At 41.2% G+C, this 72,089-nt stretch overlaps 3 protein-coding genes and 3 pseudogenes across 3 annotated transcripts; all 6 read left to right on the forward strand.

The window, feature by feature from the left end:
* The first annotated feature begins 17,344 nt into the window (after window positions 1-17,344).
* LOC147465945 (uncharacterized) lies at window positions 17,345-17,794 on the forward strand. Its single transcript, XM_086513016.1, has one exon. It carries the CDS (start codon window positions 17,345-17,347, stop codon window positions 17,792-17,794), a length of 450 nt encoding a protein of 149 aa, XP_086369142.1.
* A 4,263-nt stretch (window positions 17,795-22,057) lies between these two features.
* Window positions 22,058-22,507, forward strand: LOC147465946 (uncharacterized). Its single transcript, XM_086513028.1, has one exon. The coding sequence runs from the start codon at window positions 22,058-22,060 to the stop codon at window positions 22,505-22,507; it is 450 nt and encodes a 149-aa protein (XP_086369154.1).
* A 1,853-nt stretch (window positions 22,508-24,360) lies between these two features.
* Window positions 24,361-25,112, forward strand: LOC147465947 (uncharacterized). The gene is made up of 2 exons (XM_086502970.1): window positions 24,361-24,863; window positions 24,965-25,112. Exons 1-2 carry the CDS (start codon window positions 24,361-24,363, stop codon window positions 25,110-25,112), a joined length of 651 nt encoding a protein of 216 aa, XP_086359096.1.
* Window positions 25,113-25,163: 51 nt separating this feature from the next.
* Window positions 25,164-29,755, forward strand: LOC147465948 (uncharacterized; annotated as a pseudogene).
* On the forward strand, window positions 26,022-26,909 carry LOC147465949 (uncharacterized; annotated as a pseudogene).
* A 282-nt stretch (window positions 29,756-30,037) lies between the features above and the next one.
* Window positions 30,038-30,544, forward strand: LOC147465950 (uncharacterized; annotated as a pseudogene).
* The last annotated feature ends 41,545 nt before the right edge of the window (window positions 30,545-72,089 follow it).

Consider the following 72,089-nt stretch of genomic DNA (forward strand, 5'->3'; position numbering starts at 1 on the left):
AGAAGTAAAACGATTACTCAATTAATTCTCTAATCGATTAAGTATCCTTTTATAAAGATTGCCAATATGGCTCCAAAAAGGACCATAGGAAATCCTCTTTCCAATGAAGAGGATACAACCCACAAAAGGACTAGAGCAACCCATGACCATGAGGATAGGCCTAGTCATAGGCCTACGAAGGAGAGTCTGCAGGCACCAGTACAGCAGCAGATGGCTGACCAGTCTCAGGTGGATTTCCATTTGTTCACTTAACTCTTTAAATAGCCTAAAGTTCTTTTATAAATTAACATTGCATATGTAAGAACTAGGAAAAAGTAGTTGGCCATAAACAGAAGGTAACTTCCAAGAAACCAATGAACATTTATTGTAAATAGGAAAGAAATGTTTGGGCTATGACTGATTGACCTAGGGATGAAATGTTTGATCATCCTTAAAATAGCTTGTCTCAAGACACCTCTGATTCCTTGGAATAATTTACTCCAGGTGATGAGTAATGATGGCGATTCAACCATGGATGCGTCGATTTCCCTAGTGCGCATGGAGTCTTTACCCCATGCTTGTCTGTGCTTGTGGATATTACTTAGGATATCGTGTTTATCCTAGAGGAACCGCTCGGTTGTATGGGCAATCGGTTGGCGTATGGATGCCCGGATTTTAGGTGATGACTTTTTCCACCCTGGTTTTTATAAATAAGGAATGGGTGCATTTTTTTTTTCACCCCTGTATAGGTGGTCTTGAGACAAGCCAGTACTGGTCATAGTTACTCCAGAATGACAGTACCTTGTCTTAAGTCTAAAGACGTTTGTTTGGTAAAAGAATGTTTTCAATATTGTTTTCAAGGGTATTTTAATGAAATCCGGTTATGAAGGATAAAAGGAATCATTATTTTAATTATGATAAGAATGTGGTAGTAATTAAATAACAAAGCATCATGTGTGAGTGCGGGGTGATAAGTGGTGATTGACTAAGGTTGTCCATCATGGATGGGTGGACCTGATTAGACAGGTAACTATCCATTCCCATGCACTGAAAACGTCTAGAAACTTCTCCACTTGGAAGAGGAGTCCACGAGTGGCTGTGTCCTCATATACGTTAGGGAGGAAAAAGCGTTGGCTAAGGAAAACTTAATCCGAATGATGGAAGTTATAGGGACGGAATAAGTTTAAAAATTCAAAAAGTTATCCCGTTTCCACTGCGAGACAGGACTAGGTCTCCTTCTAGGGCTATAAGCCTAAAACATTATTAATGGTAAAGGTATATTCCATGGATTCTTCTTGTTTAGAGACACTGATTTTATTAGTCCTAGAGACCTGTCAAGGATCCCATCCCGCTTTTTGGTGTCAGTGGGTTTGGATTCTTCACAAGTGGTATCAGAGTGCATTTAGATTGCTTAAGATGGTAAGAACACGTAGAGCACCTTCAGATTGGCAAAGTTGGAATACATGATACTTGTCGAATGCTGATTGCTCTGAATGGTCAGTTAGATCAAACACGTTCATGTTGACAAGGTGTATATAGGGATCTTTTATAGAATGGATTTAACCTGGTTTTTGAGATGATATAATTGAATTGTAAAGTTTTTTAAAATGGTCTCAACACTGCGAGCTTCTTGGGAAAAATTGAGTAGCTAGTTATTAGTATTACTAAATTAAGGAATTGTGGAATCTCCAACGAGATTGTATCTTTGAAACTAGAGAGAGAACTTTGAAACAAAGTTATGAGGAACACTTGGTAAAGTTGAAAGATTATCCTACCGAATATGCCACTTGAGAAGATGAACTTCTCTTTTCAAAGATTTTTCCAATTTCGGTTGAGATGAGGACATCTCAATTCCTTAAGTTGGGGTGATTGTAAGTTTCCAGTTTCTGAAACCTTAAAGATTTTATAAAGCTTAATCAAATTGATATGATTATTGAAAAAACAATATAGAACTATCCAACTGTGGAAAATCTTGGTATTTTTGGAACCGTAATCATGACTTTACTATGGTTAGGAATTTTTAGAACTAAATTCTGATAAAAACTGGCAAAGTTATGGGCCATGGAAGTTTACACGATGAATTAAGTTAATTAAATAAAAATTGTAAGGTTTTGGTAATCATTATTGTTCCTAGATATTTACAGATATTTGCGGATATTTCTAAAATTAATCATTGAAAGTCAAAAAAATAGCAAAAAATCGATTTTTGTGTATCTTGGGGGCTGTGTGGAGCAGCGATGAACTGGTCCACCCTAGATTTAGCAGCAGGTGGTACTAGGGGGAAGATGGGGGCTAGCTTGAGGTGCAAGAACCTTCCGGAATCAGCCTAGGAGCCCTAAAAACCTATAACCCCCCCCCCCCCTCTTCACAAAAAAATACAGACTAGGAGTCGTAGCCATTTCTCTCTCACTTGGAGAGAACTCTACTCAAAAATCACTAGAGAGAAAAACTTCAGTTGATTAATCCACGATAATTAGCATTATATCTTTTTAATTAGTAAAATTATACAAATTTACTTATATTTTCTTAATTAATCCAACTAATTAAGAAGATTAAACTTACTTACACTCTAAATTACTCTCCTAATTCTTTTTTCTTTGTTGATTACGTAGATTAAGATTAAAGATATTAATCTAACTAATTATTAAGCTATATTAGGACTGAAATTAATCATTTGAGTCATAAATTAATGGTAATTATACTAATTAAACTTAGATTGATAAAAGAGAATTATGAGAGTTGTATTAGACTATCAAAATTCAAAAAAAATTATCTCTCAATTTTTTGATTAATTTTTTTAATTATTTAAGCAAAATTTAGCTGTTTTTAATCAAAGAATTGATGGAAAATCTATTTAATTAGCTCAAAAATTCTGAAGATAATTACCTCACTTAGAAAATACTGTTAGTTATACAGGGTAAATTACTTATTGATAGATAGTTAATCTAAGTATTTAATTAAGATGAAATTAATTATTTTTTAGCTATAAATAAAACAAGAATACTAGTAAAGCATGTTAGATAATTATATATTATTTATCAAAGTTTTTTGCATGTTAAGAAACCCATGATAATTAGTGTAACCTCAAAAAATTAATTTAGCTAGTTATCTTAGTAGAAAATCACTTTTTTGGAGAATAAATTAAAGGCGAAAATTAGCAAATTATACTAAATAGCTTTGAGATAATGTTCAGAGTTAAAATACATCTTTAGGAATCTATGATAATTAGTTTAATCATAGAAAATTAGATTTTCTAATTATCTTAGTAACAAAACATTGTTTTTGAGGATAAATTAAAAGGGAAAATTAATAGATTTGATTATAAATCTTTGAGATAATTTTTAGAGTTAAACTACATCTTTTAAAACCCATGATAATTAACTTAACCACAAAAGATAAGTTTAGCTAATTATCTTTGTGGAAAAACACTATTTTTGAGGTTAAATAAAAAGGGAAAATTAAAAATACTACTTAGATAATTATTTAGTAATTATTATAGATAGGAATCATCATTAAAAAGCCATGATAATTAGGGTATACTCAAGAAATTAGTTTACCTAATTAAATAGGCCTAAAATGTCTATCTTTGAGAAAAAATTAAAGGAGAAAATTAGAGAAATTACTTAGATAATTATATAATAATTATCAGAGGTATAAATTACTATTAGAAACCTGTGATAAATAGTTCATACCCAGATAATTAGTTTAGATAATTATTATAGCTAATATTACCTGATTTTGTCTATAAATTAAGAAAGGAAATTAATAAATTAATTTATATAATTACATGGTAATTACCAAAGATAGGAAACAACTTTTGGAAGTTGGGAAAATTACCTTAATCCCAAATAATTAGTATAACAAATTATCTTGGCTAATATTGTCTAGATTGGACCATAAATTTAAAAGGAAAATTTGAAATCAATTTATAATTTAGCCAAAAAATTACTAGAATTATAATATATCAAAATCTACCTAGGTTAAATACCCCACTAGCAGATAAGTAATTCATAAATTACTAAAGTCAAATTAGGCTATTTTGGATTATAAATTAAAGGAGAAATTTAGTAAAATAGCTCCGATAATTATAAGATAATTATGGGAGAATAATAATACTACTAGGAAGCTACGGGAAAAATATTGCACCCAAATATTTATCAAAGATACCTATTTACTTCAAAAATCCCTATTTTTGGATAAAAGGAATAAAAGAGATTATTCATTTAATTCTTTAATCAATTAAGCATCCTTTTATAAAGGCTGCCAATATGGCTCCAAAAAGGACCAGAGGAAATCCTCTTTTCAATGAAGAGGATACAACCCACAAAAGGACTAGAGAAACCCATGACCATGAGGTTGGGCCTAGTCAGAGGCCTACGGAGGAGAGTCTGCAAGCACCAATACAGCAGCACATGGCTGATCAGTCTCAGGTAGATTTCCATTTGTTCACTTAAGTCTTTAAATAGCCTAAAGTTCTTTTATAAATTAACATTGCATACGTAAGAACTAGGAAAAAGTAATTGGGCCATAAACGGAAGGTAACTTCCAAGAAACCAACGAGCATTGGTTGTAAATAGGAAAGAAATGTTTGGGCTACGAATGATTAATCTAGGAAAGAAATGTTTGATCATCCTTAAGACTGCTTGTCTCAAGACACCTCTGTTTCCTTGGAATATCTTACTCCAGGTGATGAGTAATGATGGCGATTCAGCCATGGATGAGTCAGTTTCCTCAATGCGCATGGAGTCTTTACCCCCGTGCTTGCGGATATTACTTAGGATATTGTGTTTATTCTAGAGGAACAACCATGTTGTATGGGCAACCGGTTGGCATACGGGTGCCGGGATTTTGGGTGATGACTTTTTCCACCCTGGTTTTTATAAATAAGGAATGGGTGTCTTTTTTCTTTTTCACCCCTGTATAGGTGGTCTTGAGACAAGCCAGTACTGGTCAGAGTTACTCTAGAATGACAGTACCTTGTCTTAAGTCTAAAGATGTCTGTTTGCTAAAAGAATGTTTTTAATACTGTTTTCAAGGGCTGTTTGAATGAAATCCGGTTATGAAGGATAAAAGGAATCATTATTTTTATTATGATAAGAATGTGGTAGTAATTAAATAACAAAACATCATGTGTGATTGCGGGGTGGTAAGTGGGGATTGACTAAGGTTGTCAATCATGGACGGGTGGACATGATTAGTCAGGTAACTATCCATTTCCGCGCACTAAAAACATCTAGAAACTTCTCCAGTTGAAAGAGGAGTCCACCAGCGGTTGTGCCCTCACGTGCGTTAGGGAGGAAAAAGCTTTGTCTAAGGAAACCTCAATCCGGATGATGGAAGTTATAGGGCCAGAATAGTTTTAAAAATTCAAAAAGTTGTCTTGTTTCCACTGCGAGACAGGACTAGGTCTCCTTCTAGGGCTATAAACCTAAACCACTGTTAATGGTAAAGGTATATTCCTTGGATTCTTCTTGTTTAGAGACTCTGATTTTATTAGTCCTAGAGACCTATCAAGGATCCCATCCCGCTTTTTGGGGTCGACTGGTTTGGAGTCTTCACATTACTGGCACACCAAAAAACAAATCTCTAAAGTAGTGAGCACTAACTACAGGACACATTGCTCAAAAAGAACCATTTTTTTGGCCCCATGTTTTTTAAGTAAAAACTAGTTTGACTACTGAGATTTATGCCAAAATCTAGGGTATTTTCCAAGGTTTAGAATTAAAATTTCTAAATATGGAAATGTCTAAATATGGACCTTGAAAACAAGGTCCGATGAAATTACATACGGAATTTCTTATTTTCAATCAGAAATATTATATACAAACAAGAATATGTGAGGGCAGGGAAAAGGAGGAGGGCAAGCATTGTTAGGGGATCTCTATGATGGATGTCTATAGCATAGCTATCTGGCACTAACATGCACAATTTATCAATACTCAGGGAAGCGACTTGGATTGGAGCACAGAGATAGTAGGAAGATGCACAAGAGCAACAAAAAACCAACAATCAACAATAAATCTTGTCAAGTATATGGTAAATCCTCATGCCAAGTAACCACTCAATGGCTTCTCAACTAAAAGAGATCAAAATGCTATGAAACTCTAAGAGACTATACCTAAATGCTCAACAATCAATCTTGTTAGGTATACGGTCAATCATCATGCTAACTAACCACTCGATGGCTTCTCAACTAAAAGAGATCAAAGTGCTATTAGGACAAATTTGGACCCTAAAAACCTACTTTTAGAAGGTACAAAAATCACGATCTTGCATCTTGCTCACCAAATTAGGAACAAAAAGAGCTCAATAGCACCTCCTAAGGCTTATGAATAGCCTCCTATTAAAAGATTAGCATTTACACTTGAAAATGTCATTGAAAAAGTAGAATAAGCTCACAAGACATAAACATGAACCTTCACCTAATTAGCAAGGAATACACTCAAAAAATAGAGCAAGAGAAGAGAAACATAATGAACTTAACAAAACTTGATTTGGATTACCGAATTGGAAGATATGTTGATTACAAAAAGTAGCTCTACTCACTTTTCTACCTCACCATACAATGTATACCGAGGGCTTCTATAAAATGATCATTAGCCTCAATTCCCATTGGTACTACACAAGCACATCAAAACTAGGTGGGACATTTCCAATTACATCATAGTCTATAGCTTCACCTATATTTACAATCTGTAGAATCAGAATAGGATTACGAATGAGGGCTTTAGCAAGAAATTGTCTAGAAGAGATGTTCATAGTCAGCATCTTCAAACACTCCTCCATTTTTAGCTTGTTTCATCCATTGACAAGACCATATGCATGCTTGTCTTTAGGCTGGTCATTTTTGGATGAAGAGCTTCAAAACTCCTCTTCTGTTGACAACACTCCCCCCTGATTTCTACCTTGGTGCATTTTGGTTGGTCCAAACATTGTTTGTCATTGGAGAATCATGTAAGGTAGATTCAATATTAACCACAAACCAAGTGGAGGGAACCTTCTTTTAGCTTCGATGATCTTAACTTGACCATAAAACAAAATTAGACATAACTAGTGCAATTTCAATTCAGAGTTGATCAGACTTCATCATTTGACATGTGAAAATAGGCTTGGAGTATATGGCTTGCAATCCATAATTTTTGGCAAAATTCACTTATGATTTCAATTAGGATGATGTGTAGATCAGTTGGGCTTGAGATTTTTTATTTTGGATCCCTCGGTAGAATTTTAGGTGAGATTTTGTAATTTTCAATGCTATAAGTCAGGATTTGACTTGGGTTTTGGCTGCCAAACATAAACATATCATTGGGTGGATTTTATTGACATTCTAGATTGGGACCATGTGGTCACATTTTGCAAAGTCTTAGGAACATGAATTGGAATCCATCATTGGTCATAGTTGTTTGAGACTAAGAATCATACAGATTACTCTAGGTACTATTCTAAGACTAATGGGGAAGTTGAATGTAAACTTAGATCACAAGAACACAAGTTTGTCCTAGCTTTGCTTTTGTCCATAACTTTGAGTTTTTTGCACTATCTACTTTTCTAGCATTTTCTGCAGGTGAAGCATCTCTAATCTTCCATCCTTTAGGCACTTGGACTTCTTGGATAGATGACTCTACAATGTAGGCAATAATCCAATTTTCCACTACATTTGTACTTCATTTACTGCTGCCTCTAGCTCTTTGACTTTTTCACCAACTATGAAACAATAGTTAGCTCAATGTTCTTGTTTTGGTGACACTGAAGGTTTTAATGAACTCCTTTGCTCGTTTTTAGTGTCTGCTACTTACTAAGGTCCTTTTCTACTTCCACAAGGAATGATGGATTGTGATTTATCATTTCAAGTGCTTCACTTCCAAGTCCATACAATGCATGTACCATGTTATGCTAGGCATTTGGCATGAAACTTCCATAATTTGTGGAGTTAGGTAATCTGTTGGTTTTGTTTTTTATCTACTTCACTTAAATTTGTGGTTTTTACCTTGGTCAAATAATTTTGCAACAAAAACCCTACGGCCTTGCTTTTAGTATCACTTGATGTGCCTAGTGACTCCTTTTTCTCTTGCCATCATTGTCCTTTGAAAGTACATGGATTGCAATCCATGTTTTGAATATACTGTTAAATTTAATAATGTAGCCTAATAGATGACATTGAGATGATCCTCTGGTGTTAAAATTTTGTAGATTTGAGCCTCTGATCCAATGATCTATGAAGATAGTTGCTGATAGATTGTAGGGATCTTGCATGGCTTAGAGGTCTCAAAAATGCGTTCTTTGGCCTTGAAGTTTACCTTTTTTCCCCCTTCACATGTTGCCCATTCTTTTTTATGATACTATGTTACTGGCCTTGAAGTCTAGATGTATTATGGGAAAAGCATAGATTAAACCTATATGTGTATGCTCTCATTGAGCATTGGTTGCAAATTCCTTTACTAATGCACTATATAGAAGAAATAGTGATGATTGTTTTAAACTAAGATCAAAATCTTGGATAACCAAAGAGAAAAAATCGATGGTTAAAAAGTTCTTTTAGTATGCACTCTTATTGAGTTGAGCAATTGGAATTTAAGTACTTGCTCATGCAAGGTGAGTGTGTGGGATAAACAAAGAAAGAATGCCTACTACAAGTGCCAATTATGTGACACTCTATCTGCATGCAAGAAATTTTTCAAGAAAAGAATTTGATGCAAAAAATGAATTTGGTGGGTGCTTTGAGAAAACAAATGTAGCACTTGCAACCTCAAAATACGTTTCAATAACTTTCACTTCTTCAAGAAGTTTTTTCAATGTAGAAGCTTTTCCACTCATAACTCAATGTGCTCAGTGTGTGAGTGTTTTTTGGACTTTTCTTTTTCACTTCATCTGACTTAACATACACAGACTTTGACTCTTATAATCACCTTTACCAACATGAGTAACACAACTTGAATGTATTGAACTCTTCTAGGTTGAGCAATACTAAGAATAGATAAGACTCTTAGACCACAAAAACTATTGCTTGAATCCTTGGGACTAATGCCTTGCTCATTTATTGGCTTAGTTGCCCGACTCTGATTTTTATGCCATATATTTTTAATGGCAACTTTGACTTACTTAATCATCAAGGCCCAAAACCCAATTCCAAATGTTAGGCCTCTAGCATTGTTTTGGTTGTTAACTATTATCTTGGTTTTTTTGGCCCAAACATTAATGTTTCCATGAAAGTAACCTTGAGCAATGATTTACTCGCTAGATGCTACTACCTACTCTACTAGTTAGTTGTTGAGATTGTTCTTCTGATTGTATCCAAACTTAATATTTGACTCTGATGTGCTCTTTGGATACGAGTACCTGGATAATTATTTTTGCCTTTCTTTGGAGGTTTTGTTGCGATGAAAATTTTGGTTGATAAAATTTTTGCATAGGTTTTCATTGTATTGTCGAGGGTTTGTCTTTTATGTAGATGCTTCATATGAGGTTTGATGAAAGGTACAAGTGACTTCTAAGGTTGATATGCTTCAGTGTTTGATGAATCTTTACCTTTCTCATTCATGGACAGTTGTGTCTTCTTTTCATGGGTCTAGCGTGCTTCTAAGAATGTTATTGTTGTTGTTGTGGACTCTCTTTATTAGTGTCCAAAGAAAATGTTCATCTATACTATTGTTTCATGTGAGCTAGTTGATTAGCCAAATTTTTGGAAAGCTTTGAATTGTAAAATTCGACTTTCAAGAGTCACTTCATTTCATCAAAGTTACATTATGTTTTAGCTCTTAGCTTGTTTTAAATTCCATATTTCAAGTGAGCTAGAAACTAGTCAACTTTGAATCATGCATGAGAGATGGTAAAAATTGTAAAATTTGCTTATGTAGAAGCTCATTATCTCTCATGGTTGATATGTATGCATAAATTTGCTATCAAAGAGCATTATGTGCATAACCAAAGGCTTTTTTTTTTCCTTGGGTTTTTTCCCTTTGGAAAATTCGGGTATACAAGACCCTAGCTTTAGGTATTCATTAATGTTTTTTGTGTGCTTTTGGATTTTAATAATTGGCTTTTGTAGCTTGTGTTTACACTTAGCTTCAAATTGGCTTCTTTTGCAAATAAAAAGATCAAGAGACTTCTCTACACAAAGGATGCTTGCTCAAGGATGCACAAAGAGCATGAATAGGTGTAGTCCTTCCATGATTTTGCATTTTTATCTCTTCATTCTCTTGCTTGGTTTAAGTGAAATTTTGCTTCTAAGCTATGTTTTTTTTCATGTTAGAAAGCTAGGCATTTTAAAGTTTCAACACTTTGCTTTGTGAAAATTAACTCATCAAAAAATTAGGTTTTATGTGTGCTAATCATAAGTAATTGGCCTTGACCTTAGGTTAATGTAGGTTCATTTCTTGCTAGTACTAGATTCTTAGTGATAGTTTTAATACTCCACTCATTTTTGTCATGACCTAGGGCTATGATCAGGCTTTAATCTTTTTTAGTCCAATTGCCACTAGTATCTCATAAAGGAAGCAATAAAAATGTGCTAAAAAATGAACCATGAAGCAAAGAAGTGTCCAAAAAAGTAGCAAAAATGCTACTAAGGCACATGAAAATGAAAATTCTATGCTATGTTGTGTCTATGTGAGGCCTAGCACCTTATTGGAACTTGGTAGGCAAGGGGAATCACCTTGGCTTGCTTGGTCAAGGCCCTAAACCGATACCCTGGGCTGATAGGGGTTAGCCGTTGCCTTGGTAAGCTAGTAGGCTTTTGGAACACCTTCTTGAGAGTTCAAGGAGCTGAGAGTCGCACCTAGACTTACCTTGGGGTGGTAGCCTTGTGATTGTGCTTTAATTTTTCAATGAATGACTAAATTAAAACTTCCATGATCTTCAAAAAACTTTGACAATGTACTAATAGATTAGGAACTTTCTTATAGCCCATAGACATGATAGACTTGAATGATTTATTAAGATTGTTCACATAGTTTTTAGGCTAGTAGGTTTATTAACTTTCATTAGCCTAGGGTCATAATTGATTGCTTGTGTTTCATGCATAAAACTGAAATTTCAAGTGGTTTAATATTCACAATAGTTTGAGTATTTTTTTGCTTTATGTTGTCTAGTTTTTGACTATGATTGACCCCTCTTTTAGAAGCAAAAAATCACTTTGCATGATTATTCATTTTTGGTGGCCTTTGATGCTCATTACTTGTTCTTATGTTTTGCAGCTCAACATTTCTTCCTTGGACTTGCTTTCTAACATGTCACCGTGTCTTGCTTCACCGGCACACGAGGACGTGCGCCAAATTAGGAAGGGGGGAGTGTTAGCAGCGGCTAACAGCTACACCAATTATGCACCAAGCTGTGGATGTGCCATAGTGCACAATATTTACTTTTCATTGTATAGGGCTTGGGCTCATTTAGGAGTTCCAAAGTTGTATGAGTCTAGGCTAGAGAGATCACTTTATCCCATAGTTGAAGGGTTTGAGGCCCAAAGCTATAAAAGAGCCCTATGCTTAATGAGAGGTCATTCTAGAGTGGTCCTTTTGAGAACTCTCTCCCTAGAGTAGGTCTTGATGGCCTAGCCTTTGAGCTTAATGCCCATGCTTACAAGGCTAGTGCTAATCACATGTAATTAGTGTAATCCTCTCTTAATTAATCTAGTCTTCATTATGTTGTCAATCATGTTTCTCTACTTTCCTTCATTGTTTTGAAGTGTTGATCTTCTCTAATCTAACTCTTACTTATGCTAAGCTACTCCGATTAGTGGAGTCCTTATCTAACTCTCTCGATTAAGTGGAGTGGGTGTACTCGTGATTGAGGGATTAGAGTTTTCCTCTAATGGTGTGCTTGTGTGTGTGTAGGTTTAACACTAGAATGGTAACCTAACAGGACATAAAAGTGTCCTTTCAGGGTTTTAGGAAAAAATTACAAAACCATAGTAGATCCACTCATTTTGAAAAATCCTTTCATGAGCTTATAGTTCAATAACTACTACATATGGAAAAAATGATAAACTTGTAATTTTTCTCATCCCTTGGTCACTACAAGCCTCCAAAGTTGATGGACCAGTGCATTTTGCCCAAAACAGCAATTTCTTACGGTTGATTGCATATAAATAAGAGTGGAGATTTTTCTAGGACATGAGATAAAATGCCCCGTTAACTTCAATGGGTTGGTGACCAAAACATATGGTTTCTTTTACCTCACTAATTTTTTTTTGGGCAAAAAAAATAGGTACCAAAAAGTTGCATTTTTGCCATTCTGCGGACCTATCATCAAAGTTTCTATAGTCACGCTCAATACAGATACTATATACATGTTTTCTTAGTTCCCTTTGGGCCTCTGGATTCAAAAGGAGCCATGGATCATGTCAAAAGGATAATGGATCTCTTACAATTGGAACCTTGGGGGCAATGATGAAGTGCTAAATACAGCAAACATGAAAAAACTGGATTTAGCATTATGACCTCTAGAAACCCATAGAAACTACTCAATATCTAGCCAAGTTTGTAGTCTATGATTAGATATGGTCACTACCTACAAAATACACACAATTGGCCTAAGAAACTAGCAATATTGAGAAAGTTATACTTGCTACTCTAAAATGTATCGTATTCTTCAGTAATCAAAAACTCAACCATCATCATATACTATCCTATATAGCATATTAGGTCCCCCAGAACTCAAGGAAGATTAGCTTTATGTTATAAATTACACTTTCACAATCAAAATTGAATTTGGATATCAAGAAAGCCACCAAAAAAATCATAAAAGTGCTAATTTTGGCCAAAAAAACAGGATTATGCAATTCTTGTAAATTGGTCATAACTTTCAATTTTAGCACTTAGCTCTCCCTACAAGCATCGAAACATGTTGAGAACTATGAAGGCCTAACCTCTAGCCATCTACACCTCACAAACATGAAGTTTCGAGTGGTATAATTACCAAAAATTGAAAAAAAGCCAAAAATAGGACCCGTTTTCACACAGTTTAGGTTCAAAAATGTTGTGCAAGAGTAAGGTTAACGGTGAGATCGATACTCAAAAAAAAATGCTAAGTTTTTTTCAGCTCATAAGGCAACTTTGTGGATATATAGCACCTAGAAATTTTCATACTCTTCAAATAATTCAAGAAAAATGGTCACTTAACAGGACACAAAAGTGTCCAAGGACATAAAAGTGTCCTGTTACCATTCTAGTGTTAGAAGCCTTGAGCTTAATTTGATTATGTGTGACTTGATTTGGACACCATGATTGGCATGGTTGGGGTGGCCGACTTGAATGCGATCTTGTGTGCTTAATCGCCAATGCATGTAATTAGAGTTGTGCTTGATAGACTCCAAGATAAGTGTGTTTCACTTCGTTGCTTGACGTGTGTAGATGATTGTTTCTATTGATGCTTGATGTGCGATTAGTATTAGTTAATTTGGGATGATTTCTATTTGCATTGGAGGATGCACGCTCTTGAATCCTCTCAAACTTTGCATCCGATGACGCTCTCGCACATTCTTTGTGTGATGCCTCCAAGCCCTAGCCGGGTCATGCTCTCTCTCTCTCTCCGGATTGATAGATTTTGTGGGAGATTGTCTATGCTATGGCGAGCCTCCAACATTGGCGCTGTTGTTGGGGACGGGTTGCCTACGCTAGTGGAGTTGAGATTGCAAAAGATAAGAGTAATTTGATTACCAATTTCTTGTAATTAGGTAGGATTTGATTTGTGTGTAGTGTAATTAGGTTTAATTAGATGTGTATAGAGTCATTTCACCCCAAAAACCCCTAAATTCTCTTTTGATTTTGCTAATTTGTCACTAACCTTCACTAATTTTGCATCCCATTCATGCTAATTTTGTGCTAATTGTACTAATTTCATGCTAATTATGCTAACCTAACCACTAATTTTGATTTGGAATGTATGCTAAATCCCCTTAATTGAGGAGGATCATCACTCTTAATTGCTCTAATCTATGCCTAATCATGTGATTGAGTGTTAATTTTGGTCAATTTTTTGATCAATTTTGGACCGAATCGGAGTTGCACACATGTGTGTGCAATGGAGTGTCTACGCGAGGAGCAAGGATTAAGCGAGCAAGCAATCAATTGTAAGTGGATTGATCTACTCCGTTCAATTTTTAGGGCAGTTAGCCCAAAGACTATTTTTTAAAAGCTGAAAGGAGAGCTATGCCACGTCAACCAAAAGGCGCAAATAGGATCGCTACATTTCATTCTCTTTCTTTCTCTCTCACCCGACGTTCAATTTCAAACCTTCCTTTGCCAAGTTACTGGCTTCCCTCTGAGAAAAATCTCTTACACAGGTACAATTCTCTCTCTCTCTCTCTCTCTCTCTCTCTCTCTCTCTCTCTCTCTCTCTCTCACACACACACACACACACACACACACACACACACACATAATCACGTGCACTCTCTCTCTCTCTCTCTCTCTCTCTCATACACACACATAATCACTTGCGTGCTCTCTCTCTCTCTCTCTCTCTCTCTCTCTCTCTCTCATAGATAACCATATAGTAACCTTTTATAAGTAGAGGGGAGCCTTCAGAGTAGAGCAATGGTTTTCAAATAAATGTACGGGCTCATCTTCGGTAGAGGGTCGAGGATGGCATGTACATTGAGCTCACAATAACCTCCTCAAAGACTTGTTGGATGTGTGGAGGGTCCTATCACAACACGGCTTTCTAGTTAGAGACGATGGTCTTATTCTTGGTTTTGTTTTTGCGGTACTTGGGTCATTGGAGACAGTAAGGCCTTTCAAGTCTCATCCTTTACAAAATACCCCAGACTATTGAGATTTCAAGGCAAAATATGACTCAGCTCAATACTGTCAAAACTCCCTATAAATGAGGCAGATAGCAGTAAGTGAAGCAGCAATAGAACCCCTTTATTGCAGTCTTAAGTTACAGCTCAACCATGTTTTGATTTTGTCCCTTACTGGAATCATATCTTTTACCATTCTATGTCTTCTTCACATGCCATTTGTGGCCACTGTATAAAATTTTTCAATTCTCTTGATGTTCCCTTACAAAGGAGGTCCCACGTCCCCTAGTAACCCAAGTTATGCCTATGGAAAGCCTGATAAAAGTGACGATACTCATTTTTCTGAGCGTGAAGGTGATCGCTTTGATGGGTGATTGGAATATGCTGGAACGTTAGTTATGACCGTATGCGAAATGTTTTCGATTATTGAGGATGGTTATACAAACCTCGCATGGCTCGGTCATTAATACTGAAGGTTGCTTGGGGTATGGTTTGGCGGTTACAATGCATGGTGCTTGCAAATTGCAGCTGATTTAGGCTCATTGCACCTTGAAGGCCTAAGGTCGAGATGTATACCAGATGTGGTGCCTTTATGAAGGAGCATAAAATTGTCGATGAGCTTTCTTTTGTGGTCTGTTGGACACAAATTGATTGCAAGTCTTGCTTTTGCCTTGTGGGATGGGGAATGGACCTACGAGCCAGATGTAAAGCTTAGGGACTATGAGGAGCCTCAGGAGGAGCTTACGGAATCCTACCTTTTGATCAAGGAGGGAATGCCAGTATGCGACAGCTGGCCTATGCATGATGGTGCTGTTGTTAGCAAACCAGAAGTGAGAAAATCGGTGGCCAGCGAGCCGGACTCACACAATGAGTATTGTGCGAATAAAGGAAGTGGGGAGGAGTGCCAGAAGGTTACTGTTGACTCCTACCTCTTGCATGACTGAGAAAAGCAAACTAGTGCGGAACAAGAATGTGCCATGCCCAAAACGGGATCCAAGGAAATGCTTATGCGTATGTGCTGGATAATGGGCCTACGAGCCAGATGTAAAGCTTGGGGACTATGAGGAGCCTCAAGAGGAACTTACGGAATCTTTTTCGATCAAGGAGAGAATGCCAGTATGCGACAGCTGGCCTATGCATGATGGTGCTGTTGTTAGCAAACCAGAACTGGGAAAATCGATGGCCAGCGAGCAAGACCCACACAATGAGTATTGTACGAATGACTTGCTGCCTCCTACTTCCCACGTGATGGGGAAAGGGCGAAATATGCGTAGCAAGGTGAACTACAGCTGGCTGCCTCCTTTGTGCCCGAGAACGGGGCTGTGGAGATCATTGGCGTTATGCCTCGGGTATGCGAGGAGTTGAGGTTGGGCAGCCCGTCAAGTCAGGATGAGACGGTGAACTTGGAGCGTTGCATGGATGTCGTGATGCTAGGATGCGACTTGAATGTGAGGGATGCGGGGGAAGGGCTAGTTGATACACGTATAACCAATCGTATGTCGCTGAGGCGGGGGACGTGCTTGATGCTGCCTCATGAAGAGGCGGAAGAGAAACACCAGGTAGAACTTGCTGCCTCCTACTTCCCACGTGATGGGGAAAGGGCAAAATATGCGTCGCAAAGTGAACTACAGCTGGCTGCCTCCTTTGTGCCCAAGAACGGGGCTGTGTAGATCATTGGCGTTATGCCTCGGGCATGCGAGGAGTTGAGGTTGGGCAGCCCGTCAAGTCAGGATGAGACGGTGAACCTAGAGCGTTGCATGGATGTCGTGATGCTAGGACGCAACCTCAATGTAAGGGATGCGGGCCAGGAAGTTTTCGAATAAAGGTACAGGCTCATCTTTGATAGAGGGTCAAGGATGGCATGTGCATTGAGCTCACAATGACCTTCTCAAAGACTTGTTGGATGTGTGGAGGGTCCTATCACAACACGGATTTCTAGTTAGAGACGATGGTCTTATTCTTGGTTTTGTTCTTGTAGTACTTGGGTCATTGGAGACAGTGAGGCCTTCCAAGTATCATCCTTTACAAAATACCCCAGACTATTGAGATTTCAAGGCAAACTATGACTCAGCTCAATACTGTCAAAACTCCCTGTAAATGAGGCAGATAGCAGTAAGCGAAGCAGCAATAGAACCCCTTTATTGCAGTCTTAAGTTACAGCTCCACCATGTTTTGATTTTGTCCCTTACTGGAATCATATCTTTTGCCATTCTATGTCTCCTTCACATGCCATTTGTGGCCACTGTATAAAATTTTGCAATTCTCTTGATGTTCCCTTACAATAGAGGTCCCACGTCCCCTAGTAACCCAAGTTATGCCTATAGAAAGCCTGATGGAAGTGACGATACTCATTTTTCTGAGTGTGAAGGTGATCGCTTTGATGGGTGATTGGAATATGCTGGAAGGTTAGTTATGACCGTATGCGAAATGTTTTCGATTATTGAGGATGGTTTTACAAACCTCCCATGGATCGGTCATTAATACTGAAGGTTGCTTGGGGTATGGTTTGGCGGTTACGATGCATTGTGCTTGCAAATTGCAGCTGATTTAGGCTCATTGCACCTTGAAGGCCTAAGGTCGAGATGTATACCAGATGTGGTGCCTTTATGAAGGAGCATAAAATTGTCCATGAGCTTTCTTTTGTGCTCTGCTGGACACAAATTGATTGCAACGCTTGCTTTTGCCTCGTGTAATGGGGAATGGACCTACGAGCCAGATGTAAAGCTTGGGGACTATGAGGAGCCTCAGGAGGAGCTTACGGAATCCTACCTTTCGATCAAGGAGGGAATGCCAGTATGCGACAGCTGGCCTATGCATGATGGTGCTGCTGTTAGCCAACCAGAAGTGAGAAAATCGGTGGCCAGCGAGCCAGACTCACACAATGAGTATTGTGCAAATGAAGGAAGTGGGGAGGAGTGCCAGAAGGTTACTTTTGACTCCTACCTCCTGCATGACTGGGAAAAGAAAACTAGTGCGAAACAAGAATGTGCCGTGCCCAAAACGGGATCCAAGGAAATGCTTATGCCTATGTGTTGGATGATGGGCCTACGAACCAGATGTAAAGCTTGGGGACTATGAGGAGCCTCAGGAGGAACTTACGGAATCCTACCTTTCGATCAAGAAGGGAATGCCAGTATGCGACAACTGGCCTATGCATGATGGTGATGTTGTTAGCAAACCAGAACTGGTAAAAACGATGGCCAGCGAGCAAGACTCACACAATGAGTATTGTACGAATGACTTGTTGTCTCCTACTTCCCACGTGATGGGGAAAGGGCGAAATATGCGTAGCAAGGTGAACTACAGCTGGCTGCCTCCTTTGTGCCCGAGAACGGGGCTGTGGAGATCATTGGCGTTATGCCTTGGGTATGCGAGGAGTTGAGGTTGGGCAGCCCGTCAAGTCAGGATGAGACGGTGAACTTGGAGCGTTGCATGGATGTTGTGATGCTAGGACGCGACTTGAATGTGAGGGATGCGAGGGAAGGGCTAGTTGATACGCGTATAACCAATCGTATGTCGCTGAGGCGGGGGACGTGCTTGATGCTGCCTCATGAAGAGGCGGAAGAGAAACACCAGGTAGAACTTGCTGCCTCCTACTTCCCACGTGATGGGGAAAGGGCAAAATATGCGTCGCAAGGTGAACTACAGCTGGCTGCCTCCTTTGTGCCCGAGAACGGGGCTGTGTATATCATTGGCGTTATGCCTCGGGCATGCGAGGAGTTGAGGTTGGGCAGCCCGTCAAGTCAGGATGAGACGGTGAACCTAGAGCGTTGCATGGATGTCGTGATGCTAGGACGCGTCCTCAATGTAAGGGATGTGGGCCAGGAAGTTTTCGAATAAAGGTACGGGCTCATCTTCGATAGAGGGTCAAGGATGGCATGTGCATTGAGCTCACAATGACCTTCTCAAAGACTTGTTGGATGTGTGGAGGGTCCTATCACAACACGGATTTCTAGTTAGAGACGATGGTCTTATTCTTGGTTTTGTTCTTGCGGTACATGGGTCATTGGAGACAGTGAGGCCTTCCAAGTATCATCCTTTACAAAATACCCCAGACTATTGAGATTTCAAGGCAAACTATGACTCAGCTCAATACTGTCAAAACTCCCTGTAAATGAGGCAGATAGCAGTAAGCGAAGCAGCAATAGAACCCCTTTATTGCAGTCTTAAGTTACATCACCACCATGATTTGATTTTGTCCCTTACTGGAATCATATCTTTTGCCATTCTATGTCTTCTTCACATGCCATTTGTGGCCACTGTATAAAATTTTGCAATTCTCTTGATGTTCCCTTACAATAGAGGTCCCACGTCCCCTAGTAACCCAAGTTATGCCTATGGAAAGCCTGATGGAAGTGACGATACTCATTTTTCTGAGCGTGAAGGTGATCGCTTTGATGGGTGATTGGAATATGCTGGAAGGTTAGTTATGACCGTCTGCAAAATGTTTTTGATTATTGAGGATGGTTTTACAAACCTCGCATGGCTCGGTCATTAATACTGAAGGTTGCTTGGGGTATGGTTTGGGGGTTACGATGCATGGTGCTTGCAAATTGCAGCTGATTTAGGCTCATTGCACCTTGAAGGCCTAAGGTCGAGATGTATACCATATGTGGTGCCTTTATGAAGGAGCATAAAATTGTCGATGAGCTTTCTTTTGTGGTGTGTTGGACACAAATTGATTGCAAGGCTTGCTTTTGCCTCGTGTAATGGGGAATGGACCTACGAGCCATGTGTAAAGCTTGGGGACTATGAGGAGCCTCAGGAGGAGCTTACGGAATCCTACCTTTTGATCAAGGAGGGAATGCCAGTATGCGACAGCTAGCCTATGCATGATGGTGCTGCTGTTAGCAAACAAGAAATGAGAAAATCGGTGGCCAGCGAGCCAGACTCACACAATGAGTATTGTGCGAATGAAGGAAGTGGGGAGGAGTGCCAGAAGGTTACTATTGACTCCTACCTCCTGCATGACTGGGAAAAGCAAACTGTGCGGAACAAGAATGTGCCGTGCCCATAACGGGATCCAAGGAAATGCTTATGCCTATGTGCTAGATGATGGGCCTACGAGCCAGATGTAAAGCTTGGGGACTATGAGGAGCCTCAGGAGGAACTTACGGAATCCTACCTTTCGATCAAGAAGGGAATGCCAGTATGCAACAGCTGGCCTATGCATGATGGTGCTGTTGTTAGCAAACCAGAAGTGAGAAAATCGGTGGCCAGCGATCCAGACTCACACAATGAGTATTGTGCGAATGAAGGAAGTGGGAAGGAGTGTCAGAAGGTTACTGTTGACTCCTACCTCCTGCATGACTGGGAAAAGCAAACTAGTGCGGAACAAGAATGTGCCGTGCCCAAAACGGGATCCAAGCAAATGTTTATGCCTATGTGCTCGATGATGGGCCTACGAGCCAGATGTAAAGCTTGGGGACTATGAGGAGCCTCAGGAGGAACTTACGGAATCCTACCTTTCGATCAAGGAGGGAATGCCAGTATGCGACAGCTGGCCTATGCATGATGGTGCTACTGTTAGCAAACCAGAACTGAGAAAATCGGTGGCCAGCGAGCTAGACTCACACAATGAGTATTGTGCCAATGAAGGAAGTGGGGAGGAGTGCCAGAAGGTTACTGTTGACTCCTACCTCCTGCATGACTGGGAAAAGCAAACTAGTGCGGAGCAAGAATGTGCCGTGCCCAAAACGGGATCCAAGGAAATGCTTATGCCTATGTGCTGGATGATGGGCCTACGAGCCAGATGTAAAGCTTGGGGACTATGAGGAGCCTCAGGAGGAACTTACGGAATCCTACCTTTCGATCAAGGAGGGAATGCCAGTATGCGACAGCTGGCCTATGCATGATGGTGCTGTTGTTAGCAAACCAGAACTGGGAAAATCGATGGCCAGGGGGCAAGACTCACACAATGAGTATTGTACGAATGACTTGCTGCCTCCTACTTCCCACGTGATGGGGAAAGGGCGAAATATGCGTAGCAAGGTGAACTACAGCTGGCTGCCTCCTTTGTGCCCGAGAACGGGGCTGTGGAGATCATTGGCGTTATGCCTCGGGTATGCGACGAGTTGAGGTTGGGTAGCCCGTCAAGTGAGGATGAGACGGTGAACTTGGAGCGTTGCATGGATGTCATGATGCTAGGATGCGACTTGAATGTGAGGGATGCGGGGGAAGGGCTAGTTGATAAGCGTATAACCAATCGTATGTCACTGAGGCGGGGGACGTGCTTGATGCTGCCTCATGAAGAGGCGGAAGAGAAACACCAGGTAGAACTTGCTGCCTCCTTCTTCCCACGTGATGGGGAAAGGGCAAAATATGCGTCGCAAGGTGAACTACAGCTGGCTGACTCCTTTGTGCCCGAGAACGGGGCTGTGTAGATCATTGGCGTTATGCCTCGGGCATGCGAGGAGTTGAGGTTGGGCAGCCCGTCAAGTCAGGATGAGACGGTGAACCTAGAGCGTTGCATGGATGTCGTGATAAATGGACGCGACCTCAATGTAAGGGATGCGGGCCAGGAAGTTTTCGAATAAAGGTACGGGCTCATCTTCGGTAGAGGGTCAAGGATGGCATGTGCATTGAGCTCACAATGACCTTCTCAAAGACTTGTTGGATGTGTGGAGGGTCCTATCACAACACGGATTTCTAGTTAGACACGATGGTCTTATTCTTGGTTTTGTTCTTGCGGTACTTGGGTCATTGGAGACAGTGAGGCCTTCCAAGTCTCATCCTTTACAAAATACCCAAGACTATTGAGATTTCAAGGCAGACTATGACTCAGCTCAATACTGTCAAAACTCCCTGTAAATGAGGCAAATAGCAGTAAGCGAAGCAGCAATAGAACCCCTTTATTGCAGTCTTAAGTTACAGCTCAACCATGTTTTGATTTTGTCCCTTAAGGGAATCATATCTTTTGCCATTCTATGTCTTCTCCACATGCCATTTGTGGCCACTGTATAAAATTTTGCAATTCTCTTGATGTTCCCTTACAATAGAGGTCCCACGTCCCCTAGTAACCCAAGTTATGCCTATGGAAATCCTGATGGAAGTGACGATACTCATTTTTCTGAGCGTGAAGGTGATCGCTTTGATGGGTGATTGGAATATGCTGGAAGGTTAGTTATGACCGTATGCAAAATGTTTTCGATTATTGAGGATGGTTATACAAACCTCGCATGGCTCGGTCATTAATACTGAAGGTTGCTTGGGGTATGGTTTGGCGGTTACGATGCATTGTGCTTGCAAATTGCAGCTGATTTAGGCTCATTGCACCTTGAAGGCCTAAGGTCGAGATGTATACCAGATGTGGTGCCTTTATGAAGGAGCATAAAATTGTCGATGAGCTTTCTTTTGTGGTCTGTTGGACACAAATTGATTGCAAGTCTTGCTTTTGCCTCGTGGGATGGGGAATTGACCTACGAGCCAGATGTAAAGCTTGGGGACTATGAGAAGCCTCAGGAGGAGCTTACGGAATCCTACCTTTCGATCAAGGAGGGAATGCCAGTATGCGACAGCTGGCCTATGCATGATGGTGCTGCTGTTAGCAAACCAGAAGTGAGAAAATCGGTGGCCAGCGAGCCAGACTCACACAATGAGTATTGTGCCAATGAAGGAAGTGGGGAGGAGTGCCAGAAGGTTACTGTTGACTCCTACCTCCTACATGATTGGGAAAAGCAAACTAGTGCGGAACAAGAATGTGTCGTTTCCAAAACGGGATCCAAGGAAATGCTTATGCCTATGTGCTGGATGATGGGCCTACGAGCCAGATGTAAAGCTTGGGGACTATGAGGAGCCTCAGGAGGAACTTACGGAATCCTACCTTTCGATCAAGGAGGGAATGCCAGTATGCGACAGCTGGCCTATGCATGATGGTGCTGTTGTTAGCAAACCAGAACTGGGAAAATCGATGGCCAGCGAGCAAGACTCACACAATGAGTATTGTAGGAATGACTTGCTGCCTCCTACTTCCCACGTGATGGGGAAAGGGCGAAATATGCGTAGCAAGGTGAACTACAGCTGGCTGCCTCCTTTGTGCCCGAGAACGGGGCTGTGGAGATCATTGGCGTTATGCCTCGGGTATGCGAGGAGTTGAGGTTGGGCAGCCCGTCAAGTCTGGATGAGACGGTGAACTTGGAGCGTTGCATGGATGTCGTGATGCTAGGACGCGACTTGAATGTGAGGGATGCGGGGGAAGGGCCAGTTGATACGCGTATAACCAATCGTATGTCGCTGAGGCGGGGGACATGCTTGATGCCGAAGCAGCAATGAAATGCATGAAGAGGCGGAAGAGAAACAGCAGGTAGACCTTGCTACCTCCTACTTCCCACGTGATGGGGAAAGGGCAAAATATGCGTCGCAAGGTGAACTACAGCTGGCTGCCTCCTTTGTGCCCGAGAACGGGGCTGTGGAGCTCATTGGCATTATGCCTCGGGCATGCGAGGAGTTGAGGTTGGGCAGCCCGTGAAGTCAGGATGAGACGGTGAACCTAGAGCATTGCATGGACGTTGTGATGCTAGGACGCGACCTAAATGTAAGGGATGCGGGCCAGGAAGGGCCAATTGATACGCGTATAACCAATCGTATGTCGCTGAGGTGGGGGACGTGCTTGATGCCAAACCCATCCACGATGGTAGTTATAGTGCAGGTTACTGTTGACTCCTACCTCCCGCATGACTGGGAAAAGCAAACTCGTGCGGAACAAGAATGTGCCGTGTCCGAAACGGGATCCATGGAAATGCTTATGCCTATGTGCTGGATGATGGGACTGAAAAAGATGGATGATGGATGATGCTGGATGATGGGACTGAAAAAGAGGTGAGGCTCGGAGAGGTCCAAGATTTGCTGAATGAAATGGAACACCCACTAGGCCTGGCTGGTGGGCATCAAGGGTAGGATAGGTTGTTGGAGGTGCCTCATGGGGTGCCATTTTGTCATTGGACACAGTAAGGCCTTTCAAGTCTCATCCTTTACAAAATACCCCAGACTATTGAGATTGCAAGGCAAACTATGACTCAGCTCAATACTATCAAAACTCCCTGTAAATGAGGCAGATAGCAGTAAGCGAAGCAGCAATAGAACCCCTTTTATTGCAGTCTTAAGGTACAGCTGCACCATGTTTTGATTTTTTCCCTTACTGGCATCATATCTTTTTAGGGCAGTTAGCCCAAAGACTATTTTTTGAAAACTGAAAGAAGAGCTATGCCACATTAGCGAAAAGACACAAATGAGATCGCGACTTTAGATTGTGACTTTTCTTTCTTCCACTTTCTCATTCTTTCTCTGCACCCGACGTCACTTTCTTCTGCTTTATTGAACCTGCTCTTCTCGCAATCTATTCTGCTCTGAAGTAAAGGTAGGTACAATTCTCTCTCTCTCTCTCTCTCTCTCTCTCTCTCTCTCTCTCTCTCTCTCTCTCTCTCTCTCTCTCTCTCTCTCTCTCTCTCTCTCTCTCTCTCTCTCTCTCGTGAGACGAGTACGGATGCTTTGTGTGTGGACGAAGGAGAAGGAAGTATGGTGGATAAGTGTTATGAGGAAGAAATGGGCAAATGTTCCCTGGCTACGCTGATGCCTATTTTGGGAAAGAAGAGATGCAAGAAACCGGAAGTGGTGCTAGTCATGCCGTTTTCGAAACGAAAGAAGAGATGAGTACGGATGCTTTGTGTGTGGATGAAGGAGAAGGAAGTATGGTGGATAAGTGTTATGAGGAAGAATTGGTAAGCAAGCTAGATGCAATGTTCTCTGGCTACGCTGATGCCTATTTCGGGGAAGAAGAGATGCAGGAAACCGGAAGTGGTGCTAGTCATGCCCTGTTGGATGGGGAGTTGTTGGTTTGCGAGCCGTACTTAAATGGTGAGTATTGTACCAGTGAAGAAAGCGAAGAGGAATACCAAGCGGATCGGGTTGATGTCTATTCTCGGCATGACGGGGCGAAGCAAGTGCTGGCAGGACTGAATGGACTGATGCTTGTGCAAGAAAATGGAAATTGGCAAGATGTAAGGCTAGATGAGGCCTCCGGTGACGCTAATAGTGTGGATGTGAAATTTTGCGGTATTCCTGGTAAACCAGGCTTTGGAAATTGGTGGCCAGCAGGCCATACGAAATGGGCACCAATGAAATGCATGAAGAGGCGGAAGAGAAACACCACGTAGACCTTGCTGTCTCCTACTTCCCACGTGATGGGGAAAGGGAGAAATATGCGTCGCAAGGTGAACTACAGCCGGCTGCCTCCTTTGTGCCCGAGAACAGGACTGTGGAGATAATTGGCGTTATGCCTCGGGCATGCGAGGAGTTGAGGTTGGGCAGCCCGTCAAGTCAGGATGAGACGGTGAACCTAGAGCATTGCATGGATATCGTGATGCTAGGACGTGACCTGAATGTAAGGGATGCGGGCTAGGAAGGGCCAGTTGAAACGCATATAATCAATTGTATGTCGTTGAGGCGGGGGATGTGCTTGATGCCGAACCCATCCGCCGATGGTAGTTATAGTACAGGTACGAGTAGCCTTGACCCAAGAATGGTCGGGGATGCAGGAATGCCAGCTATGAGCAAACTGTCTTGGGGCACGTGTGGTAAAGAGAGTTGTGGGGATGCTTGGAAACGGTGGTCAGATTCCTTGCATTCGGGTGGAATGAGCAGTGAGTTACCAGAGGTGATGGGTGTGATTTTGATGCGAACGGACATTGATGTGCAAGAAACAGCAGGACAAGATTGGGGGCATGACCTAACAGTAATGCACAGTGATCGGACCTCATCTAGGGTTATGGAGATTCGACGAAGAATGTTTTCGAAGCGGTCTTGTGGGTTGTTTGCAGGACCTAAGCTATGTGGGGCGGATCCACAGAGGTCAGTCGCCATAAGGATACAACTCGGTTGGAAGAAGCAGGCCCTATCGGGGATGAACCTGTATGGAACTGAAGAGGACACGAATAGGCAGTTCTCGACTATGGTACCCTCGACGAGGGACCCGTTGGCTAGAGACGCGCGAACCTTGGTTGAGTGCAGCTGGAGTCTCCGAGCTTGGTCGGATGGGCCAGACATGATGCTTGTAGAGGGCTGGATGCCCACTCTCTCGAGGTGTCCTGCAAGACAGCGTGCGACATTATTATTGGCCCAGATGGCATTGACTACCGTAGTCCAGGTTAGAGAGTTGAGCGAGATACGGGAACATAATAGAGTTTGGGCCGAATTTTTTCTCGAAAATGTAAGGGCGTGGCGGTTTTGGAATATCAAACCTGGAACAATTACTATGCTCGTTTTCTTGTACTGGGTACTAATGCTCAGTGGGTGCATCACTGAGGCTGGCATGGAAAGATGGGGGTCTCAGACCCGCCTGACTAGGGATGCAGATGTTCGGGAAACTGTTTGTTGCACCCTGAGCGGAGGCACTGTGGTGCTGATTGAAATGGGCGCAGATTGAAGTCACAGAAGCTGGCTAGGGCAGCCTGATTGCTGCACTAATGAGTCCCCTAACTGGTTAGTCAATGGAGCCAAAAAGGGCCCGATGATGGTGAAGACATGCAAAGCCGTTGGCGGGCATGAAGGGAAGGACAACAGAGGTCTCGTCATCATGATGACTGACCCTCGAGCTCGATTGATAGGGAAGGTGAATGCGCGCAGTGACTTCATATGGGACCCCGCAGAAGGTGCCTAATACTGGGATGCGTTCGATTATGGAACAACATGCATGTGTCAAGGTGCAGAGATAATAGCACGAGGAAATGCACTTGGCCGGTGAAAGGCTAAGCCAAAAGGATTAGGGGCGTTTGCCCGTCTTGGTAGACGGGAGGTAAAAAGACCAGTATTGCTCCTAATGGATCAGAAGGTAATGACTCAAATGCAGGCCACAGATGTCTGATGGATTCCCCCTAGGGAAATACATGCTGGACGAATAGGAGATGAGCAGGATAAACACGAATCGAGGGGCCTGGTAATCACACGGACTGGTATATATCAGCTAGTGGGCACAGCAAGGCAGCAGGTTATGCTGAACCAGAATGAGACTAGACAGAGGACAACGAGTAGACTGTCTTGGGCAGGAAGACGCATGAACAATCAGAGTGATTGACTTCGGAAGATGCAAAACAGGGCATGGGACAGCTTGCAGCTCATTCATTGCTTCGGCAGAAGTCATTTTTTGACTACGAAGAGTTATCTTCAGCAGTGGGTGATTGTGTGGGAGCAAGGACATTAGAGAAATTTTATTTAGCACATTGTATATTGTTGAATACATCATTTTTCTTCATATTTGGGTGCTCTCACTGAGCATAAGGCATAGATACACGTGAAGCCTTTTCTTTTCCGAGAAAAAGATCCTTCCATTAGTTAATAAAGCTGTCCATATGGCTACAAACATTTTGGCTGGATCTTGGTTGCTGACAAGGTATTTTGGTGATTTTGACTTTTTCAAGGCTACTCTTCTTGTGCCCCATAATCACATGGGTCCGAAACGAATTACAGAGAATCAATTGATTGAACAACTTGGAAGGCATCATTTCAAATTTCCATGTGTCTTAGTGCGGTCTTCTGGCATAGAAATCCTAGAAATGGTAGATAAGAACGGTTTTATTTCAGCGATGAGTTTTCGCTTACGTTTCACATGCATTACTATCTGCTGCTGAAGTGGATGGTTCCGCTCTTAATGTTGGGGATGTTCTTTGCTATGCTATGGCTTCATCCTAAAGAAGGCATTACTTCTCTTCCTTCATTCTGGAAAGGGATCAATTACGATTGGTCCTTCTCCTTATCAGACTATGCAGATAAAATAAAGTGGAAGCAAAGAACCTGCTTTATATCCCCTTGCCTCCCCAACTTCAGGCATTGGATGCGTTTGAGGGCATGAAGGGATGCCTTCACTTAAGCCTTTGTCTCTGACAAGGATTCTTTGATAAGGCAGATTATGTACAACGTAGTTGTTGCAAAGAAGCTCCAAGATGTTTTAGCCGGATGCGAAGGGAAGAACTTTCTCTAAATGCAATCACCTATGCTTGCACCTTGAAAGGTTTGTGGCCTTACATAGACCTTCACATGGGTGAGAAAATTCATGATGAGATTGCTAGTCAGGGGTTGTTGGCAAAACATGTTGTGCTTGGCAATGCCTTGGTCTATATGGATGCCAAAGGAGGTGGCAGATGCAATCACCTATGCTTTCACCTTGAAGGCATGTTTCCTTATGCTACAGAGTATGGTGTGGCAAGGAAGCTCAATGAACCGGATGCAAATGCCAAATGTGGTTCCCTGTTCAAAGCACAAGAAGTTGTTGATTAACTTTTTGTCCAAAATGTCATGTCTTGGAATACGTTCCTGGAAGGATATTCCTAACATGGATATGGCAAGAAAGCTCTTGGATGTTTTAAGCGGGCTCAAAAGGAAGGCCTTATACAAGACCTTGACATGGGTGAGTGAATTCAAGATGAGATGCTAGTCGGGGCACTGTTGGAGAATGATGTTGTTTTTTCCAATGCATTATTGATATGCTTGCAAGCCGTACTTAAATGGTGAGTATTGTACCATCGAAGAAAGCGAAGAGGAATACCAAGCGGATCAGGTTGACGTCTATTCCCCGCATGACGGGGCGAAGCAAGTGCTGGCAGGACTGAATGGACTGATGCTTGTGCCAGAAAATGGAAATTGGCAAGATGTAAGGCTGGATGAGGCCTCCGGTGACGCTAATAGGGTGGATGTGAAATTTTGCGGTATTCCTGGTAAACCAGGCTTTGGGAATTGGTGGCCAGCGGGCCATACGAAATGGGCACCAATGAAATGCATGAAGAGGCGGAAGAGAAACACCACGTAGACCTTGCTATCTCCTACTTCCCACGTGATGGGGAAAGGGAGAAATATGCGTCGCAAGGTGAACTACAGCCGGCTGCCTCCTTTGTGCCCGAGAACAGGACTGTGGAGATCATTGGCGTTATGCCTCGGGCATGCGAGGAGTTGAGGTTGGGCAGCCCGTCAAGTCAGGATGAGACAGTGAACCTAGAGCATTGCATGGATATCGTGATGCTAGGACGTGACCTGAATGTAAGGGATGCGGGCTAGGAAGGGCCAGTTGATACGCATATAATCAATCGTATGTCGTTGAGGCGGGGGATGTGCTTGATGCCGAACCCATCCGCCGATGGTAGTTATAGTACAGGTACGAGTAGCCTTGACCCAAGAATGGTCGGGGATGCAGGAATGCCAGCTATGAGCAAACTGTCTTGGGGCACGTGTGGTAAAGAGAGGTGTGGGGATGCTTGGAAACGGTGGTCAGATTCCTTGCATTCGGGTGGAATGAGCAGTGAGTTACCAGAGGTGATGGGTGTGATTTTGATGCGAACGGACATTGATGTGCAAGAAACAGCAGGACAAGATTGGGGGCATGACCTAACAGTAATGCACAGTGATCGGACCTCAGCTGGGGTTATGGAGATTCGACGAAGAATGTTTTCGAAGCGGTCTTGTGGGTTGTTTGCAGGACCTAAGCTATGTGGGGCGGATCCACAGAGGTCAGTCGCCATAAGGATACAACTCGGTTGGAAGAAGCAGGCCCTATCGGGGATGAACCTGTATGGAACTGAAGAGGACACGAATAGGCAGTTCTCGACTATGGTACCCTCGACGAGGGACCCGTTGGCTAGAGACGCGCGAACCTTGGTTGAGTGCAGCTGGAGTCTCCGAGCTTGGTCGGATGGGCCAGACATGATGCTTGTAGAGGGCTGGATGCCCACTCTCTTGAGGTGTCCTGCAAGACAGCGTGCGACATTATTACTGGCCTAGATGGCATTGACTACCGTAGTCCGGGTTAGAGAGTTGAGCGAGATACGGGAACATAATAGAGTTTGGGCCGAATTTTTTCTCGAAAATGTAAGGGCGTGGGGGTTTTGGAATATCAAACCTGGAACAATTACTATGCTCGTTTTCTTGTACTGGGTACTAATGCTCAGTGGGTGCAGCACTGAGACTGGCATGGAAAGATGGGGGTCTCAGACCCGCCTGACTAGGGATGCAGATGGTCGGGAAACTGTTTGTTGCACCCTGAGCGGAGGCACTGATTAAATGGGCGCCGATCGAAGTCACAGAAGCTGGCTAGGGCAGCCTCATTGCTAGACTAATGAGTCCCCTAACTGGTTAGTCAATGGAGCCAAAAAGGGCCCGCTGATGGTGAAGACATGCAAAGCCGTTGGCGGGCATGAAGGGAAGGACAACAGAGGTCTCGTCGTCATGATGACTGACCCTCGAGCTCAATTGATAGGGAAGGTGAATGCGCGCAGTGACTTCATATGGGACCAAGCAGAAGGTGCCCAATACTGGGATGCGTTCGATTATGGAACATCATGCATGCGTGGAGGTGTAGAGATAATAGCACGAGGGAATGCACTTGGCCAGTGCAAAGGCTAAGCCAAAAGGATTAGGGTCGTTTGCTCGTCTTGATAGACGGGAGGTAAAAAGACCAGTATTGGTCCTAATGGATCAGAAGGTAATGACTCGAATGCAGGCACAGATGGCCGATGGATTCCCCCTAGGGAAAAACATGCTGGAAGAACAGGAGATGAGCAGGATAAACACGAATCGAGGGGCCTGGTAATCACACGGACTGGTATATATCAGCTGTCGGGCACAGTCAGGCAGCAGGTTATGCTGAACCAGAATGAGACTAGACAGAGGACAGCGAGTGGACTGTCTGGGGCAGGAAGACGCATGAACAATAAGAGTGATCGACTTCGGAAGATGCGAAACAGGGCATGGGAGAGCTTGCAGCTCATTCATTGCTTCGGCAGCAATCATTTTTTGACTACAGAGAGTCATCTTTAGCAGTGGGTAACTGTGTGGGATCAAGGACATTAGAGAAATTTTATTTAGCACACTGTATACTGTTGAATACATCATTTTTCTTCAGATTTGGGTGCTCTGACTGAGCATAAGGCACAGATACAGGTGAAGCCTTTTCTTTTCTGAGAAAAAGATCCTTCCATTAGTTAATAAAACTGCCCATATGGCGAGACTAGACAGAGGACAGCGAGTAGACTGTCTGGGGTAGGAAGACGCATGAACAATCAGAGTGATCGACTTTGGAAGATGTGAAACAGCGCATGGGACAGCTTGCAGCTCATTCATTGCTTTGGCAGCAGTCATTTTTTGACTACAGAGAGTCATCTTCAGTAGTGGGTAACTGTGTGGGAGCAAGGATATTAGAGAAATTTTATTTAGCACACTGTATATTGTTGAATACATCATTTTTCTTCAGATTTGGGTGTTGTGACTGAGCATAAGGCACAGATACAGGTGAAGCCTTTTCTTTTCCGAGAAAAAGATCCTTCCATTAGTTAATAAAACTGCCCATATGGCTACAAACATTTTGGTTGGATCTTGGTTGCTGACAAGGTATTTTGGTGATTTTGACTTTTTCAAGGCTACTCTGCTTGTGCCCCATAATTACATGGTTCCGAAACGCATTACAGAGAATCGGTTGATTGAACAACTTGGAAGGCATCATTTCAAATTTCCATGTGTCTTAGTGCGGTCTTCTGGCATAGTAATCCTGGAAATGGTAGATAAGAACGGTTTTACTTCAACGATGAGTTTTCGCTTACGTTTCACATGCATTACTATCGGCTGCTGAAGTGGATGGTTCTTCTCCGAATGCTGGGGATGTTCTTTGCTCTGCTATGGCTTCATCCTAAAGAAGGCATTACTTCTCTTCCGTCATTCTCAAGGGATCGATTACGATTGCTCCTTTTCCTTATCAGCCTATGCAGATAAAACAAAGTGGAAGCAAAGAGCCTGCTTTATATCCCCTTGCCTCCCCAACTTCAGGCATTGGATGCGTTTGAGGGCATGATGGGATGCCTTCACTTAAGCCTTTGTCTCTGACAAGGATTCTTTGATAAGGCAGCAAGCATCCAAGATTTTGACAATGTCTTCCATGTGCTGCTGTGTCCCTTTGTTGGCGCAATGCAGTGGTAATAGAGTGATGGGGTTTGATGTGTGTGTAGGCAAGATAACCTGTCAAACAGACTCATGGGTGAAGATCACTATCTCCAAGTCCTTGCACATCCAGTCCAAGCTCATCAGATCATGTGATGAAGAGCGATTTCCATGAGTCAATTTCTTAAATTGCTTTTTAAGATGTGCCTCCAATGCAAGAGAAAGACTTTTGGCAATGTCTTCCATGTGTTTTTGTGTCCCTTTGTTGGCACAATGCAGTGGTGATGGAGTGATGGGGTTTGATGTGTGTGTAGAGATGAAAATCTATGGAACGGACTTATGGGTGAAGATCACTACATCCAAGGCCTTGCACATCCAGTCCAAACTCATCAGGTCATGTGATGAAGAGTTATTTCCATGAGTTGGTTTCTTAAGCTGCTCTGCAAGATGTGCCTCCAATGCAAGAGAAGGAGATGGTGTGTTGGACAAGACACGGGACCTTGACGAGTGTGGAGTTGTTAGACTTTTGGAAATCGCCGCAATTGAGTGTGAGTTAATTAGTCTAGCTGGCTGACATATGATTAGTTGATTAGATGTACAAATGTTCTGTTCCGTCACTAACGTCTGTCTACAACGGAGCATTTAAGTGATCCGACTAAATGTAGCCTCCCATTAATATACTAACAAGGGACAAGACTCTGGGTTAATTAATTAGGCCATTAATCCTTGGGGTTATCGTGATCCGTACAAGGCTGCCTATCATGAGGGTATATGGTGTGCCTCAATTCCTTGACCAATTTTCCGTGCTTCTTTAGAGCTCTGAATTGCCATTTGACAAAAGAGTCGTAGTAAGGATTCATGTCTCTGGTGATGAATGATCGATGCCAATCAACATCGGTACCAAGAAACTTGAGATCTCCAATGGCATTGTTAGGAAAGTAAGTCAGCCAATATGCTGGGTGAGTGAACCTTGGAATCTCATCTTCCAGGATGCCGAGAGATGACATAATCCTCCATTGATAGGCCTCACCACCAGATTTTGCCTCTGCTTTAGATTTTTGGCTTTTGTACTCTTTCTCTTACTTGACCTGGGAAAATAATTACCAACATGAGTATTCTCCGCCTCAACTTCTATGTGCGAGGCTTCCTTTGCTACTTCTGTACATGGGGGCCATGCTACATTTGGCTATTGATCTTCTAAATCTGCAGTTTCTTGATCAACGGGAAACTGAGGAGGATTACCTAACTTCTCAATCTCACGCTTCAGCTTGTCTGCAAAGGCTTGATGGGCATGCCGTTGCTGTGGAATCCAAAAGGATTCATAACATTGCGACCGCACAATTGGTAATTAATAAGCAGAGGCAAACATGATCTTGGAAAAAGAGAAGGCATGGCCGATATGGGGGCATCATACATCGTCTCAGATCCTCCACACATACATCATCTTAGATCCTCCACACATACATAAGAGCATAACAAATTGCGAGAAGAGCACTTTGACTAAAGTAGAAGAAATTGAATGTCAGGTGCAAAGAAAGAGTGAGAGAGTGGGAGAAAGAAAAGTCACCTATGCTTGCACCTTGAAGGCATGTGGCCCTACACAAGATCTTCAAATGGGTGAGAGAACTCATGATGAGATTTCTAGCCAAGGGGTGTTGGAAACACATGTGCCAAATGTGGTGCCCTTGTGAAAAAACTTGATGAGGTCTTTGTACAAAATATTGTGTTTAGGAACCGAGGATATGCCCAACATGGTTGTGGCAAGAAAGCTCTGTGGTGTTTTCATCGGATGCGAAGGAAGGGCCTCTCTACAGACACAATCACCTATGTTTGCAACTTCAAGGCATGTGCCCTTGTGTTGCTCAACAGGATGTGGCAAGGAAGGTTCTCTGAACCAGAAAAAAATGCCAAGTGTGGTGCCACTATCAAAGTACATAAAGTTGTGTTGATGAGATTTCTGTCCAAAATTGCGTCTCTTGGAACAGGTTCATTGCAGATTATGTACAACATAGTTGTTGCAAAGAAGCTCCAGGATGTTTTAACCGGATGCGACGGGAAGAACTTTCTCTAAATGCAATCACCTATGCTTGCACCTTGAAAGGTTTGTGGCCTTACATAGACCTTCACATGGGTGAGAAAACTCATAATGAGATTGCTAGTCAGGGGTTGTTGTCAAAACATGCTGTGCTTGGCAATGCCTTGGTCTATATGGATGCCAAACGAGGTGGCAGATGCAATCACCTATGCTTTCACCTTGAAGGCATGTTTCCTTATGCTACAGAGTATGGTGTGGCAAGGAAGCTCAATGAACCGGATGCAAATGCCAAATGTGGTTCCCTGTTCAAAGCACAAGAAGTTGTTGATTAACTTTCTGTCCAAAATGTCATCTCTTGGAACACGTTTGTGGAAGGAGATTCCTAACATGGCTATGGCAAGAAAGCTCTTGGATGTTTTAAGCGGGCTCAAAAGGAAGGCCTTATACAAGACCTTGACATGGGTGAGTGAATTCAAGATGAGATGCTAGTCGGGGGACTGTTGGAGAATGATGTTGTGTTTTCCAATGCATCATTGATATGTATGACAAATATGGTGCCCAATGGGACTTGGGGAAAGGGCCCCATGATTGGATTGCAGGTACAATGACAATGCAATACAAAGAGACCAGGATGTATGAGGAAGTGGAAGCAAAAGGGACAATAAGCATGATCAGCCAAAGCAGCGCTAAGCCAGGCGAATTGGAGCTGCTTACTAGTTTTTTGAAGCCGGATGTGGGTTCACGTAGGTCATGCCACATAGAACAGCGAAGTATGCTACTGATGCAGCCATAGATGGCCAATGGGTCCCCCCTTGACAATAGGAGCATGCATACATGTAATGGACAATATAGGGTTGAGCAAAGCTCGTTCAAAACTGCCGCTCTGCACACACAAGGCACTGTGGCAGGATCTATTTATGGTTTGCTTGTTGTTTTAGCGTCCAAAGACTTACCTTTTCTACGCTTAGCTGCTCTAATACCATGGGTGATTTTCACAAGCTTTCTAAGACAGAGCAACCTTTATGGATTTTCTGGTGCAATGTCGGCCTTTACTGGTGCTGGTGTGGTCATACTGGCCAGGACCAACAAAGATTCAAGTGATGAGTCCTTTACAATAACTGGATTGTAGAAGCATTCATGAGCATGGCTAGCTTCATTGTAGTTGAGCTTCTTGTTATGCCTCGCAGTGCTGCAGGGGTAGTCAAAATTGAGATGATTTCAGATGAAAATCCATGTGACTGCCATGCTGTTGATGTTTTCAGAGTTGCGGTGTGCGAAGTGCTGCGCCTTAGTAGTGGTTGGCTTGTGAAGGTACGACAAAAGCCATTAAGGTGCTCACTTGCCTGCGTGCAAGAGTTGGTAAAGGAAGCAACAGAAGAGCCACAGTTTTGGTACTCAGCTTTCCCTTCACGAAGCTGTTAGAAATACAGGGCCAAATGGTGGATTTGCTGCATTTCAGTGTATGCGCATTTGAGACGATTGTGGAAACTCTTAGAAATGCAGACATGGGCACTCAAGAGCTGATCATCAGATTTCAGCCATACTTCTACTGTTGTTTTCCCTGTTCTCAGCCCACCAAGGGCTCTGACATTGATTCCCCATCCTCCCTACACCCTGTACACTATTTTGGAATCTGTTGGGAGCGTACGAGCACGTTGAATATCGCTGGACAGCAGCGTTTTCATCACCTCGCAGTTGCGTTTTTGGGTAAACAACAACCTCTTGGATTATGTTTTTCCCAGAGGATGAAGTTACCTCTTGCTAGGACACCATCTCGTGGTAGTCCGTACGGTCTCTTAGTGACAGTTGTACATGGTATCTTCGACATCCGCTTGATCATCTATGGGCGTAGAGTCCTTGGGAGATCCATTTATTCCAGCCATCATATGGCGGTTGCGCACTCCAGAGGAGATGGCAACTTATGGTTTGCTATGGACACACCTATGCACTCATCAAAGGAGTTCACATAAGATATAGCCATGCTCATGGCATATGGGATTCCGACATTCCCAGAGAAAACACCTCCATCTTGGGTGGACAGACACTTACCCTTTACTTTGTGCATGCTTTGTATTGGGTCTACACAAAACTCATGCACCATGTTGTTTGAATAAATCCATGAACTATATCTGCATGGACTTAGGAAGCTGCGTTTTTGGACAACTATATTGTTTTTGCAACAAGAAGGCAGCGCTCAACTTTTCAACCCTAAATCTTGCCTTCCACACCAGCTCATGTTGCCGATCTTGTTCCTCTTTAGATCATCAGATTTCAGCTATACTTCCACTGCTACTTTCTTTGTTTTCAGCTCACTAGGGGCTCTGACATTGATTCCTCACTATCCGCACACCCTCTACACCATTCTGGACCTTGCTGGGAGCGTACGAGCACGCTGAAAATCAATGGACAGAAGCGTTTTTATAACCTGCAATCGCGTTTTTGGGCGGACAACAGCCTTTTCGCTTGCGTTTATTACATGGGATGAAGTTGCCTCCAGCCAAGAAATCATCTTGTAGTGGTCCCTTTGGTCTTTCACTGACTGTTGTAGTACACAGTATCTTCGTCATTGGGGAGATAAATTCATTCCAGCCATAATTCGTCAGTTGTGCACTCCAGAGGAGGTGGTGACTTGTGGTTTGCTATGGACACACTTGTGGTTTGCTATGGACACACCTATGCACTCATCAAAGGAGTTCACATAAGATATAGCCATGCTCATGGCATATGGGATTCCAACATTCCCAGAGAAAACACCTCCATATTGGGTCGATAGACACTTACCTCTTGACCTCGACACATTAGATCACTTGCTTACATAGGATTATCTACATGGAATTAGGGGGAGGATCTTCGATCTCTTCCTAGACAAGTTCATGGCTTCGAATCTCCTAGAGAGTTTACCCGCCAGATATAGGACATGAAGCATCCCGCGACTACATCTGGAGTCATCCAGAGCTTGGCTTAGATAGTAGTGCAATTACTCTTCTACATTCTCGATCATTTGGATTCCTACCTTCACAGTTTCTTACACAAAGAATGAAGTTACTTCCTTCTAGGACACCATCTCGTGGTGGTCCGTGCCTTTTCTAAGTGACTGCTGCAATACACAATATGTTCGACAACAGCTTGATCATCTACGGGCATAGAGTCCTTGGGAGATCCATTCATTCCAACCGTCATTCGTCGGTTGCAAACTTTAGAGGAAGTGGTGACTTGTGGTTTGCTATGGACACACCTATGCACTCATCAAAGGAATGCACACGAGATATGGCAATGCTCATGGAATATGGGATTCCGACATTCCCAAAGAAAACACCACCATCTTGGGTGGACAGACACTTACCACTTGGCCTCGACACGTCAGATCACTTGCTTACACAAGAGCATCTACATGGACTTAGAAAGCTGCGTTTTTGGATAGCTGTACCATTTTCACAACAAGAAGGCAGCGCTCAGCTTTTCAACCCTAAATCTTGCCTTCCACACCAGTTCGCCTTGCCAATCCTATTCCTCTTTAGAACATCAGATTTCAGCCATACTTCCACTGCTACTTTCTCTGTTTAACAGGAAACAGAGACCTGAAAACAGCCATTCCGTGTTACTATGCCCTCTACACCGTTTGGGACCCTGCTGGGAGCATACCAGCACGCTAAAAATCAATGGAGAGAGGTGTTTTTATCACCTCGCAATCGCGTTTTTGGGTGGACAGCAGCCTTTTCGCCTTTTTTTTTCACATAGGATGAAGTTACTTCTTCTAGCCAGCACATCGTCTCGTAGTGGTCCGTTCGGTCTCTTAGTGACTGTTGCAATACACAGTATCTTCGTCATTGGGGAGATCCATCGTAGTGGTCCGTTTGGTCTCTTAGTGGCTGTTGCAGTACACAGTATCTTCGTCATTGGGGAGATCCATTCATTCCCACCATCATTCGCCGATTATGCACTCTAGAGGAAGGGATGACTTGTGGTTTGCTATGGACACACCTATGCACTCATCAAAGGAGTGCACACGAGATATGGCCATGCTCATGGAGAAAACACCACCATCTTGGGTGGACAGACACTTACCACTTGACCTCGACATGTCAGATCACTTGCTTACACAACAGCATCTACATGGACTTAGGGAGCTACGTTTTTGGACAACTGTATCGTTTTTGCAGCAAGAAGGTAGCGCTCAGCTTTTCAATCCTAAATCTTGCATTCCACTCCAGCTCGCCTTTTCTTTGTTTTCAGCCCACACCGTTTTGGACCCTGCCGAGAGCGTACGAGCATGCTGAAAATCAATGGACAGAAGCGTTTTTATCACCTCGCAATCACGTTTTTGGGTGGACAACACCCTTTTCGCTTATGTTTTTCACATAGGATGAAGTAACCTCCAGCCAGGACACCATCTCGTAGTGGTCCGTTTGGTCTCTTAGTGACTGTTGTAGTACACAGTATCTTCGTCATTGGAGAGATCCATTCCAGCCATAAGTCGGGGGTTGCGCACTCAAGAGGAGGTGGTGACTTGTGGTTTGTTATGGACACACCTATGGGGCTCATGGCATATGGAATTCGGACATTCCCAAAGAAAACACCTCCATATTGGGTGGATAGACACTTACCACTTGACCTCGACACATCAGATCACTTGCTTACATAGGATTATCTACATGGAGTTAGGGGGAGAATCTTCGATCTCTTCCTAGTTTATGGCTTGGAATCTCTTGGAGATTTTACCCGCAAGATACACGACATGAAGCATCCCGTGACTACATCTAGAGTCATCCGGAGCTTGGCTTAGATGGTAGTGCAATTACTCTTCTACAGTCTCGATGATTTGGATTCCTACCTTCAGAGTTTCTTACACAAAGAATGAAGTTACTTCCTTCTAGGACACCATATCGTGGTGGTCCGTGCCTTTTCTAAGTGACTGCTGTAATACACAATATGTTCAACGTCGGCTTGATCATCTATGGGCGTAGAGTCCTTGGGAGATCCATTCATTCCAACCATCATTCGGGGGTTGCACACTTTAGAGGAAGTGGTGACTTGTAGTTTGCTATGGACACACCTATGCACTCATCAAAGGAATGCACACGAGATATGGCCATGCTCATGGCATATGGGATTGCGACATTCCCATAGAAAACACCACCATGTTGGGTGGAGAGACACTTACCACTTGGCCTCGACACGTTAGATCACTTGCTTACACAAGAGCATCTACATGGACTTAGAAAGCTGCGTTTTTGGACAACTGTACCGTTTTTGCAACAAGAAGGCAGCGCTCAGCTTTTCAACCCTAAATCTTGCCTTCCACACCAGTTCGCCTTGCCAATCCTATTCCTCTTTAGAACATCAGATTTCAGTCATACTTCCACTGCTACTTTCTCTATTTAACGGGGAACGGAGACCTGAAAACGGCCATTCCGTGTTACTATTCCCTCTACATCGTTCTGGACCATGCCGGGAACGTACGAGCACGTTGAAAATCAATGGAGAGAGGTTATTTTAGTACAATTATCAACATAAAGTCAAATAATACATTCTCACATTTCTTTCTCTCTCTCTCTCTCTCTCTCTCTCTCTCTCTCTCTCTCTCCACCCAAATGTGAATCCATTGTTTACTTTAAAATAACAATCTACATTTTAAAATATTAAAATATATTTTAAGTACCTTATATATTTATACCTAAAACTCATAAAATCTCATACAAAATCATTTTAATAGAGTCTAATTGTTATTTTCTTTTACAGAAACAAAGTCTCCTTGAAAATCAACAAATCCAAAAAATAAAAGTAAGATCTTTATTTATAAGTTGCAGTGTATAATAAATTAATATATATATATATATTGGACAAACGAATAATCTAAACAGAAGGATTTTACAACATAAAAAACAACCCACTAAATTGATGATAACTGACATTAACAGATACAAGCTGTTCAACAAAAGTCCACAATCGAAATTATAGATTCAACAACAATAAAGGACAAAGCAAATCACTTAAAAACACTTTATATTAAGAAATTTAGATCAATTAATCCAAATGGATACAATGTTTTTTCCGGAAATCCTTCTCCAACTCTATCTCTCTCTCTCTCTCTCTCTCTCTCTCTCTCTCTCTCTCTCTCTCTCTCTCTCTCAAGTACTCTAAGAGCTACCCTACAGATACACAACCAAAATACTTCTAATAAACATAAAGTGTCAATTTTACAAAATTTTATTCAAAAAAATACATTATAGATGTAATCTATTGCAAACACGTATATATTTCACATTAAATCTAACCCTACACAACCACTTCACACTCAACCATTAGCTAACTACCCAATACTAGTTGATTGATTGATTTGATCCCATTGAGTTGCTAAATCATTGCTAAAATTAGGTGTGTGTGCCTAATTGATGGAATTTATGCCAAATTTGATGAAATTGGAATGAAATTGCAATCAAATAGGATGCCTAGATGCTTGTGGAATGGTAGTTTTGCATAAATTGTGTGTGAAAACATTAGGAATTGGCCTAATTTCGTTGCTAATTGAGCAAAAAATTGGATTTGTGCACCTAATTTTTGTGTGTGTGCAATGCTAAATTGAGTTAAAATTTGATCAATTTTTTATTAAAATTGAGTTAATTTAGCATGTATATACTCATGTATGGATGATCAAGTGTGCAATTGATGAAATGCACTAAGTGTTCAATGAAACTTTTGCACAAATCGACGACCTAAATTTAGGTGTGTGTGCCTAATTAATAGCCAATTATGCCTAAATTGTGGATGATTAATTGGTATTTTACCAATTATGATGATTAATTTGGCTCAAAGATTGGTGTGTATTTGATTGATTGACTTTGGATGATTCAATTGATACCCAATCGAAAATGATTAATCTACATTACCATTGTGATGCAAATGCCAATTCGATTGGATATGGCAAAAATTTTCATTACATGTTGCATTTGCAAGTGCCATAATCAAGTGTGCGTAGCTATACAAACCAAAAATGACAAATCCGATAGGTTTTGGATGATTAGGGCTTTGAAATATGAGAAACTTATGTTGCAATGCTTGAGAATCGGATAAGATTGGCCAAGGGTTTGATCACCCCATAGATGTGTGTGTATTAATCAATTGATGGATTTGATAACAACTTTAGTGCATGAAAACTTACAAATCAAAGGAGTGTGTTTTGATAATCTCCAATTAGAATCAATAAGAATGGAAAATGGATCAATAAGTTGTACCAATTAATGGTAACTTTTTGAAAGTTTCATCAAAATTTCAATTGAGTAAGGTGTGAGCATTAAAAGAAATTGTGCAAAGATTTCGGACATTTTTTGTGTGCATGATCGACTAGCACAAGGAAATCTTCATATGGCTCAATCAAGACCTAGAAGATAGTGGATTCATCATTCATAAGGAAAGGATTTTCAACATGGTTTTGCATGATTAATTCATCTAAGATTGATGCATGTTGAGTTTGTAAGTCATGTGCATTATGTTCCCTTTTCTCACTTGCCGGCCAGAACAATTTCGACTCCTTTGCAAATTCTTTCAAGAATGGCCGAGTTCATGCATGTGAAACCCCCCACAAGATAACTTTTTTTTTAATTAAAAAGGGGTATTTTCTCTGTGCCAAATGATGGTGAATCTCTCTCTCTCTTTCATTGTCTATTTGGGTGCCAAAATTCTCCCCAGCTTATCGCTTCTCCCTGCAGGCTTGGTTCCATCTCGATTCTCTCTCTCTCTCTCTCTCTCTCTCTCTCTCTCTCTCTCTCTCTCTCTCTCTCTCTCTCTCTCTCTCTCTCTCTCTCTCTCTCTCTCTCTCTCTCACACACACACACACACACACACACACACGTGCTCTCTCGCCCACTTGCAAGCTACAGCTGGCGCACCCCACAACTCCCACACACCTTTTTTTTAGTAAAAGCCAAACCAAGGTCTTCTGCCCAGTGGCGCATCACAAACACACACACACACACACACACCGCTTGCGGCTAATTCATCGCGCTGATCATGGTGTTACTCAGGTCGACCCCACTCGCACACGCTGTGCCCAGCTTTAGTGCTAGCTTTTTGACTTGGCTCACCCCTGCATTGACGGGCACGCAAACCCGTTATTAACGTCCGCTAAGGCACAACCAAATGCTCCTTCTGACTTGCGAGTCACTATCATCTTGCTGATGCAATAATGTGCAGCCAGTTTTTGCTCGTACACTCAAACCACTCCTTGAAGTTGTTACCTTGTGCCTGCCTGCCCTGGTTTGCACGTCGACGCATTAAACAAATGCCTCGTGAGTCCTTCTGTATGAGCTCATGACCGCCCTACTTGCAAAGGCCTGCCACACACCACAGACAAACTCAATCACCTACCCTCGCTACTGATCCTGAGTCTCCGCTCTGTCTCGACGAGCATACTCTCTCGCTATTGCAGGTTAGTTGAGCCTGGCCCCGTATCACGTATTTACTCTCTCATATTATGTAGCCGAATCCAGAACGCCCATGATGTCGGCCTCCTGCAAATGAATCAAGGCAACCACAACATAGCAGAAGACACCACAAAAAATTTCCAATATATATATATATATATATTCAAAAGAAAATAACCATGGATTCACACACACCTCGCTTCCCCTCCATTGAAATAAAAAACATATTGCACATTATTGATCAAACAACAAAGGAGTTGTGTACGCTAAACTTGCTTGGATGAGCAGAGATTGCCGGTGATACTATACGCAAAATGCTTTATTGACATATTTTTGAAGAGACGGTGGCTTATGACAAGTTTCGATGCTTTGAAGGAGCTTGGTACGCTCTCTTATATATACCATGTGGGAGTTAGAATGAGGGCGTCAAATGTGTTTTCTTGCACTACAAATTCTTTATGCATGTGAGCTAGTCGAGAGATTCATTGTTGAACTTATGTTTGATGGAGAGTGCGACTAAAAAATTGAACTTGGCTTGTTGCATTTTAATGCTTGAGTTGAATGCAAAATCCTTGTATAGCACTAGAATCGAGTTTCTTGAATAGCCATAAGATAGCATTGAACATGATTTTTAGTGCTTATATTGTGTTGACCATAGGAATGTATAGCACTAATCAATAATCTTTTTTGAAGGGATGGTGGCCAAAGATACAACACAAGGTTTTGATGCCTCGAGGGAGCTTCAATTCTTTTCATTTTATGCTCTCTTTTTCCCTTGATATGCATGCCATATGAGTGCTAGTTGGATGTGATCATCGAAGGTGTGCATGAAAGTTTGGGCTTGGCATTGATTGTACATTTTTAGTGTTTGATTCAAATGAAAAATCCTTGCATAACACTAACATTGAGCTTGTTTTGATGGACAAGAGTGTGAGTAAAAATTTGAACTTGGCTTTGTGCAAGTTTTAGTGCTTGTATTGGATGTTCAAAAGCTAAAGAGCACTAATGATTTGAGACTTTTGTGAAGTGATGTGGGCAGGTGTGTACTTCCAAATGATCCAAGAAGGGGTCATCATTGCAAAATATTGCAATATTGGGCTACTTAGAGCCATTCCAATTGTTTGGATTAAAGTTGTAAATTTTCATTTTGAGCTAGTGTTTAGCTTTTTTGAGCTTTCAAGTACATAATTTGGCTATTGAGAGCCATTCATTTTCATTTCATCAAGTTGCAGTCATCTCTAGCTCATAGATTGCTTTAAATTTTATTTTTTTTGTAAAATTTCATGTGAGCTAGTTGATTAGCCAACTTTTTGGAAAGCTTTGAATTGTAAAATTCGACTTTCAAGAGTCACTTCATTTCATCAAAGTTGCATTATGTTTTAGCTCTTGACTTGTTTTAAATTCCATATTTCAAGTGAGCTAGAAACTAGTCAACTTTGATTCATGCATGAGAGATGGTAAAAATTGTAAAATTTGCTTATGTAGAAGCTCATTATCTCTCATGGTTGATATGTATGCATAAATTTGCTATCAAAGAGCATTATGTGCATAACCAAAGGCATTTTTTCCCCTTGGGTATACAAGACCCTAGCTTTAGGTATTCATTAATGTTTTTTGTGTGCTTTTGGATTTCAATAATTGGCTTTTGTAGCTTGTGTTTACACTTAGCTTCAAATCGGCTTCTTTTGCAAATAAAAAGATCAAGAGACTTCTCTACACAAAGGATGCTTGGTCAAGGATGCACAAAGAGCATGAATAGGTGTAGTCCTTCCATGATTTTACATTTTTATCTCTTCATTCTCTTACTTGGTTTAAGTGAAATTTTGCTTCTAAGCTATGGTTTTTTTCATGTTAGAAAGCTAGGCATTTTAAAGTTTCAACACTTTGCTTCGTGAAAATTAACTCATCAAAAAATTAGGTTTTATGTGTGCTAATCATAGGTAATTGGCCTTGACCTTAGGTTAATGTAGGTTCATTTCTTGCTAGTACTAGATTCTTAGTGATAGTCTTAATACTCCACTCATTTTTGTCATGACCTAGGGCTATGATTAGGCTTTAATCTTTTTTAGTCCAATTGCCACTAGTATCTCATAAAGGAAGCAATAAAAATGTGCTAAAAAATGAACCATGAAGCAAAGTAGTGTCCAAAAAAGTAGCAAAAATGCTACTAAGGCACATGAAAATAAAAATTCTATGTTATGTTGTATCTATGTGAGGCCTAGCGCCTTATTGTCACTTGGTAGGCAAGGGGAATCACCTTGGCTCGCTTGGTCAAGGTCCTAAACCGATTCCCTGGGCTGATAGGGGTTAGTCGTCGCCCTGGTAAGCTAGTAGGCTTTTGGAACACCTTCTTGAGGGTTCAAGGAGCTAAGAGTCGCACCTAGACTTACCTTGGGGTGGTAGCCTTGTGATTGTGCTTTAATTTTTCAATGAATGACTAAATTAAAACTTCCATGAGCTTCAAAAAACTTTGACAATGTACTAATAGATTAGGAGCTTTTTTATAGCCCATAGATATGATAGACTTGAATGATTTATTAAGATTGTTCACATAGTTTTTAGGCTAGTAGGTTTATTAACTTTCATTAGCCTAAGGTCATAATTGATTGCTTGTGTTTCATGCATAAAACTGAAATTTCAAGTGTTTTAATATTCACAATAGTTTGAGTATTTTTTTGCTTTATGTTGTCTAGTTTTTGACTATGATTGACCCATCTTTTAGAAGCAAAAAATCACTTTGCATGATTGTTCATTTATGCTTCATGTTTTGTTCATTTTTGGTGGCCTTTGATGCTCATTACTTGTTCTTATGTTTTGCAGCTCAACATTTCTTCCTTGGACTTGCTTTCTAACATGTCACCGTGTCTTGCTTCACCGGCACACGAGGACGTGCGCCAAATTAGGAAGGGGGGAGTGTTAGCAGCGGCTAACGGCTACACCAATTATGCACCAAGTTGTGGATGTGCCATAGTGCACAATATTTACTTTTCATTGTATAGGTCTTGGGCTCATTTAGGAGTTCCAAAGTTGTATGAGTCTAAGCTAGAGAGCTCACTTTATCCCATAGTTGAAGGGTTTGAGGCCCAAAGCTATAAAAGAGCCCTATGCTTAATGAGAGGTCATTCTAGAGTGGTCCTTTTGAGAACTCTCTCCCTAGAGTAGGTCTTGATGGCTTAGCCTTTGAGCTTAATGTCCATGCTTACAAGGCTAGTGCTAATCACATGTAATTAGTGTAATCCTCTCTTAATTAATCTAGTCTTCATTATGTTGTCAATCATGTTTCTCTACTTTCCTTCATTGTTTTGAAGTGTTGATCTTCTCTAATCTAACTCTTACTTATGCTAAGCTACTCCGATTAGTGGAGTCCTTATCTAACTCTCTCGATTAAGTGGAGTGGGTGTACTCGTGATTGAGGGATTAGAGTTGTCCTCTAATGGTGTGCTTGTGTGTGTGTGTAGGTTTAACACTAGGTTGGTAATGGGACACTTTTATGTCCTAGGACATTTTTATGTCCTGTTAAGTAACCATTTTCCTTGAATTATGTCAAGAATTTCAAAATGGATGTTGAGGAGCTATCTATCTGGAAAGTTGTCTCATGAGCTGAAAAAAACTTGACATTTTTTTGAAATATCAATTCCATCTTTAACCTTGTCCTTGCACAACATTTCAAAACCTAAACTGTGTGAAAAAACGGGTCCTGTTTTTGGCTTTTTTCAACTTTTTGCAACTATACCACTCTAGAATTCATGTTTGTGAGGTCTATAATGCTAGAGAACTATCTTTAGTAGTCCTCAACATGTCCTGATGCTTCTAGGGAGAAATAAATGTTAAAGTTGTAAGTTATGAGCAAATAACAAAAATTGTCAAATCTTGTTTTTAGCCAATTTTGGCTCTTCTATGATTTTTTTGGTGGCTTCTATGATATCCAAATGCACTTTTGATTTTCTATGCCGCATATTCTAACATAAAACTAATATTCCTTGAGTTTTGGGGCACGTAATACCCTATTTTGCATAGTACACAACGATGGTTGATTTTTTTCAATTATAAAAGAAAACGAAACATTCTAGTATATCAAGTATAGCTTTTTCAATATTGCTAGTTTCTTGTGACAACTATATGCATTTTGTAGGTAGTAACCATATCTAGTCATAAGGATCAAATTTGGCTAGATATTGAATAATTTCTATGGGACTCTACAACTCATAGGGTTGAACCCAGTTTTTTCATGTTTGTTGTATTTAGCACGTCATCATTGTCCCCAAGATTCCCCTTGAAAAGAGATTTATTATTCTTTTGACATGCTCCATGGCTCCTTATGAACCTAAAGGACAACAGGGAACTAAGAAAACATGAACATATTATTTGTATTGAGCGTGTCTATAGAAACTTTGATGATAGGTTTGTAGAATGGTAAAAATTCAACTTTTTTGTACCTATTTCTTTTGGCAAAACAAAAAATAGTGAGTGAGAAGCAATCATATGTTCTGATTACCAACCCATTGAAGTTAAGCAGGGAATTTATCTGAAGTCCTACAAAAATCCCTAATCTTATTTTTATGCAACAAAACGTAAGAAATGACTGTTTTGATGATAATGTACTGGTCCATCAACTTTGGAGGCTTGGTGTAACCAAAATATGAGAAATTTTACAAGTTTCTTATTTTTTCAATGTGTAGTAGGCCTTGAAATATAACCTCATGAAAGGATTTTACAAAATGGGTGGATCTACTATGGTTTTGGAGGTTTTTTTCAAAACCCTGAAAGGACACTTTTATGTCCTGTTAGGTTACCAACCTAGTGTTAAGAAGCCTTGAGCTTAATTTGATTATGTGTGACTTGATTTGAACACCATGATTGGCATGGTTGGGGTGGCCGACTTGAATGAGATATTGTGTGCTTAATCGTCAATGCATGTAATTAGAGTTGTGCTTGACAGACTCCAAGATTAGTGTGTTTCACTTCGTTCCTTGATGTGTCTAGATGATTGCGTGTATTGATGCTTGATGTGCGATTAGTATTAGTTTGTGAGGTCCCTACCCCACCATATCAAACGGCGGGTCTGATGGTGAACCTTGTGGCCACTAGATCTATAGCGGAAGCAAACAAAGTGCTTCAGGGTTCAACTAGTAGACGATCTCTCATCACAAAGTGAGTCAAGTTCAAGCCTACTAGCAATGAGATCTAGCTCCACCTCGCAGGGGAAGCGTACTTAACCTATCTAGCGATCCTAAGACCCACCTTCCAAGAGGAGAGAAACCTCGAGTGCCTTTTTTCCCATGTTTCAGAGGCACGTACACTTGAGACTTCGCCGCTCTAGGGACAATGAGTATTACTAGTATCGATTTAAACATTATGGGGATAGAGAGTTCCCGACCAATTGGGACCACCCTTCTCATAGGCGTTGGCAACCTGAGCCAAGCTCCCACTTTCCACCCCCACACTCATACTTCCTTGTGTGTTCTAATTACTACCACAATGATTGTTCAACATAAACATTCCTTGATTAAATTCCGAATCACAATGTTCATTAAGACAGCCCTTCAATCAGTATTGCAAAGCGGCACCAAGACAATATTCTAGTAAAAAATCTACTCAAACTTATTCATTAAAATTCCAATGTTCTGGAGGTACAACATGCCCCCTCCAGCGAGAGTTTACTCCTCCCGTTGTCGCCTAGCTGCCCATACAACTAGGTATGTCCACCGCATAGAAAGCACGACATGGACACTCCCACCGCATAGAAATCAAGACGTGGGTTCCCACCGTATAGAAAGCAAGTCGTGGGTATCCACCCCATAGAAAGCAAGTCGTGGATTCAAGAGACCTTAACGAGGAACTCTGTCCCCTGTGATCAGTAGGGGGATCAAGACTAATTCAACATTGAAAATAGAATGAACATGTCGAGCTAAATTTTCCCTAGAAGACATTCTTTCTTATTGCAAACAGTATATCCATCAATCATTTCTTTCCTACCTTAGACTTAAATGTACAATGAATTCAAATGCCGAGATTTCCGTCGGATTTCTCCAACATGTTTGGGGATATGTTCTTTCTTAGCTAAACGTGTGCAATGTTAATTAAACAACTGAATAAAATTGTGACCTACCTCTTCCATTTCTTCGTCATGGATCGTCATCAGATGGCCGGTGCTTGTTCGTCCATGGGAGCTTTTTTCTTTCCATTCACATTGCTCGTTCCCGCCTCGCGGTCGTGGGCACCACCGAAGCGAGTTCTCTTAACCGGGGCCATTTTATACTCACTACTTTAAATGATAAACTTGAAGAAAAAGAGCTAAGGTCCGAGAGCATCATAACAAACCAAATGGCAGATTAGAATCATTGAAGGGTCCTTCTTATGCAAGGGTTTAGATTTTTCCTTCGAGACCTAGCAATTTTATGGGTAATACTTTACTTATCCTATGGGAACCGGCTCTAAAGTTAATTACTTGGCTCAGATGATTAAGGAATGTCAGAATTTTACTACTTAATTTACAAGAGGGATGAATTAAACAAGTTAAATCAATTTACTAGTGCAATAAGAAAGATGCAGAGTTACCGCATGCATAGGTGTTAGGAAATTTACTTCTTTAGTGGCCTAATGAAGGATTAATTTTACCTTAATCAAATCTTAATAAGTGGAAAAATTGAATCTACTTTAATTACAACACTATTGAGTGGTAAAAGAATGAATTTCATCAAATCAACATTGTTACCGGCGGGGCTGACAATTAATTAACTATGCTGCCTAGAGAGAATTCTCTTCTAATCATGTATTCATCATAGATTAAGAATGATGAATGGCTGCATAAATTAGCTAATTAGATGATGCTTATGTAATGGAATATAGCTATGTAAATTTAGAGAGCAGCTATTGGGAATTATAGCCAGGATTAAGCATAGTAGACGAGGTATTTGGAGAATAATGAAGAGAATTAAGAAGAGCAGGAATTAAACCATGATTACCATGATTAGGGGCTGAGAATCCTCTTGATTTTCTGATCCAAATGAATCCTCAAGATGAGAATTTCGACAGCACCTCCCTCCTTGCTTCTCCTTCAAAAATTGTGTGTGTGCCGGCAACACCTTCCCAAGGTGTGTGTGTGTGTGTGTGTGTGTGTGTGTGTGTGTGTGTGTGTGTGTGTGTGTGTGTGTGTGTGTGTGTGTGTGTGTGTGTGTGTGTGTGTGTGTGTGTGTGTGTGTGTGTGTGTGTGTGTGTGTGTGTGAGCATGTGTGTGTGTGTGTGTGTGTGTGTGATCACACCTTTAAATAGGCTCCTCAAGGCTGAAAATTGATCTGGGTTGCTATAAGGATCTGAGTGAGCACTCAGTTAATGCATTGGCAAGTCTAGTTGCCTACCCACCAAGTGTCCAGTTGGTCAGTTTAACTGGCTCTCACATCCACTCTCTAGCATGGAAACTCTCCTACAACTCCCACAAGACAAGAGGGTGCCCCCTAGCTGCTAAAGTTGGCTCAGAGTGGCCTAGAACCTGCTCCCACACAGCCTCCAGCCTCGGTGCCTCCCCGGACAATTTTTGGAAAATTTGGTTTTAGGCTAAAACAGGTCATACGAGTCGGAATTTGATGCCAAAAATTTCTATACTAAGCTCTAACTAAAGTGTACTGGTCCGAGTACCTGCCCTATTTAGCAGCCCTCCGGGTCCAAAAATGCATTTTTTCAAATTTGGGGTACGGGTGCAGTTTTTCGAGACGGTCAAAACTGGGCGGGTCGAGTGAACAAAAACTTTCTATTTTTGGAATTTTTTTACAAAAATTATTTTAATTCACATTTTGAAGCTTTAAAACATTCTAAATATCATGGCACTGACAGAATTCAGAAAACTACTAAAAATAGTAACTTTTTTATTATGTTCATTTCATGGTACAATGGTGCTCTTTTTGGGTCGGGTCAGAGACCTTACAACCTCCCCATCGTAAAGAATTTGAGATGTCCTCATCTCAAGAATGTGTTTGGGTAATCTTTTAAGAGCGTTGGTTCGTCCTCCCAAATTGCATCTTCTTCAGGCTAATCCTTCCACTTTACTAGATGCTCCGTGATAGTTCTGTTGCGTAACTTCCTTTCCCTTGTTTCAAGTACATAGTCAGGTTAGAGCTCGAGAACTCCTTGTGCTGGCATGACTATCTGATCTGAGTCCAAGAATTGATCAGGATTAGGAATATAGGGTTTGAGTAAGCTAACGTGGAATACATCATGAACCTTCAAGTTTGCAGGTAACTTTAGCTTGTAGGCCTGGTCACTCACAACCTTAACGATCTCGAATGGTCCACAATACCTTGGGCTTAGCTTCTTATATCTGCCTAGTGATAAGTTGCTTTTCTTTGGTCGGACTCGTAGAAAAACCTTATCCCCTTCTTTGAAAGTCCTTTTCGAACGGTTCTTATCTGCATAGTGCTTCTGCCTATCTTGAGCGGCCTGAATGTCTTGGCGAATAGCTCTAGTCTGAGCTTCCATATCTTCTAACATCTTCCTAGAGGCTTCTATCTTGATGGTTGGATCTGAGAAGTTTAGTGGTGCTAAACATTCCTGTCCATAAAGAGCTTTGAAGGGTGACATTCCAATGCTTCTGTGTTCGGAAGAATTATAAGCATACTCCACCAAAGGTAGATATTGTAACCACTTCTTTGGCTCTTGCGAACAATAGGCTCTGAGAATGTCCTCAATGACTTGATTAACCCTTTCAGCTTGCCCATCTTTCTGCGGATGGTATATTGTACTAAAAGCTAATTGTGACCCAATAGATTGGAAAAGAGAAGTCCAAAATTTTGATGTAAACTTGGCGTCTCTATCACTGACGATGCGCTTGGGTAGACCATGTAGCCTGAAAATATCCTTGATGAATACCTGGCTAATATCTGAAGTAGTAAAGATTGTCTTTACGGGTACTAGATGAGCCACTTTCGTGAGCATATCGACAACCAAGAAAACAGAATCATAGCCTCCTGTAGAAGGTAATCCTGTAACAAAATCCATACTGATGCATTCCCATTTCATCTGGGGTATGTCAAGAGTTTGAAGTTGCCCTGGTAACTTGATTCTTTCATCTTTTATCCATTGACATGAAAGACATTGCCTCACATAGCGAAGTATGTCTCCTTTCATTCCAGACCAAAAATAACTCCTCCTGACAGCATGAAGTGTCTTAGCATAGCTTGGATGTCCAGATGTAGGGCTATCGTGTGCTTCATATAGAATAGCCTTCTTTAAATCTGGATCTCTGGATACACAGAGTCTATGTTTGTAGTAAAGACATCCTCCCATAAGAGAGTAGTCTTTAGCTTCAGGCATCTTATTCTGTTGAACTAATGATACTATACGTTGGTACTCTGGATCTACCAAGGATGCTTCTTTGATTCTATCCCAGATAGGGTTATTTGGAATAGAGATAGGTCCGAGAAAATATTTTCGGCTAAGTCCATCTGTAACTGCATTTTCCTTCCCTGGTCTATATTTTATGTCAAGGTCATATTCCTGTAATAGCTCTATCCATCGCCGTTGTCGCATGTTGAGAATAGGTTGAGTAAAAATCCATTTTAAGCTCTTGTGATTTGTCACTAGCTGAAACTTGCGCCCAAGAAGATAATGTCTCCATAACTTCAACGCATGTATGACCGCTAAAAGTTCCAAATCATGAGTAGGATAATTCTTCTCATGGTCCCTCAGCTTTCGCGAAGTATACGCCACCAGTCTTCCTTCTTGAGTAAGAACTCCGCCTAAAGCAAATTTGCTAGCATCGGTCGCTACTTCAAATTCTTTACTGAAGTCTGGAAGCTTTAAAATGGGAGTTGAGACCAAGAATTCTTTTAGCTTAGCAAAGCTAGACTCGTGCTCGGTCTTCCATTCGATCCTCATTCCTTTCTTCAGGAGTTCCGTCAAAGGTGCAGCGATACGTGCATAATCCTTGACAAAAATCCTGTACCATCCCATTAATCCAAGAAATTCTCTTACTTACCTTAGGTGAGAAAAAGGTGCACTTGCTCTCTTTAGCGTAAAGTTGGTGTTCCCGAAGAAGATCAAGTACTTTGCGAACATGTTCTTCGTGATCTGCCTCGTTCTTAGAATAGATCAGAATGTCATCAAAGAAAACCAGGACAAAATCATCCAGGTAAGGTTTGAAAATATCCTGTATAAGTCGATTGAAGCTTGCAAGAGCATTGTTAGACCAAAAGACATTACTGTGAATTCATAGTGTCCATACCTAGTGTTGAAAGCCGTCTTTGGAATATCTGATTCCTTGATCCTGATTTGGTAATATCCTAACCTTAGATCGATCTTTGTAAACATTTTGGCGCTGTGGAGCCTGTCCAAGAGTTCATTGATCCTTGGAATTGGATACTTGTTCTTGACAGTTACCTGGTTCAATCCACGGTAATCTATGCATAGCCTTAAGGTTCCATCCTTCTTCTTCTGAAAAAGAACTAGTGCACCCCAAGGAGAAGTGCTGGGTCAAATGAATCCTTGTTCAATGAGTTGCCTAAGTTGTTCCTTGAGTTCGATGGCCTCTGGAAGTGACATTTTATAAGGTCTTTTTGAGATAGGTTCACATCCAGGGATAGTCTCAATCTCATGATCAACCTCTCTATGTGGCGGAAGATTCGTAAGGTCCTCGGGGAATACATCATCATACTCCCTCAACCAGTTTGGTCGGAGTGAGGTGTCTGATTGATCCACCTTGTTGAGCTTTACCGCATAAATTTGCTACCCCTTTCTTAGACCCTTCAAAAGTCTGTTGGCCTTAACTAGAGTAGCCCTAGGTCTCCCATTTCCCCCCTGGATTAAGGCTTCATTACCCAGGTTATTTGTAAAGGTAAAGTTCCCTTGTGCACAATGGATATGGGCCCTATTTTGCTTTAGCCAGTCCATCCCTAGTATCCCATCAAAGAATCCTAAGGGTAGGGTTTGAAATTGGGCAGAAGTTGGGTGTCCCCCTAAATCAAAGTCGATTTTTCCTGCAGAATGTTGAGATACTACTTCCTTGCCGTTTGCTAACTCTACAACTAGCTTGCTTGTTGGATACTTATTTAGCTTTAGCTTTCTCATGTATCTGGGTGAAAGAAATGAAAGAGTACTACCACAATCTATAAGGAAGTTAGCTTGTTCACCTCTGAGAGATCCTGGTGTATGAATGCCTGTGTATTGCTCGCAACCATTGGGCTTGTCAATTGCAGCATGCAAGGTTGCTCTCTTCACTGCTTCATCACCCACAGTTGGTTGTACCAATGCGGCATTCACTCTAGCGGTGGCTCCGCGCCCTCGCCCTCTGTTCATCCTTCCTCGTCCTCCTCTTCCATTAGCTTGGCCACACCCATGGGCATTTAAAGGTATGTCATTGGCGTTGGTTGCCTGAGTGTTCCTGGGGCACTTGGATCTGTAATGTCCATATTCGTCGCAACCATAGCATCGAACATCTGGAAATTCCATGGTTGTGGTGGTAGCCACAATAGGACGCTGGTCATATGCCTGATTGGCTGGTCTGTTATTCCAAGCAGTCGTCCTTGCCCTTTTTGCCCAATGATTCCTCCTGTTCTGATTAACCTTTTGTACTTCAAGAGCTAGAGGTTTGGCCCTCAACAAGGGATCCTGTAGTGTTGTCAGCCTGAGAGCTTCCAACCGAATATTCAAAGGGTCAATTAGCCCTTGACAGAACCTCGCTACCTGTTATTGCAAGGTCATCTTAGGAGCATATCTCCGAAGAGTGACAAACTTTGCATAATACTCTTCGACAGATGAAGTCAACTGCCGAAGCGAAAAGAATTCATTCATCCTCAAGGTTTTATAGGCAGGTGGTAAATAACATCCCATTATTGCAGCTTTGATGTCTTCCTAGGATTGGGAAGATCCCTTAATATCCAAGTCCTTGCAATGTTGCTTCCACCATATCTTGGCATCGCCAGACAAGCGGAACATCGCAAGCATAGTCTGATTCATGGGTTGGGTTCCCACAGCTTCAAAGTAATCATCCATGGCTTCCATCCACACTTCCGCATCTCTCTCCACATTTGCCCCCTCGCCTTTAAAGAGTGGAGGCTGGGCTTGATTAAGGAGGAGCTTCTTCTCTTGCGCTGCCGAGTATAGAGAAACAGACGGTGCCTACATGGGTTATACGAGATTCTTGATATCATTATTTGGATTTCAAGTGTTTCTAAGTGATTCTAGATTCACTTTATGTTTTTCAATGCATTTCTGGGAATGAGCTTTGCGATTTGATCGAGTACACATCTCGTATTTGATAAACGACGGATCAGCTCATTCCTCTGGTCCATGATGACAAACTCCTTCAACTACAGACAATTGGTTCACGTCCATCAAGCTGCTTGTGAGGACACAAGCACGTTTTAAAAAAACGGGGAGTAGATGGAAGCGGACCAGATAGTAGTGTAAGGTGGCCGGACACGTAATGTTTTCAGCCAAAAAGAATGTTCTTAGTGACTTACCTTTGGTACCTTGGCTCGACAAGGTGCAGCTATTTATTATCACGGTAATGCCAAAGACGAATACAGATGTCTCGCTTGTGTTTTGTAGCAGAAGCTCATTCAAGGGGCTAGGGAGCTTATCCCAAGCTGCAAGGGTAGCATATGGACATGGGGACATTATCCCTATCAATCTATCACGGATTTTGGATACATTAATCGAAGCAAGAAAGAGAATTTGGAACCACTAGGCAAGATGCCAAACGATTATGGTACTTGGATTGAGCATGAGGCTAAGCCCTGTTCAGCCCTAGAGTTGAGGAAGGAACAACAGAGGAACCACAAAATTTTTTTGTACTACATGGAGGGTTACGAGATCAAACAACTGATGGTCGTTAAAAGGGGGTTACAGTGGAACTCGCTTGGTCGATGCAAGGCGAAGCCAACGGGATTAGAGTTGTGTTCCGGTCTTAGTACGCGCATTGCACGGAGACATAGATTACACCTAATGGATCAGCAGGGACTGATCCAAATGCAGGCCATAGATGGTCGTTGGATTCCCTAACGATGGGGCGAATTACAAGAGCATGCGAAATGGGTTAGGTGTGCTCAACACAAGACCAGGCGTACCAGGCAACAAGGGACACATTTGGATGGTCAGCAATGTACCGCCACGGAGATATACCGGGTTGATCCAGGGGGCCAACGAGCAACTAAGATGTCTGGTGAGATGTGTGGGCATGAGATGTGTGGTCATGAGTGGAACAGCATGTCAAAACAAGTAAGGGATGATCGAGGGATTCCCCCTGAGAAAAAACATGTAGGACAAACAAGGGATGAACAGGATAGTAGACCCGAGTCGATGGGCCAACAATTGGTCACATGTACTGGTGTGTATCAACTGGCGGGGCAACCAGGCAGCAGGTTATGCTGAATCGGAATGAGGTTAAACAGAGGAGAGCGCGTAAGCCGTCTGTTGCGAGAATGCTCATGAATGATCGAGGTGATCAATCTTGGACGGAAAAACAGTTGGAACTAAGGACAGCTGTGGATAAGAGGTGGGTACCTCCCCGATGAAACAAGTCAAGGGTGATTCAGTTATGTGAAATGGGCACACTAACGGTGTTCACGTTCTTGGTATGGTTGATACTCGGGGTGCTGGACAGTTCTAGGCAAGGCACGGTAGTGAATTGCAGTATAAAGACTGCGACACGAACAAACGAAACAGACCTGCCCACGGGAGGTCCAAAAGAGCAGCGGTTTGCACTGTTACCAACCACGGATGAGTGGTGGATACCTCCTCGTTACGACAGTGGTGAATGCACAAAGAGATTCAAAAGGTAGCCTTCGATACTCAACAACCATTTGGGTATATTGGCGGGAATGATGCAATGCGAGGACAGCACAAGGACAGAGAATAGGGATAGTCAAATCTTATGTGAGGCAACTGGATTCGTTTGGCTAATTGCTTGGATTGAGTTTATGACGGTGGAGGACACTAAGTATATGCATGCACCTGGGACAGGACAATGTACACCCCATCGCGAGGAGGGGAATTACTGCTCTTTGTATGAAATAGGTGCTCTCTATGAGGACATCAAGCTTTTTTGGGGGAGGGGTGAGTGTTACGGGTCCCATTTTGTGAGCACTCTTCGGGACCCTTCACTACGTCTCGGCCCCTCGATGCTAGCATGTTTACGTATTTCGAGGCCTCGAGGGCTTCGAGCCAATGAGAGGCCTCCAGTGTGGGAAGGCCCTATGGTGGAAAGGGTTATTGAGAACTCGAGTAGGGCTACTGTGTGGGCACAGACCCTTGAGGTTTTAATAAGGATAGGTCATGAGGCTGGATGTGAAAGGGTACTCCAGACGCTGAGGGGATTAAGGCCAAAAGACATGCATAATGATTCATTATCGAACCTGCGGGTTCGACAAAGGCGCTTAGAGCGTAGAGCCAAGAAAACTACACCTTGGTACAGCTAGACTGCGTGCCGGGTACACAGGTCGCCCCTACATAGGCAGGTCACAGGCACATCCCAGGGGGGGAACATGTAGGCTGTGAGCCATCCCTCAGAGGGGACCGCAAGCAGTAGACTTATCAACAGGTTACGTTACAGCAAGGCTTCACCCCCATACTACTTGACACAGGCATTTAGTGGCGCCCGCAGTGGGCTGTGGCATAGAACCATTGCACTAGGAAACAGGTGGAATCATCATAACATCCAGCCGAGTCCGAGCAGGTGGAGGTTTTTTAGTGCTAAGGAAGAGCAGGTTGTTAACAGACTACGCAGTATCTATTTGCGTACCATCGCCTTGATTCATATCGCCCACAAGGGGCTGCGTTGTGGATGCCGCCTGGTCTCAGCTGAACCAGTGCTGGCTTTTGTTTCTTGGATTCTGAATGTATGCAGTAGGCTTTTTGATCGGGGTTGAAACTGCCCGCGGTATGTATGTCGTTGTTAGGTGCAACAGAATTAATGTTTACGCTTTGCTCAAATTGAGTGCTCCGAATTGTGCTCAAGGTTCCTTTTATTCTTATGGAAGGTAGAGCCTTCCGTTCTTAATGAGAGAATGCTATGACCACAAACAAAGTGAATGGACACTGTGCGTGCAAGTGTATGAGACTGAGAGATAGAGAGAGAAGAGAGATACGACACCAGAGACGTTGTAAAACCCTTCTTCGAAGGTCCCACTCTCATCGGTGAGAGTGGTCTACTTATGTTTGCACAATCTGGTACAAATGGTATGCATGAGACTGATGCAAGTCTAGGCTATGTTGACGACGACAACGGGGATGACGAGGCCAACACTAGGGCTGAAATATGCAATCTTTCTTCTGCTGTCCAAAAACGCTATGGGTTCAAATCTGTTGCGGGTCCAAAAACGCTGATTTTTGGGGCTGCTTCTGTGGGTCTTTGTTGCTGAAATTCTGCAGGTTTAGGGCTGAAAAATAGAGGTTCTTAAGGCTGAAAACTGAGGTCTTACCAGGCTGAGTCTGCTACCTTTAGGGGGCTAAATCCTCATGAAAATGCCATGTTGCTTCTGTCAAAAACGCTAGGCTAATGGTAATTAAAAACGCTAGGTAGGCTGGGGTCTTCTGCTAGCGATCCTTGTTGATGAAAAAACGCTAGACACTGGAACTTGTTGGCAATGACAAGGCTGATGCAAAACGCTAGGGGATGGGAGGTATCTGCTGCTTGGAGGGAAGGTCCACAAGGCTTGGTCTTGCTGAGAAGTTGCTTGCTAAGCTTGGCTCCCGTTGCCTCTTCTACCATTTAGTGCTAGCCTAGGTTTTCTTATATACAAACTTACTCAATTTGCCCTACCTACTTTCCAAAAAGAGTCACTTAAAAATAATAAGTGAAAAATGTCAAAAATAGGTAAAATAGGCTAAATGCACTGGAAAATTTCCCTAACTGATTCTGATGGATTCTGATGGGAATGCTTATGATCATGTTGTGTGCAACCAGAGGATATGCATCTACACTAAGTGACTAGGCATGCACAATCTACGAATAGACTCACAAAAGTGCCAGATCACTTCTAATCTAGGCTGACTAGACTGACTGAACCCTGGTCATGTTGTAGCTTGTCCACGGACACATAGGGTTGGATGTGTCATGTGACAGTCCTTGAGGGGGTCACGAGCTAAAGGCTCCTGAATGCATCTCCGTCTAGTTGTGGAATCATATACCCAGCAGGGTTTTTGGGTAAGGCCACCTGGTCTCAGCCGAGCCAGAGTGAGCTAGTGCTTCTCACTACGTTTGTGGCCGGGTACTCGCTTGCGGGCTGGACTAGGCTCTTATTCTCATCGTACTTGGTTTAAGCGCAAGCCGAAGTACTCCTATCTTATATCTTGCGGTTCTTATAGCCGTGTTGGCTCGTTGAGTCGAGGAGGATATACCCTCGCTCGATTATCAGTGTTTCTGAATTGGTTTCTAGTGTGCTGGCCACTATAGATCCGCACATAGATTCTCTCTCGGGCCCAGTTGAGCCCCGTGTTCATTGTCTTAACCTCCCATCGAGCGGTGTTGATGACTTTTGTAGATACAGCACAATGTACTTCTGGAATCAAAAGTCTCAAGTGTTCGCCTGCTTCAAAGACTATTGTATCCTTGCCTTCCGTCAACACGATCTTCCCGTCTATTTTCTCCGCTTTGGAAATGCAAGAGAGTACATCTCTAAGGAGTTTCAAGGTTTCTGCAAAACTGAGGGGATTCAGTAGTATACGGTCCCCTACTCTCCTCAACAGAATGGAGTTTTAGAATGGAACAAAAGGACCCTTTTTCAATCAGCACGGGCGATGCTTCTCACTTTTGGAGTCCTCAAATCCTATTGGGAAGAAGCAATTGCCACTGCTTGTTATCTCGAGAACCGAATCCCACACTCAATTGACCCCCAACACACTTCATACTTCCATTGGTTTGGGGCATTTTCAACGATGCTACTTGCAAAACTTCTACCATTGTAAAGAATGATGGTCTTGCTTTATTTTGGGATCGCACCCATGATTCCACCAGCCAAAGTGATGAAAGACATGAAACTTTTTTTTTTGTCCGTGGATGCAAGAGGAGACGAAGCCAACACACCCATTCTAAGCACATTTACCTGCTTTCTCTTGATGATTTCAAAACTCATGAGGTGTCTAAAAATTACTGCTGAGGAGTTGAGGCCAAAAAAAAATGTTGCATCAAGTATATGCAAGATCTTGAACGTAATTTGCAGTCTGTGGTAACTTTGCAAGCAAAAGAGTATAAAGACAGGCATTAGACAAAGGAACCTTAATGACACACTAAGTATATGCAAGATCTTGAACCTGATTTTTAGTTTGTGCTAGTTGACAGAAATCAACTTTGCAAGCAAAAGAGTATAAAGACATGCATCATATAGAGGAACCCTAATGAGGCTGCTCCTCCAATCCCTCTACTTGCAACACTAGCTCTACAAAGTTTCAGTGCTAATTTCTTTGCAGTAGAAGGAAATTCAGCTTTGGATTTGGGTGGAGATAAGAAGATTAGTATATTGTGCGACACTGTAGGTGAAGTTTTGGAAGCAACATCCGTCAATTATGTTCAACTAGATGCCAGCAATCACAATCAGAACCTAAGAAGCATGGCCACTGTTGCTGTCAAAGACATTGGCAAAGATATAGTTACAGAACGTCTTGACAATGAATATAAGCTTGGATTATGTGATCTCATAACGTCAAAACAACATAATACTCATGCTAATGCTAATGTCCTTGATGAAGGTAACACGTCTATTTCTCTCATGACCTCCTGCTCAGACACAAAGTCAAGCTTGTTTTAGCTTAAAAGAGGTTCTGGACACATGATATCTGCTCTTGAGGAGCTACTAGAAGCTCCTTTAACAGATTATGAGAGGCACTGAGAAGAGAACATACTCAAAAATCACCATTTGATGCAAAAGCTTGGCCTCACATCCTCAGTCGGTCAGAACCAATGGAGAGCTTTCACACTCATGCATGAAGCCTAGGGGGAAGGCAATTGTCTGTCTGTTGGCTATGCTGACAGAATTGGAATAAAGGCCTATAGATTGTATGATCCACAAAAGCAGAAATTTCAATTCTCTCATTCTGTCTATTTTGATGAGTCTGTGGTGATTAGCCCCCAGCTTGGCGAACCATCCAAACCTCTCCCTTACCCTTCACGCCATGCTGCATCGACTTCAAAAGGACTCATGGAGGGAGAGAGAGAGAGAGAGAGAGAGACACAGAGAGAGAGAGAGAGAGAGAGAGAGAGAGGAGCACATGGCAGAGAGAGAAAATTGTACCTGGCTGCATCGACTTGAGAAGAGCGGGATATCGACTTGAGAAGAGAAGATTAGATTGCAAGAAGAGCACTTTGAATAAAGCAGATGAATTGAACGTCGGGTGCAGAGAAAGTGGGAGAGAGAAAAGTCACGATTTAAAGTCGCGATCTCATTTGTTTCTTTTCGCTAACGTGGCATAGCTCTCCTTTGAGCTTTCAAAAAATAGCCTTTGGGCTAACTGCCCTAATCATTATCATCAATTTATACTAAGGAGTCGGAGGTGTATTGAGCCAAGCTGTCTTAAGGATGGTCAAATATTTCTTTCCTATTTCAACCAGTTTTAACCCAAACAATTCTTTCCTACATTATAAACAAATGCACATTGGAAGTTACCTTCCATTTTCAGCCAGTTTATCCTGCTTACGTATGCAATGCTAACTTATAAAAAAACTTAAACTAATTAAAGACTTAATTGAATAATGGGAAACCCACCTAGGATTGATTGGCCATCTGCTGCTGCGCTGGCGCCTGAAGACTCTCCTCCGTAGGCCTACTACTAGGCACAACTTCGTCGTCGTGCGACGCTCTAGTTCGTTTTGGAGCTACGTCCTCATCATCGGATGTAGGATTTGCTCGTGTCCTTTTTGGTGCCATAACTTCTTATCCTTATAAAAAGGACGTCTAATCATTAGGTAAATAATTCAAAATCTAGACTTAACCTTTGCATTCAACCGTAACCCATCCAAGGTTAAATTTATAGTCTTAATTGATAAATTCTTGACCTAGTAATTTCTTATTTGTCTATATAGGCATGATAACTTTTTCTAATGCTTCCCTAAGGGTTTTCTAAGCTCTCCTAACTTTCTTATAATTTTCTATATCTTTTTCCTAATTTTTTCATCAACTTTTAAGCTAATAATCTACTTATTTTGGGCTTAATATTTATTGTATTTAATTTCTCTTAAAGCTTTCATTTCCTTAACTTGATATCATAGGTTTACACTTACTATAATTTTCCTAAAAACTTTTAACCACAAAGTTGATTTATTTTAATTAATCATTTGCTAAAAATAAGACTTTTGTTCAATTATAATTTTCTAACCTCACTAATTAACTATGGTATAATTACCACAAGTAGATAAGGATATTTTTCACCTCTGGTAGTTATGTTGTTATTTTCCAACTTAATCATATAATTTCCATCTTCAATTTTCAGCTAAAATTAGGATACTTTGACTTAAATAAATATTTATACTACTTTTCTAACCTTGACATATTCATCACGGCCTCTTTATTATGTAAGGTAACTGTGATAAATAGAATGTAATCATATAGCATGATTTACTAATTTCCCCCTTGAAATTACAACCAAAATTAGTATATTTTGACTTAGATAAATATCTATACTAAGTTTCTAACTTTGACATAATTATCAAGGCCTTTTCATCATGTAATCTAGCTCTGATAAATAGCATGTAATCATATAGCATGATTTACATATTTCCCTCTTTAGTTTTTAGCTAGAAATAGTATAATTTGACTTAGATAAATATCTAAACAACTTTTCTAACCTTAGAATAATTATCATGGCCTTTTCATTATGTAATATAGCTCTGATAAATAGCATGTAATCATATAGCATGATTTACTTTTCCCTCTTTAGTTTTTAGCTAGAAATAGTATAACTTGACTTAGATAAATATCTATACTACTTTTCTAACCTTGGCATAATTATCACAGCCTCTTTACCCTATAATATAGCTCTAGTAAATAGCATGTAATTATAGCACATGATTTACTAATTTCCTACTTTAATTTACCCCTAAAACAGCATAATTCTACTACGATAATTAGTTAAACTAATAATCTGAGCTTCTCCTAATTATCACGGGTTTTGAAACACCAAATTAACCACTAATAAATATCTCACAGCATTCAAAGTCATTTTACTAATTTCCCCTATTTAATTTGCTCCAAAAATAGAGTATTTCTAATTAAGTAATTAGCTGGATTAATTATCTGAGCTTCCCCTAATTATCACAAGTTTATTAATACCTAATTAACCACTGATAAATATCTTACAGCATTTGAAATCAGTTTATTAATTTCCCCTATTTAATTTGCTCAAAAAATAGAGTATTTTTTCTAAAATAATTAGATAGATTAATTATTGAGCTTATACTAATTTTCATGGGTTATTTAACACTTAATTAACCACTCATAAATATCTCATAGCATTTGAAATTAGTTTAGTAATTTCCCCTATTTAATTTGCTCAAAAAACAGAATATTTCTACTAAAGTAATTAGCTAGATTAATTATGTGAGTTTATCCTAATTATTACGGGTTCCTTAACACCTAATTCACCATTGATAAATATCTCACAGTATTTAAAATCATTTTACTAATTTCCCCTATTTAATTTTCTCCAAAAATAGAGTATTTATGCTAAAGTAATTAGCTAGATTATTTATCTGAGCTTATCTTAGTTTTCATAGAATTTTTAACACCTAATTAACCACTGATAAATATCTCATAGAATTTGAAATTAGTTTACTAATTTCCCCTATTTAATTTGCTCAAAAAATAAAGTATTTCTGCTAAAGTAATTAGCTAGATTAATTATCTGAGCTTATCCTAATTATCACTGGTTTTTTAACACTTATTTAACCACTGATAAACATCTAACAGCATTTAAAATCATTTTACTAATTTCCCCTATTTAATTTTCTCCAAAAACAGAGTATTTCTGCTAAAGTAATTAGCTAGATTAATTATCTGAGCTTCTCCTAATTATCATGGGTTTTTTAACACCAAATTAGCCACTGATAAATATCTCATAGCATTTGGGATTAGTTTGATTATTTTTCCCTTTAATATTCTCTAAAAAAATAGTGTAATTCTGCCTAATTAATTAGGAAAAATACTCAAAAAATTATAGGATACTTTTTCTAGCTTAATGACTGTCTAATGCAGCTATGATAATTACCTCAACTTAATGTAAGTTTAATTAATATATTTACCATTGATTCATGGTTAATTTGGCTAATTTCAGTCCTAATATGATAGGATAATTAATTAGCTTAACATTACCAAGCTTAATTACAACAATCAGTAGAGAATAATTAATTAAGAGAGGGTTTATGAGTATATATAGGCCTAATCTTTGATTTATTAACAAAATAGCTTAATCTGACCTTGCTAATTAAGAAAGATTAGATTAATTACCGTTTAGGTTAATCAATTAGAGATTAATCTCTAATGATTTCTGGGTAGTGTTCTCTCTAGATGAGAGAGAGAGTATCAAGGCTCCGAGTCTGTCAAATTATGAAGCAAGGGGTCCTATTTATAGTTTTCTAGCACTCACAAGCTCTCATAAGCTTGCCAAGATCTCTTGTATTTGGGCTCTTCTCATTTCATTGCGGTGGCTTGTGTCACTTGCATCTTCAATGATAGTTTTATCTCTGTCACCTTTTGCAGGTGGTATTCTTCTTGTAAAGAACACCTTAGCTGACCAAACATCATTTTTCTGCTTCCAATACTCCATGATTTTTTTGTATTCACTATCATTTGTCAAGTTATAGGTTGTCCATAACGATTAGAAGCAATTAACGCACATCCCTTCTCTCATCAAGCTGAAACAAGTATGGCAGTAGCTCCTCCAAGAGCATATTGTCAACCATCTTCTCAGCATCAAATTGTGGTGGAAAAATGCAATTGTTTGCTGGTGAAATACATCCCTTGTAAGGAGAGTCATCAATAAGCATTGTTCTTTGTGGATCACATTCAAACCCCATGGCAATTTTGGCTAGAGGCTTGAACATTGCCTCAACGTTTGGATTGTCGGGTCTAAGCAATTTTTGTGTTTGAGCGGTGTAGCAAACATCTTGCGACCAAATTGCAAAGAAAGGCAATGTATCCTCAGCTAAGTTGTTTAGTGCTCCAAGGATTTGATACACATTACTCCTAGTAGCTGTCGACCAAATTGCAACATTAAACCTCTGTAAAATAGTCTTCAAGAATTGGATGCAACCTGGCCTGAGTATAATATATCTTTTTGAATCCATTTGCACTAAGTTGTGGTGTGAGGATGGTTGAGGGGAACATTTCAACAATAGACCATTTAAATCCAATATAATTGTAATTATGGATTTCTCAACATCTACATTACATGAAGTAGTAGCAATTGGCAATAGCTCGTGAGTGGACTTTTCAGTCTCTTTTGATGTATGTTGCATTTTTGAAGCATCGATTTCTTGGTTCTCATTATTGCAAGCTTGCTCAAGTTGCACAACACTAGACTCTAGTATAGAAATATCATCCATCTTGGGCACTTCAGAAACCATAGAATCTATGGATTCTATAGTTGTTGATTGTACAATAGAAGCATTATCCATCCCAGTTTGTGAATCTAAGAAAACACACACACACAAATGGTATCTCAAAACCACTAGAATTTTATTCACCATATTTACATGTAGAACTCCTAGTAAGAAATTTATTTAAGGTAAAGTCATTCTTAGAATCCTTGCAACCATTTTCAGCATTCGTACACAAAACAACACTTGTCTAAATACAATCTACTAACTCAACATTTTCCATCCTACACTTTATTAAAGATGAGTACTTAAGTGAAAACTAAAATCCACAACTTGTTGAGGAAACATGGATACAAGGTCCACCAAATGTCCAACCTAGACTACAAGCAAACAATTAGAGATTTGGCTTAGATTTGGATTCAAAGGCCACCACTTATTCAAGTAAGATAACTCCACTTGTTTAAGACAATAATGTTTGAAGCCCCACCACTTGTCCAACTTAGACATTGATTAAATTTTGCTAAGATTTATCACAAATCTAGAGTAGAATCAAGATTCTATGGCCAAGGTAATCAAATAAGTTAGACAACACACAAAGCATAAGAGCACTCTAGATTCTCGTTGAGCATAAACTAAACAATAATCAAATGTTACATTCACTTGAGATTTCATCCATGAAAAATGAAAATGATGCATGTACTTGAGATTTCCATCCATGTACAATACTTTACAATGTCAAGTAAAGTTATAGTCAGCAAACAACTCCTCTCCTGCTTCAACTTGACAAATAGTCTCAATGCATACATGGCCATATTCTTCTGACTTGATGTGTGAAGAGGTGCATTTATGCCAAGGTGGAAAATTTGGATCAAATGTATAGCGTACGTTGGGACAGACATTTGTATTGTGAGAACTATTTATATAGCCCGACACGTTTCCTTCTTCTACACAACCAATAATGTATGATTGATCTTCCTCTTCTTCTATGTTTGGATCCTCTAGAAGAGAATATTTATAAGCTCTTGGAAATATTTTGCATATCTTTTTCCAGTCTTGAAATCTAAGGCTTATGCCCTCCATAGTTTAGAATAGTCACACCACTTTCCAGGGTAGTATGCACAAATAGCCCATAACCTGTTTCTTGAATACATGAAAGTCGCACTTCAAAATCTACACCATTAATATGGAAAATTACATCTTTGGGAATAGGAAAATTTGGTATCCCAAAAGGATCTTCATGCCAATCATACTGTGAAATACATCTAGTTTTTATATCACTTAACTCCTTTGTGTCTGCAAAAAGAAGAAAATATTATGCATAAAATAATGACAAGATCAAAGAAAGACATCATTATTTTATAGTCCAATAGGTCCATTGTATAGAAGACTTAGAGTGCCTCTTACATGGTGCCTCCAAGGTTTCCAAAAAATAAAATCATTGAAAAAAAAGGCCACTGTGTCTCCAATCTATTGCCCATTTGAAGCATAGAGAGAACCAAGGTCCACCACTTGTCCAAGCTAAACATGGAGCATTGACACAAGGTCCAACACTTATCCAAGAACCCTATAGTATATGTGGTAACATGGGATGCGTTGATGCAACAAAAGTAATCTAGCCTCCTCATCCATCTCTTTTTTCTTGTAGCCTAGAGGGATTAGTTTCAAGGTCTATCACTAGTCAAAAACTACACATAGAACATTAATACAAAGTTCCACCACATGTGAAACCTATCATCTCTAGTAGCATGGATGGTTTGATATCAAGGTTCACCACGTGTCCTACCTATACTCTATTGTAGCATAGAGATTTTGGTTTGGTGGTACTACACTTGTCCAAACTTGGCTTGTTGTTGATATCTGAAGGTAATCAAGGGTCCTCCACTTGTCCAATCTAGGCATATAAAAACATTACAAGGTCCACCATGTGTACAACATATGATTGATTATAGCATGCATGGTCTTATTTCATGGGCAACCTCCTTCTCTCCAACATGTGTCCAACCTCCGCTCCATTGAAGCATGGAGAGAAGCAAGGTCCACCACTTATCAAAGATATTATTTTCTCCCAGTGCTTTCAAAACCCATGATATGTTGTACATGGGGGTGTTAAGGTTCACCACTTGTCCAACCTATAAGGCTATATCTTAAAGGGTATTCTTTCTTGCCACTTGGAGTGACCATGATAGGTTTTACATGGGGGTTTGATTCTAAGGTCCACCACTTGTCCAAGCTAACTCTATTGAAACATAGAGAAAAGCAAAGGTCCACCACTTGTCCAAGCTAAGGTCCATTGAAACATGGAGAGAAGGATACTCCACCATTTGTCCAAGATAGGCTCCATTGAAACATGAAGAGAAGCAAGCTGCACCATGTCTCCAAGATGGTATGCTCCATTGAGATACCTTCAACCCACGATATTTCGTACATGGGGGGTTTATATTCAAGGTCCACCACTTGTCCAACCTATTATCGCTAGTAGAATGAGTGGTTTGGTCTCAAGATTCACCACTTTTCGACTCTATGTCATTATATTAAAATATCTCGGTGTTAAGGTCCACCACTTGTCCAACCTATAAGGCTATATCTTAAATGTTATTATTTCTCACCACTTGGAGTGACCATGAGAGGTTTTACATAGGGGTTTGGTTCCAAGGTCCACCACTTGTCCAACCTAACTCTATTGAAACATAGAGAGAAGCAAAGGTCCACCACTTGTCCAAGCTAAGCTCCATTGAAACATGGAGAGAAGGATGCTCCACCGTTTGTCCAAGATAGGCTCCATTGAAACATGAAGAGAAGCAAGCTGCACCATGTCTCCAAGATGCTAGGATCCATTGAAATACCTTAAACCCACGATATTTCGTACATGGGGGATTTACATTCAAGGTCCACCACTTGTCCAACCTATTATCCTTAGTAGCATGAGTGGTTTGGTCTCAAGATTCACCACTTTTTCACTCTATGTCATTATATTAAGAAGATTTGGGTTTTAAGGTCGACCACTTGTCCAACCTATTATCCTTAGTAGCATGAGTGGTTTGGTCTCAAGATTCACCATTTTTCCACTCTATGTCATTATATTAAGAAGATTTGGGTTTTAAGGTCGACCACTTGTCCAACCTATAAGGCCATATCTTAAAGGGTATTCTTTCTCACCACTTGGAGTGACCATGATAGGTTTTACATGGGGGTTTGGTTCCAAGGTCCACCACTTGTCCAAGCTAACTCTATTGAAACATAGAGAGAAGCAAAGGTCCACAACTTGTCCAAGCTAGGGTCCATTGAAACATGGAGAGAAGGATGTTCCACCATTTGTCCAAGATAGTTTCCATTGAAACATGAAGAGAAGCAAGCTACACCATGTCTCCAAGATGCTAGGATCCATTCAAATAGCTTAAAGCTACGATATTTTAAACATAGGGGGTTTACATTCAAGGTCCACCACTTGTCCAACCTATTATCGCTAGTAGCATGAGTGGTTTGGTCTCAAGATTCACCACTTTTCCACTCTATGTCATTATATTAAGAAGATCGGGGTGTTAAGGTCCACCACTTGTCCAAGCTAAGCTCCATTGAAACATGGATAGAAGGATGCTCCACCGTTTGTCCAAGCTAGGCTCCATTGAAACATGAAGAGAAGCAAGCTGCACCATGTCTCCAAGATGCTAGGCTCCATTGAAATACCTTAAACCCATGATATTTCGTACATGGGGGGTTTACATTCAAGCTCCACCACTTGTCCAACCTATTATCTCTAGTAGCATGAGTGGTTTGGTCTCAAGATTCACCACTTTTCCTATATATCACCACTTGGAGTGACCATGATAGGTTTTACATTGGGGTTTGGTTCCAAGGTCCACCACTTGTCCAAGGTAGGCTCCATACAAACATGGAGAGAAGGATGCTCCACTGTTTGTCCAAGATAGGCTCCATTGAAACATGAAGAGAAGCAAGCTGTACCATGTCACCAAGATGCTAGGCACCATTGTGAAGGAGTACGAGCGGAAGTGCGACGCGAGAGAGAGTGCAAGAAAAAGAGCACGACGATATGGTGAACTCGCTCTATTGTAATGTGTAGAGCATAGTGAGTTCTTATTAGGTTTTTACAAAAGAATATGTGTACATACCTGGCGGCCCGCCCACTTACCTGGGCGACCATATTGGGCTTTATACCCCAACAACCTCACACTTAAAGTCCAATGTGGTACTTTAAGTGTGAGAGAAGCTACTATACAAGCTAATATACAAGAGATGTAGAGAAGTGATGTACTACCCTACACCTAACTGCTTGCGAAAATGCGCAAAGCTCTCTGAGGGAAGTCCTTTTGTAAGTAGATCAGCAGGATTTTCTATGGTGTGAACTTTGACAAGCTGAAGTTGCTTATCCTCGAGCATTTCCCTGATGAAATGATACTTCACATCCACATGCTTTGTCTTTGAGTGATAAACTGGATTACGAGCCAATTGTATAGCACTTTGACTATCACAATATAACACAGGCATCTCTTCTTTGATTCCCAAATCTGTTACTAGTCGACTAAGCCAAATTGATTCTTTGCATTACTTTGATGCTGCAACATATTCAGCCTCTGTAGTAGACTGAGTAACACAATCTTGTAATCTAGAACGCCATGATACTGCTCCACCAGCCAATGTAAAGACATACCCTGACGTAGACCTTCAGTTGTCTAAGTCACCTGCATAATCTGAGTCTGTAAAACCCTTTACACTTAGCTCCTGACTCCCATAGCATATACGCATACTCTTTGTAGCTTTCACGTATCTCAATATTCCTTTCACTGCCTCCCAATGTTTCTTGCCTGGGTTTGACATGTATCGACTTACTACTCCCACTGCAAATGCAATGTCTAGGCGAGTAGCAATCATTGCATACATCAAACTACCCACTACAGACGCATATGGAATCTTATCCATTTCAGACTGTTCTTCCTCAGACACAGGACAATCTTGTTTGCTAAGTTTCACATATGGTGGCAATGGAACACTCAGTGCCTTTCCCTTCTCCATATTGAAACGTTGCAAAACCTTGTCAATATACTCTGTTTGAGATAACCAAATCAACTTCTTTGATCTGTCTCTCTCAATGCGCATACCAAGTATATGACTTGCCTCACCCATGCATGTCTTTCATGTCAAACGATTTTTCCATCTTTGACTTCAAAGCTGAAATTTCTTCCAAGTGCTTGCCAGCAATCAACATGTCATCCACATACAAAATAAGGATCAGCCAACTACCATCCTTAGCCTTCTTTGTATATAGACAGTGATCGAACTCACTACGTTTGTAGCCTTGAGAAATCATAAACTTGTGGAATTTATGGTACCATGCCCTCGGTGATTGTTTTAAGCCATAAAGACTCTTTAACAACTGGCATACCCAATCTTCCTTGCCTTTCTCAACAAACCCTTCTGGCTGCTGCATGTAAATTTCCACATCTAAATCACCATGCAAGAACGCTGTCTTGACATCCATTTGGTGCAACACCAAATCTAATATGTCAACCAATGCAAGAAAGCATCTCAATGAAGTCATCTTGACCACCGGAGAGAAGACTTCATCAAAGTCAATGCATTGTTCTTGCTTAAAGCCCTTGGCAACAAGCCTTGCTTTGTACTTTGGCTGACTATCATGAGCGTTGATCTTATACCTGTAAACCCATTTACAAGGTAGAGCCTTTTTGCCCTGTGGTAATTTAACTAGCTTCCATGTCTTGTTTTTATGCAGAGCTGTCATCTCTGACTGCATGGCCAATTGCCAATTCCCGGAGTCCTTCATTTTCACTGCTTCCTTGTAACATGAAGGCTCATTGCAATCAGTCAACATGACATAGTTCATAGATGGAACAAACCTATCAGAAGGTCGCGTGAAACGTCCAGATCTACGCACAATAGGTGGCTCAGGCTCAGCCACAACCTGTGGTTCCACTCTATCCTGTCCTTGCTCCTCTTGAGCCCTGACATTTTTTGTCTTGCACGTGTAGGTCCATCTTCTTGGAAGAAAAATCTTCTAATCTCCTCAACCCTCTCTGGTTTAGAATGATATTTGGATTCATTAAAGTGAACATCATTGCTGCGGACAACCTTTCTGGATTCGGGATCCCAAAGTCTGTACCCCATCTCACCAGAATTACCATAGCCTAGAAAGATGCACTTTCTACTCTTTGGCTCAAGTTTGTTCCTAAATTCCTTTGGAACGTGAGTATATGCCTCACAGCCAAAGACTCTGAGATGCTTGTATGAGGGCATTTTGCTTGTATGAGTATATGCCTCACAGCCAAAGACTCTGAGATGCTTGTATGAGGGCATTTTGCCTGACCATACCATCTCTGGCACTGAATCCTTTTGCAAAACCATGCTAGGAGATCTATTTACAAGATGAACAGTTGTTGATACAGCTTCAACCCAAAACCCATTTGGCAGCTGTGCATTAGACAACATACTTCTGACCTTCTCTTGTATGGTCCTATTCATCCTCTCAGCAACACCATTTTGACGAGGATTGTAAGGAGAAGTAAGTTCACGTTTTATACCTTTTGACTCACAAAAGTCCTGAAAGGCCTTTGAAACATACTCTCCACCATTGTCAGTGCGTAAGCATTTAAGCTTCTTGCCACTCTGATTCTCCACAAGTGTCACAAACGTTTTGAAAACACTAAACGCTTCATCCTTGTGCTTGAGAAAGTAAACCCATACTTTCCTCGAGTAATCATCTATAAATGTCATAAAGTAAGAAGCTCCCCCTAGAGATAGGTTAGGCATAGGTCCACACAAATCACTATGAACAAGTCCCAACTGTGTATCTCTTCTACTGCTTCTATGCTTATGTGGCTGCTGTGTTTGCTTGCCATACAGACAATGTTCACAGAATTCAAAATCATTAAATGAAAAGCCAGGAAAATAACCAGAACGAGACAAGATTTCCATTCCCTTCTTGGACATATGTCCTAACCGGCTATGCCACAAAGAAACGTTCGGCTGCTCGGTTACATTGATTACATTTTTAGAGACATTTGATACATAAATCATGTAAAGTCCTCCAGACTTTACTCCATGTGCTACTGTCATAGAACCCTTGGATATCTTCCACATGTTCTGTCCAAAAGTGGTGACGTAGACAGCATCATCAAGTAAACCTGTGCTGATCAAGCTCTTTGTAATTGCAGGAACATGTCTCACATTCTTCAGCGTGAAAGAAGAGCCATTCTGAAACTTCAATTGAACATCTCCAACACCTAAGATCTCACATGTCTGCCCATTGCCTAGCCGAACATGATCTTTAGTGGTCACATAAGAGGTAAACCACTCCTTGTTTGGAGACACATGAAGTGATGCCCCTGAGTCTATAATCCAGTCACTCAGTGCATTTCCATCAAATGCTGTAAGAAGAGCTGAGTCCATTGTATTCTTCAAGAAGTAGATGTCTCCTGACACTAGACTGTCATCCTCTGCAACAGTGTTTGTCACATTTATTTC

The sequence above is a fragment of the Adiantum capillus-veneris genome, chromosome 1 (genome assembly GCF_014529385.1).
Source record: "Adiantum capillus-veneris isolate H3 chromosome 1, ASM1452938v2, whole genome shotgun sequence".
Taxonomy (NCBI): domain Eukaryota; kingdom Viridiplantae; phylum Streptophyta; class Polypodiopsida; order Polypodiales; family Pteridaceae; genus Adiantum; species Adiantum capillus-veneris.

What these genes read in the sequence shown, in the direction of transcription:
- LOC147465945 (XM_086513016.1), top strand. Translation starts at nt 17,345, where the DNA reads ATGAGCTTTCTTTTGTGCTCTGCTGGACACAAATTGATTGCAACGCTT.
- LOC147465946 (XM_086513028.1), top strand. Translation starts at nt 22,058, where the DNA reads ATGAGCTTTCTTTTGTGGTCTGTTGGACACAAATTGATTGCAAGTCTT.
- LOC147465947 (XM_086502970.1), top strand. Translation starts at nt 24,361, where the DNA reads ATGAGTACGGATGCTTTGTGTGTGGATGAAGGAGAAGGAAGTATGGTG. An exon ending in AGGCGGAAGAGAAACACCAC is followed by an intron (nt 24,864 to 24,964) that starts GTAGACCTTGCT and finishes GCCCGAGAACAG; the next exon opens with GACTGTGGAGATAATTGGCG.